At 45.4% G+C, this 60,948-nt stretch overlaps 1 protein-coding gene and 2 non-coding genes across 3 annotated transcripts; all 3 read left to right on the top strand.

Annotated features, from left to right (window-relative positions):
* The first annotated feature begins 16,845 nt into the window (after positions 1-16,845).
* LOC115463510 (translocon-associated protein subunit delta-like) lies at positions 16,846-44,093 on the top strand. Its single transcript, XM_030194086.1, has 6 exons — positions 16,846-17,007; positions 20,762-20,880; positions 21,539-21,613; positions 42,416-42,505; positions 42,813-42,878; positions 43,872-44,093. The coding sequence occupies exons 1-6, from the start codon at positions 16,950-16,952 to the stop codon at positions 43,974-43,976; spliced, it is 513 nt and encodes a 170-aa protein (XP_030049946.1). The 5' UTR covers positions 16,846-16,949; the 3' UTR covers positions 43,977-44,093.
* Positions 20,936-21,076, top strand: LOC115463937. The gene has a single exon (XR_003941194.1). It is a non-coding gene; the product is annotated as a small nucleolar RNA SNORA42/SNORA80 family (small nucleolar RNA).
* On the top strand, positions 21,649-21,788 carry LOC115463935. The gene has a single exon (XR_003941192.1). It is a non-coding gene; the product is annotated as a small nucleolar RNA SNORA42/SNORA80 family (small nucleolar RNA).
* Positions 44,094-60,948: the final 16,855 nt, after the last annotated feature.

The following is a 60,948-nucleotide window of genomic DNA, read 5'->3' on the forward strand; positions in this document are numbered from 1 at the left end:
TATCCCTCAAATGCCTGTGGTGCATTGATAATGTAACTTTATTTTGCGATTGTAGAGAGTAAGCTGAGGAAAGTTCCTCTTGTACATCTTCTGTTAAGCAATCCCATGGCAGGCTGCGAATGTAGTGCCTTAGCTGCAGATAATGTATGTAATCTGCCGGTTTCAGTGAGAATTGGGTTTTTAATTCTGCGAATGTCTTTACTTGACCTTCGTCTGTCACTGCTTGAAGAATATATGTGAAGCCTAATCTCTGCCATCTGCGAAAGGTCGGGTATTTATTTATTTATTGCATTTGTATCCCACATTTTCCCACCTCTTTGCAGGCTCAATGTGGCTTACAATACATCATGAATAATGGAATTATATGAGAAAATAGACATTTAGTATTATAGAAGGATCTTGGTTAATATTATAATGATAAATATGATAGTAGTATAACAAGCAGATATTATAAGACAGTTCTGGATGTATGTGGAGGAGTTCACATTTGTTGATCTTTGTGGTATACCTTGTTAAAGAGATGGGTCTTCAGTATATTGTGCCCGGTGGGAATTTAGGGTTGTCACAAATTGCTATGAAGGGGGTATCCGTCCCGGAGAAGCGATGATATCGGCACGTCCACTGCCACACTGCTTTGGCCGTCGGGAGTATGTGTGATCTTTGCATCGCTTTGGGCATTTTGCCACCTCCAATGTGTAGTAGACAACTGAAATGTGTTTCTTGCATCAAGTCCATCTCCACCTGTGTAGCTGTGAAATCCGATGTGGTTCTATACCAGTCCGAGATATGTCTCATTCCACTGGCCACTGTAAGAAGCCTAATGCTCAAAAGGCCTAATCCTCCATATTCACGGGGTATTTGCAGGATTGCCAGTGGTATACGCGCTTTTCGCCCTTTCCAGAGAAACCGCTGCAGATACTTATGGAGCGTCTTTTCATCTTCCTGTCTGTCTGAGATAGAGTGGTAGGGTCTGGAAGATATACAGCCATTTCGGTACGATCATCATATTATACATGCTATGCGGCCTATCAAGCTCAAGGGGTAGGCTTCCCATATCCGCAATTTAGTGCACGTGGTCTCCAGCAAGGGAGCAACGTTCTCTGAGTAGAGGGTGGTTAAATTCTGTGGTATTTGGGTCCCCAGATATTAGATCTTGTCGCCCGCCTGGGTTATTTACTGCCCCATTTTAAAAAAAGGCTTTTTCCCTGCCTGGAGTGCCAACTTCACGCGTCAAAACTAGCGCAAGTCATTTTTTGTCGCAGCTTAGTAAAAAGGCCCCTTAGTTCCTTAATCCACACCTTTCTTTTGCCATTTGCAGGACACAGACATAGAAGTGGCACTGGTCTTAGTTCCCAACTACTCTTGTCCAACATAATACCTCAACAGCCATGTTTTGTTTCCATCCTGCTCCTATTTAGGCAACCTTTGTTTTTATCCTGTGCATTTTTTAATTCCCTCAGGCATCCACTACCCTCTCTGCGAAATAGTATTTCCTAACATTACCCTTAAGTCTACCACCCTGCAAACTCTACCAAAATTTAGTAAAGGAAAGTTATCTTGATCCATGCCTAGCAGCTGTATAGACAAATTCTCCTAAGGAGATTACTGAATGACTCGTCTTATTCAGCTCTCATTCAGCATATAGTGTTATTGACTTCATGAAAAGAACGGCGCCAAACACAGCAAAGGTGACAAAAATAGGTAAAAGGTAGACGTATTCAATATGTAAATAGTTCATTAAAACATCCAATGACTTGATACGAGCTGTGTTTCGGCCACAGGGGCCTGCCTCAGGAGTCTTTTGTTGTATGTTGACTAGCTTTCCAAAAATGGTCACAGATAATATCACACCACAAATAGGTGTCTTCCTTTATGCAGTTTCAGAACTCTCAATTGGATGCAGAATTATACTCACTTTAAGAGACAAACCGCGAGTGAATTAAGCAACATCCAACAAAAGACTCCTGAGGCAGGCCCGGGCTGAAACACGGCTCGTGTCAAGTCACTGGATGTTTTAATAAAATATTTACATATTGAATATCATCTAGCTTCTACTTTTTTGTGTCACCTTCGATGTATTTGGTGCCTTTGTGAAACTGCGAGGATTCCTGTTCTTCTGTTTTCTTTGTCGATTTCTTTGTAAAAGGAAAACACGTGGGACAGAACTGACTGCATATATTCCATGATTGCCAAAAGTGTAGGAGGCTATAGTGGCTATACAGTTGCAAGATTTAGATCATTTCAACTTACTTGATTCAGTTCAATTAGATTTTAAAAGCCCGCAGAACACTGAAATTCTGCTGGTGGTGTTACTTTATGAATTTCAGTCAGTGGTGGATAAGAACGGTGAAGCCATAGCAAATTAGCTGGATGTTTCCACTGCTTTTGGCCTGGTTGACCATGATCTGATGTTAATGAGGTTCAGTGAAAAAGAGTTATCTGGGGCAATTTTTTATTTGTTTGGGACTTTGCTAAAAGGGGGCCGGGGTTATTTAAGGTAAAAGTGGGGGAACAGATTTTTCATAGTATGCAAGTACGGTGGGGTGTCTCCCAGGTTTCCCTATCCTTTATTCCTTGTACATCAGGTTCCTTACTTAAGAAATTAGAGGTGGTCCATTTTATCTATGCTGACAATGTTCAGATCATTATTCTGCTGAGCCACTCCTGTGAAGTAACTTATTGTTTCTTGGAGAAATGTTAACTGGAGGGTGGAAGAATGGATGTGAAGAAACTTCCTCAAAATTAATTTGACAAAAACTGCTTTCAGAAGGATAGCCTGGGAAGCATATTCCTGAGAAGGGTCCAATGGTAGGTGGGATTAGATTTAAGCTTCACTATATACAATATGGGTAGTGGTGTTGATTTTAGATTGTCAGTGGAATTGAAAGTAGATCTCATAGTTTAAAAAAAAAATCTTTGTGAAATTGCATCTACTGCGTCAAATTTGCCACATTTGGGAGGAGGAGTGCAAGCTATAGTCCTGTCTCATTTGTATACTGCCTTGACCTTCAACAAAGAAAAGGCGGTATAGTAAGCTTTACTTAAACAAACTATTGTAAAAAAACAACTTTGGCTTGACCATAGCTGTTGCAGAATACTGCAGCTAAGCTGGTATATCAACTTTGTAGATAGGATCAGGCATTCCCTATCTAGGGTGATTGTACCACCTTTTGGTTAAGGCTAGAATCTGTTCTAAACTACTTTCACTTAGATTAACAACTACTTGGGAATAGACTCTGAAGGACCAGGGTCCACTGGAAGAGTCCGCCTAAGGAACTGAGAACAGAGTAACTTTAGCTGTGTTTCTGGAAACAATTTAAGACATGGCTTATTGTTCACTGCTTTGAATAACCCTCAAAATAAATTTGAGGATGGTGATTTATGTCACCTACTTATGGGAACAGTGTTAGCGGGTTTTAATGTTTAGGAATATTTAATCTTGCTCGTCATTTATTATACAGATACATGGTGAGAACTGTACATCTGCACTAATGTTGGTGTTACCCACTTTGAACCTTGGTTGGCTAAGTGGGCTACAAGAGCCAGATTAGATTAGATTATAATCCCACATGCTTTCTCAGAGTACTTGTAGAACGGTGCATTACATAGGATAAAGCTGGCAACCTGCCCCAAGTGATTCTGTTTTGCATGTAAATAAAGCTATATTACTTACTGAAGAGTAGCTCCTCCAGTTAACTGCACTGGCAACCACAACCTGAGGGGAAAGAAAAGAATCCAATAAAACATAATTGTGAAGAAGGAGATGTGCACCTTACCTTATAACCTCCCCAGTACGCCCTCATAAACCTTGTCACTGTCACAGTCCCAGGCTCTAAGCAAACTGTCATGGACTCAGGAACAACGCGAGCCCTTGGGCTGCTGTCGATGAGCAGCAGCAGCAGGCAAAACCCTCCAATCAGGACTGGACTAAACATGCAAGACTGGAACAGCAGGACTGGAGCTGACACTGAAGGCAGGCAGGACTGGAACAAGCAGGACTGGAGCTGAAGCTGTAGGCAGGCAGGACTGGAACAAACTCTAGGCAAGGCAGGCTAGGCTGAGCTCAAGGCTGGGCAGACTAGGCAGAGCCCAAGGCTGGGCCACATGGCCACACACAAGAGAACAAATAGGCAAACCAAGACAGAAGTGCTAACACCAAAACACAGACAAGCTGAAGAACTAAGGCTGAAGTGCTAAGCCTTGCACACAGGCCAACAGAAGAACTAAAGCAGAAGTGCTACCCCTAGCACACAGACAGACAGAAGAACTAAAGCTGAAGTGCCACACAGGCACACTAACTAGGAAACAGGACAAAAGTGCTATACGAGCACACCAACTAGGAAACAGGGCAGAAGTGCAACAAGCACAGCAACAAACCTGGAGACCTTTGGCTTTGCAAAGGCCCTGAATGAATGTCAACTTCCTTATAAAGGCCCTCACTGATGATGTCACAACTACAGGTCAGAGGTGGAAAACACATTGAACACCAGAGTGAGGCTTGGAACATACAGGAAGTGGAAGCACTACAGGAAAGAGCCTTGAAACACACTGAACACCAGAATGAGGTTTGGAACACACAGAAAGTGGCAGCAGGGACAACAATGCAAAGGAAAAGAACAGATAGGAGTAGCTTCTGAAGCTGATCACTGGAAGACAAGGTGAGACTAAAAGTGGAGTCACGACCACAGTCATGACAGTCACTGTTGTTCAATCATAGTTATGTAATCTAAAGTAAAAGACATAATACAGTAACGCAGTAAATGATGGCAGATTCAAGTCTGCCCAAAAAAGGTGAAGCTGTACCCACCACTCTGTGCAGGTTATAGACATTCATGCTTAAACACTGGTTCACAATTTTCTATTCTCCGAGGACAAGCAGGCTGCTTGTTCTCACTGATGGGTGACGTCCTCGGCAGCCCCTCCAATCGGAAACTTCTCTAGCAAAGTCCTTTGCTAGTCCTCGCGCGGCCGTCTTCCCGCCCGAAACCGGCTTGAGCCGGCCAGTCTTCTTTCGTCCGCACTCGGTATGGCTGTGTTTTTGTCGTGTCGAGCCCCGGAGAGTCGACCTCGCGCGTCCGTTTTAAAATAGACGTGTTTTTTTCTTCGGAAAATTCTAAATTTGTTCGGGAAGTGCTCCGGAAACCCCCTTGGGTTTCGTTTGCCCCTTCCCGTATTTCCAGTTTTTGCCCCGGTAAGTTTTCTTTCGTCGTCGGGGTAGGCCTCTTTTCGGCCTCGGTCGAGATTTTTCTCCCTTAAAGTTTTGGTGCTCCGAATTCGTCATTTCGGATTTTGATTTCGCCGGCGTGATTTTTCCGCCCATGACATCGAAGCCTTCCAGCGGCTTCAAGAAGTGCACCCAGTGCGCCAGGGTAATCTCGCTCACTGATAGGCACTCTTCGTGTCTTCAGTGTCTGGGGGCCGAGCACCGTCCTCAGAACTGTAGTCTGTGTTCCCTGTTACAAAGGCGGACTCAGGTAGCGAGATTGGCCCAGTGGAACGTTTTGTTCTCGGGCTCTTCGTCGGCATCGGCACCGGGGTCATCGTGTGCATCGACGTCATCAGCGTCCAGACCTTCATCCTTGGCCGCCAGTGCATCGAGTGCATCGAGGCATCGGCCCTCTGCATCGGCGCCGAGACATCGGATAGCTGCATCGACGTCGGTGGTACCGGGACCTCGTCTCCTGATGTCGTCGGACGGTGGTGCATCGGGTGGAGTGCAGGTGAGGGCTGTCCATTCCCCTGCTGGTGGCGGTGAGCCTTCGGGTGGGTCTCCCCCTACCCTGAGGGCTCCTGCGGTACAGCCCCCCCGGGATCGACCTGCTTCGACCTCGGCCCTGAGGAAGCGACGGATGGATTCTATGTCCTCCTCGTCGGTGCCGGGGAGCTCCGGTGACATGCTTCGGAAGAAGTCGAAGAAGCATCGACACCGGTCTCCTCCCCGCGTCGGCACCGAGAGCTCTGGGTCGCCGAGGGAGTCGGCACCCAGCAGGCATCGGCACCGAGAGGACCGCTCACCCTCTGTTCAGGAGGTGTCGATGCGCTCCACTCTGGACAGCCCGGAACAGCCTCCACGCCCGGAACAGGTTCTGACGTCGACGCCTGCATCGACCTCCCTGCCTTTCTCTGCAGCCGCTCTGAACGAGAGCCTCAGGGCCGTTCTCCCAGAGATTCTGGGAGAGCTGTTGCGCCCTACCCCTCCGGTACCGGCGGTGCTTGCGCCTCCGGTACCGTCGAGCGTGGCGCCGGCTGGCCCATCGCCCGGGGTGAGGTCCCCGACGTCGGTACCGCGTGCGGTGCCGACTGCGGCCACCTCCCAGGAGGGCTCCCCGACTACGTCGGCGGAGGGAGCTTCGCCGATGCGGGCAAGGGAGTCTACCTCTCGACGCCCCCATCGTGGACGTGGCTCCACGGAGTCGAGCCGGGCGAGGTTGCAGACACAGGTCCGTGAACTTGTATCTGACACCGAAGGTGAGGCCTCGTGGGAAGAAGAAGAAGACCCCAGATATTTCTCTGACGAGGAGTCTGAGGGTCTTCCTTCCGATCCCACTCCCTCTCCTGAAAGACAGCTTTCTCCTCCCGAGAGTCTGTCTTTTGCTTCCTTTGTCCGGGAGATGTCTACGGCCATCCCCTTCCCGGTGGTTGTGGAGGACGAGCCCAGGGCTGAAATGTTTGAGCTCCTGGACTATCCTTCTCCACCTAAGGAAGCGTCCACTGTTCCCTTGCACCATGTCCTGAAAAAGACATTGCTTGCGAACTGGACCAAGCCATTAAGTAATCCCCACATTCCCAAGAAGATCGAGTCCCAGTACCGGATCCATGGGGACCCAGAGCTGATGCGCACTCAGTTGCCTCACGACTCTGGAGTTGTGGATCTGGCCCTAAAGAAGGCTAAGAGTTCTAGGGAGCATGCTTCGGCGCCCCCGGGCAAAGACTCTAGAACCTTAGACTCCTTTGGGAGGAAGGCCTACCATTCCTCTATGCTCGTGGCCAAAATCCAGTCTTACCAGCTCTACACGAGCATACACATGCGGAACAATGTGCGGCAGTTGGCGGGCTTGGTTGATGCTCTCCCCCCTGAGCAAGCCAAGCCTTTTCAGGAGGTGGTCAGGCAGCTGAAGGCGTGCAGAAAATTCCTGGCCAGAGGGGTGTATGACACCTTTGATGTTGCGTCCAGGGCCGCTGCTCAAGGTGTGGTGATGCGCAGGCTCTCATGGCTGCGTGCCTCCGACCTGGAAAATAGACTCCAGCAGCGGATTGCGGACTCGCCTTGCCGTGCGGACAATATTTTTGGAGAGAAAGTCGAGCAGGTGGTAGAGCATCTCCACCAGCGGGATACCGCATTCGACAAGTTCTCCCGCCGGCAGCCTTCAGCATCTACCTCTACAGGTAGAAGATTTTTTGGGGGAAGGAGGACTGTTCCCTACTCTTCTGGCAAGCGTAGGTACAACCCTCCTTCTCGACAGCCTGCGGCCCAGGCTAAGCCCCAGCGCGCTCGCTCTCGTCAGCAGCGTGCGCCTCAGCAAGGCCCCGCGGCTCCCCAGCAAAAGCAAGGGGCGAGCTTTTGACTGGCTCCAGCAGAGCATAGCCGACATCCAAGTGTCAGTGCCGGGCGACCTGCCAGTCGGGGGGAGGTTGAAAGCTTTTCACCAAAGGTGGCCTCTCATAACCTCCGACCAGTGGGTTCTTCAAATAGTCCGGCAAGGATACACCCTCAATTTGGCCTCAAAACCTCCAAATTGTCCACCGGGAGCTCAGTCTTACAGCTTCCAGCACAAGCAGGTACTTGCAGAGGAACTCTCCGCCCTTCTCAGCGCCAATGCGGTCGAGCCCGTGCCATCCGGGCAAGAAGGGCTGGGATTCTATTCCAGGTACTTCCTTGTGGAAAAGAAAACAGGGGGGATGCGTCCCATCCTAGACCTAAGGGCCCTGAACAAATATCTCGTAAAAGAAAAGTTCAGGATGCTTTCCCTGGGCACCCTTCTCCCCATGATTCAGCAAAACGATTGGCTATGCTCTCTGGACTTGAAGGATGCCTACACACACATCCCGATACTGCCAGCTCATAGACAGTATCTGCGATTTCAGTTGGGCACACGCCACTTCCAGTACTGTGTGCTACCCTTTGGGCTCGCCTCTGCGCCCAGGGTGTTCACAAAGTGCCTAGCTGTGGTAGCAGCGGCACTTCGCAGGCTGGGGGTGCACGTGTTCCCATATCTCGACGATTGGCTGGTGAAGAACACATCCGAGGCAGGAGCCCTGCAGTCCATGCAGATGACTATTCGCCTCCTGGAGCTACTGGGGTTTGTGATAAATTATCCAAAGTCCCATCTTCTCCCAGTGCAGAAACTCGAATTCATAGGAGCTCTGCTGGATTCTCGGACGGCTCGCGCCTATCTCCCAGAGACGAGGGCCAACAACTTGTTGTCCCTCGTCTCGCGGGTGCGAGCGTCCCAGCAGATCACAGCTCGGCAGATGTTGAGATTGCTGGGCCACATGGTCTCCACAGTTCATGTGACTCCCATGGCCCGTCTTCACATGAGATCTGCTCAATGGACCCTAGCCTCCCAGTGGTATCAGGCTGCTGGGGGTCTAGAAGACGTGATCCACCTGTCCACGAGTTTTCTCGAATCCCTGTATTGGTGGACAATCTGGTCCAATTTGACTCTGGGACGTCCTTTCCAAATTCCTCAGCCACAAAAAGTGCTGACAACGGATGCGTCTCTCCTGGGATGGGGAGCTCATGTCGATGGGCTTCACATCCAAGGAAGCTGGTCCCTCCAGGAACGCGGTCTACAGATCAATCTCCTGGAGTTGCGAGCGATCTGGAACGCTCTGAAGGCTTTCAGAGATCGGCTGTCCCATCAAATTATCCAAATTCAGACAGACAACCAGGTTGCCATGTACTATGTCAACAAGCAGGGGGGCACCGGATCTCGCCCCCTGTGTCAGGAAGCCGTCAGCATGTGGCTCTGGGCTCGCCGTCTCGGCATGGTGCTCCAAGCCACATATCTGGCAGGCGTAAACAACAGTCTGGCCGACAGACTGAGCCGGATTATGCAACCTCACGAGTGGTCGCTCAACTCCAGAGTGGTGCGCCAGATCTTCCAAGCGTGGGGCACCCCCTTGGTGGATCTCTTCGCATCTCGAGTGAACCACAAAGTCCCTCAGTTCTGTTCCAGGCTTCAGGCCCCCGGCAGACTGGCATCGGATGCCTTCCTCCTGGATTGGGGGGAGGGCCTGCTGTATGCTTATCCTCCCATTCCTCTGGTGGGGAAGACTTTGTTGAAACTCAAGCAAGACCGAGGCACCATGATTCTGATTGCTCCTTTTTGGCCGCATCAGATCTGGTTCCCTCTTCTTCTGGAGTTATCCTCCGAAGAACCGTGGAGATTGGAGTGTTTTCCAACCCTCATCACGCAGGACGAAGGGGCTCTTCTGCATCCCAGCCTCCGGTCCCTGGCTCTCACGGCCTGGATGTTGAGAGCGTAGACTTTGCCTCTTTGGGTCTGTCAGAGGGTGTCTCCCGCGTCTTGCTTGCTTCCAGGAAAGATTCCACTAAGAGGAGTTACTTCTTTCTGTGGAGGAGGTTTGCCGTCTGGTGTGACAGCAAGGCCCTAGCTCCTCGCTCTTGTCCTACACAGACCCTGCTTGAATACCTTCTGCACTTGTCTGAGTCTGGTCTCAAGACCAACTCTGTAAGAGTTCACCTTAGCGCAATCAGTGCATACCATTACCTTGTGGAAGGTAAGCCGATCTCAGGACGGCCTTTAGTTGTTCGCTTCATGAGAGGTTTGCTTTTGTCAAAGCCCCCTGTCAAGCCTCCTACAGTGTCATGGGATCTCAATGTCGTTCTCACCCAGCTGATGAAACCTCCTTTTGAGCCACTGAATTCCTGCCATCTGAAGTACTTGACCTGGAAGGTCATTTTCTTGGTGGCAGTCACTTCAGCTCGTAGAGTCAGTGAGCTTCAGGCCCTGGTAGCCCAGGCCCCTTACACCAAATTTCATCATAACAGAGTAGTCCTCCGCACTCACCCTAAGTTCTTGCCAAAGGTCGTGTCGGAGTTCCATCTGAACCAGTCAATTGTCTTGCCAACATTCTTTCCCCGTCCTCATTCCTGCCCTGCTGAACGTCAGCTGCACACATTGGACTGCAAGAGAGCATTGGCCTTCTATCTGGAGCGGACACAGCCCCACAGACAGTCCGCCCAATTGTTTGTTTCTTTTGATCCCAATAGGAGGGGAGTGGCTGTAGGGAAACGCACCATATCCAATTGGCTAGCAGATTGCATTTCCTTCACTTACGCCCAGGCGGGGCTGGCTCTTGAGGGTCATGTCACGGCTCATAATGTTAGAGCCATGGCTGCGTCGGTAGCCCACTTGAAGTCAGCCTCCATTGAAGAAATTTGCAAAGCTGCGACGTGGTCATCTGTCCACACATTCACATCTCATTACTGCCTGCAGCAGGATACCCGACGCGACAGTCGGTTCGGGCAGTCAGTTCTTCAGAACCTGTTTGGGCTTTAGGATCCAACTCCACCCCCCGAGGGCCCTGTTTGTTCTGTTCCAGGCTGCACTCTCAGTTAGTTGGTAAATTTTTAGGTCAATCTCAGTTATGTCCTCGCCGTTGCGAGGCCCAATTGACCATGGTTATTGTTTTGAGTGAGCCTGGGGGCTAGGGATACCCCATCAGTGAGAACAAGCAGCCTGCTTGTCCTCGGAGAAAGCGAATGCTACATACCTGTAGAAGGTATTCTCCGAGGACAGCAGGCTGATTGTTCTCACAAACCCGCCCGCCTCCCCGTTGGAGTTGTGTCTTCCCTTGAAGTGTATTGTCTTGCTACATACTGGACTGGCCGGCTCGAGCCAGTTTCGGGCGGGAAGACGGCCGCGCATGCGCGCGGGCGCGCGGGGACTAGCAAAGGACTTTGCTAGAGAAGTTTCCGATTGGAGGGGCTGCCGAGGACGTCACCCATCAGTGAGAACAATCAGCCTGCTGTCCTCGGAGAATACCTTCTACAGGTATGTAGCATTCGCTTTATACCAAGCACGTGTGGAGGGGCATTTTCCATACAACGTCTAAGTCGGACTTTGGATGTTTTGCGCTAAATGTCCCAAATCCGAATAGGAAATACAGCCATTTTCGAAACAGCAAAATGTCTTACCTTTTTTTTTTTTCAAAAATAGACACATGCTAGATGGTTTTGTGCTCTGTGAGTTTATCTTTTTGGTCCATTAAAAAAAAAAAAAAAATCAACTGTCCCAAGTGCGAATGCACAAAATCAAGCCATTGAGATGTAGAAGGAACCAGCAATCTCAGTAGACTGGATACTGTAAATATGTAAATACCCTAGGATTTATAAAGACTATTAATTTAGTAGTTGGAACTTTACACCAAAAGTCTTGGATTAGCATAAGAACTATCTCATGAAAAACAGTATGAGCTGCTAATCAAAGTCAGGTAAACTAATACAGAAAAAAACTGAAAAACAGCAAAACACAATTCGAAGGCTTGTGTAAAATGAATAGAAAATGAAAAAAAGGGGGAAAACCCTCAGAAACCCAGGCACAGCCAGGGTCTGATCAACAAGACACCATTATCTATAAAAGATTTTGAGCCAGTGATCTGATTTCTTTCATGGGGTTGATATTCCCTCCAATTATCATTCAGAACTGCCCATACATAAGAGCTCAAGTTTAACAACAATGACTGAATAATAAGGGCACCAGGCTACAGCGTAGCATATATAAACTTAGCTTTCAAAAACTGGCTTGGCAACCCCTTGTTCCTTCTATACCTCCTTTTTTCTTTCTCGTTCCCTCGTTCCTTCTATATCTCCTTTTCTTTCTCGTTCCCTCCTTCCTTCTATACCTCTTTTTTTCTCTCTCGTTCCTTCGTTCCTTCTATACCTCCTTTTCTCTCTCTTGTTCCCTTGTTCTTTCTATTCCTTTTTTCTTTCTCGTTCCCTCATTCCTTCTATATCTCATCTCTCTCGTTCCTTCTATACCTCCTTTTCGCTCTCTCATTCCTTCTATACCCCCTTTTTTCTTTCTCGTTCCTTCTGTACCTTCTTTTCGCTCTCGTTCCCTTGTTCCTTCTATTCCTCCTTTTTTCTTTCTCGTTCCCTCCTTCCTTCTATACCTCCTTTTGTTCCTTCTATACCTCCTTTTTTCTCTCTCGTTCCTTCTATTCCTTCTTTTCTCTCTCTCGTTCCCTCATTCGTTCTATTCCTCCCTTTTTCTTTCTCCTTCCCTCGTTCCCTCCTTCCTTCTATTCCACCTTTTCACTCTCGCGTTCCCTCGTTCTATCTATTCCTTTTTTCTTTCTCGTTCCCTCATTCTTTCTATTCTTCCTTTTCTCTCTTTCTCGTTCCTTCTATACCTCCTTTTCGCTCTCTCCTTCCCTCGTTCCTTCTATACCTCCTTTTTTCTCTCTCGTTCCTTCTATTCCTCCTTTATGCTCTCTCTCGTTCCCTCGTTCCTTCTATTCCTCCTTTTCACTCTCTCATTCCCTGGTTCCTTCTATACCTCCTTTTCGCTCTCTCGTTCCTTCTATACCTCCTTTTTTCTCTTTCTCGTTCCCTCGTTCTTTCTATTCCCCCTTTTCTCTCTCTCATTCCCTCGTTCCTTCTAAAACAAGTAATAGAAGGAACGAGGGAATGAGAGAGAAAAAAGGAGGTATAGAACGAACGAGGGAACGAGAAAGAGAAAAGGAGGAATAGAAAGAACAAGGGAACGAGAGAGAAAAGGAGGAATAAAAAGAACGAGGGAAGGAGAGCGAAAAGGAGGTATAGAAGGAACGAGGGAACGAGAAAGAAAAAAGGAGGTATAGAAGGAACGAGGGAACGAGAGAGCGATAAGGAGGTATAGAAGGAACAAGAAAGAAAAAAGGAGGAATAGAAAGAACGAGGGAATGAGAGAGCGAAAAGGAAGTATAGAAGGAACCAGGGACATAACCCATCTGTCTCTGGATTGGTCTATAGGATGCTATGGAAAATCCCATTAAATATCTTGAAGAATGTATCCCAAAGCTACTGAAGATCTCTTTTCAGGATTCTTTTGAAATAGAAAGAGCACACAGAATTCCATCTGGTAATTTTTCTGGCGGGAAAACGCCACGCCCTATTATAATGAAAATCCTTTGTTTTCCTCAAGTCTCCGAAATTCTGCAACTTGCTAAGAGGCAACAGAACATTAAGTGGAATGGTAATCACCTTCAATTTTTAATGGACGTCACCAAAAATACAGTGGATCTTTGAAGGAAATTTCAAAATCTTCATCTTTGTCTGAGGGCTTTGAATGCCCGATTTGGTCTCTTAAGCCCTGCTCGCATAAAGGTGACGCATCTTGAAATCACAAAAATTTATACTGATCCTGTTATTTTCGAAAAATATATTACTGAACAACTACGTGACTCATATAAAGTCGTTTTGTAATCTTTTTCATGAGATACTATATGCGTGTATATTATATATACCATGAGCTGTAAGTAGTCGTGCACTTATATTTGAAGGTTAATAGTAGCTAATATTTCTCTTTTAGGGAGGGGGATGAGTTTTTCTTTTTCATCTCCATTCACACTCTCACCTCCGGGAGACTCCTAAGGGAGATTCAGACTGTTATGGTATACTCTTTTATTGTTATTTTTACATTTTTATGCCATGACTTTTCTGTTTTTATTTTTCTGTGTGTTAACGTTAATGTAATATCCTATACAATGCAACAGTGTTTGACGTCATTTGGATGCCTTAGTGCAAACATATATCCTCTACCTTACTATAATGAGTAATCATATGAAGTGTGTCTCTCTTAATGTCAAAGGTATACTGAATCCCATAAAAAGGAAAAAATCTTGTCATATTTACAATCTTTGTCTGCATCAGTTGCTTTTTTTTTTTTTTACAAGAGACACATTTATCTGATTTAGAATCTGTAAAATTGAAATCTAAATGGTTTACTTCCTGTTTTTTCTCTCCTAGTCTTAAAAGGAAGAATGGTATTGCTATTTTATTGGCTAGAGACTTGCACTTTTCTCTTACTAACCATCACACAGACTCAGATGGCAGATGGGTTATTTTGGTGTTGAATATTCAAAATGTTAATTATGCGTTTATTAATGTGTATGGTCCTAATCTTAACTGCCCACAAGTTTTCAAGGACTTATCTCACCAGATTTCACTTCTTACTGTTGATCACATCATTATAGGAGATATGAATATTCCTATAGACTATGTTCTTGATAGAAAATCAACAGTTAAATATAAAGTTACCAATTCTTACAAAGCTCTTCTTGATCTAATAGCCCAATATGGCCTGATTGACGCTTGGAGATTGCTTCATCCGGACACATTGGATTATACGTTTTTCTCCAATCCTCATAAATCTTACTCAAGGTTGGACTATTGGTTTCTCTCTAAATCACTTATTGACACTTTGTCTACCTCATCTATTGAACCAATACATATTTCTGATCATGATGCTATTATTACATGTTCTCTGAACATTAATTCTGTGATGCAGAAATCCACAATGCTGCGCTTTAATTCCTCTCTATTACAGGAAGAAGCCTTTCTTCAGAAAATCACAGATCATACAGCAACATTCTTTGAACTGAATAACACCACAGATGTTTCTCCCTTAATAATATGGGACTCATATAAGGCATATCCAGGGAATCATTATTGTTCATTCCACATTTATTCACAAGCAATGTAAGAATGAGATACTTCAACTTGAAAAAGAAATATCTTTGTCTGAACATCAGTACCATGCCATGCCATGTCTGATAAGTTATGGAAATGGTTTTGGATTAAATCTATGAAACCTATTGCTTCTGCCCCTATATTGCAATCTCTTTTCTTACTTTCACATAAAGCATTATGGACCCCAGTTAAACAACATAAGGTGGATTCTACATCTTCAAATTTGTGCTGGTCTTGTAATGGAGATATATGTACATTAGAGCATATGTGTTTTTCTTGCCCAGATCTTCAGGATTTCTGGTTATCAGTTTGGGACAGAATTTGTGCTATTTTTCATTTGAATCTCCCTCTTTCATTCCATGTTATAGTTTTTCATTTTGCAGGGTTGAAACAAGCAGGAGTTAAGTGTAACTATAAATTATTTGATGCACTATTAGCGGTAGCAATCTCTACTATTATAAAAATTGGAAAAATCATAAACTGGTTTCTTTTTGCTTTTGGTGGGCTACTATATGTATGACTTTTAAATATGAAAAAATACTAGCTGAACATACCAATTCTTTACCGGTATTTCATAAAATGTGGGAACAAGCAGCCAAATGTTGTCAAATTTCAACTGTGAATTAACTCCTTGATAAGTAAACCTGTCTGTTTTGTTCTTCTTTAACCGTCTGTATTGGCATTCTATATTTAAGGATATTTATTTATTTGTTGCATTTGTACCCCACATTTTCCCACCTATTTGCAGGTTCAATGTGGCTTACATAGTACCGTGAGGTGTTAGCCACCTCCAGTGATGAAACAAATATAGAGTGATGTTGTTACAGAACATTAGAGAATCAAGAGAAGAAGAGTGATATATTGTTCATTGCAAGTTATGGCTTCGATGTGTTGCTGAGTTCAGTTACTTAAGTTGGATCAGTAGTGTATGCCTTTTCGAACAGATCGGTCTTTAGTGATTTCTAGAAATTGAGGTGATCCTGCGTTGTCTTTATGGCTTTCGGTAATGTGTTCCATAGTTGTTTGCTTATATAGGAGAAGCTGGATCCGTAAATTGATTTGTACTTGAGTCCCTTGCAGCTAGGGTAGTGAATATTTAGATATATTGCATTGTATAGAACTTTTTATGACATCCTGGTTAGGACTGTGTTTCTTTTGTTTATTTGTATATTTTTTGAAAACTTAATAAATACATTTGAACATAAAAAAAGTGCTCCCAGGTTTCAACCTAATTCGTGTTTTTAAAAATAAAAATCGTACTTATAAATAGTAAGTCTTGTTCCTAAGCACCTGATTCTCATAACATGATGTCTGTTTTGGTGGCCCTTTACTAGGTGAAAACATGTTTGCATGAATACAGGGAATCCCTATAACCAGTCCCTCAAAATGACACAATGATTTACAATTTAGAACTAATTAGTAATCTAAACGATGAAACAAATGCATCCTCTGTGTACATCCGTATGCTGCACAAGCCTGCATGTTTGAAAATAATATATGAAATAAAATTTTTAAAAGCTACCAATAATAAAGAACGACAACGTGGATAAAAAAAAACTCATAGGTTTGCTTTCTTGTTTGTATGCACACGGATGACAGCTGTGTGCGGAGGAAAGGGAGATAAACCTAATTGGCTTCAGCTTTCTGACGTCATACCGCCTGTTCTCAATCTAACCTCCTTGCTTCCTGCCATGTGACTTCATACTATCAGCCAATCACAAGGGCAGTGACCCTAGCGATCAATCGTCCCACCCCCTTGTTGAAACGCTGGTCCAATCGTTGTCCTATCAAGGTTTGTACTTTATGTCCCAGACTCGGCTCGAGGCCGAGCAGCTTAGCAGCCAAGAGTAGCACAGGCAGGCCTCCGAGCGCTCTTACCTTTCCAGGCTGCGGGAGGCGCTCCCCGCGTATCGCCGGTACTGAAAAGATGAGCTGCCTGGCTACAGTGACAGAACGCATCGCCATGACGATTACTTTGAAGGAAAAGGTAAACGAAACACCATGCGCAAGCAGTCTCCGCAACTCCTGTACTCCGTGCGCCCCGCAATCTCCCGTCAACCCCCGCGCTGTGTTCCGTTTGGAGAGAGCGTGCCCCTCCCTCTCTAGCCTCCCATCAGCCCCCGTGTGCTCATGCTGAGCTGTCCTTGTGCTGCGTGGCGCGCGTCCCGCAGGCTCCCGTCGATCCTTGCGCTCTTTCCTTCCTTTATCCTCCTTCTCCTTAGCGGTTAGCTGTAGGGTAGATTTGGTGATGGCCGCGCTGCGGTTGCTGTGGACGCTGGCTATGCTGGTTCTTTCTGGCTGTGCTGGTGAGTTGCATTTCGGATCTCGTGTAAAGAAGCTAGCGCTGTTTCTCGGTTAGGGGAGACGTTGGGCCTGCACGACCCCGTTGTCCTGCCGTACCTGCCACGTGAGTGGCCTCATGTCAGGCGGGACCCTTGGAGCGCGCGCCCGCATGGCTCCAGCGTCTTCGACAGGGGCTGAGTTTGGTTACCTGTAAAGATTTACAGCCTTATGTTTCATTAGGGTAAACTAAAATGTGTTGGGAGATGGGGGGGAATAGATTTTCTCATACATTTTCCCGTTGTATTAGGTAACTAAGGTATTTTTTTTTATTATTCAGAGGGGCTTATAATCTCTGTTTCTGCTGACTTGGAACCATCCAGCTACCCGTTTTCTAAACCGTTTCTTAAGGGCAAAATAGGATCCCACGGTTTCTCCGGATCTCCCGAATCCTCTCAGTACCACCTTAAAAACGGAGCGCTGTTCTTTTGTTCTTTGGGCAACAGGAAGAGAGGGACGGGAGGAAGCTGAATAATGACTGGCATCCTTATTCTGGAAGGAGAGATATGCTGGAGTAGTGGTGGGGAGGGGGGAACAGACGAAGAAGATGCAGTGGGTAATCGCGGGGGAAGTGAAAATGTGTTCTGGAGGCAGGACAGGACATCAAAGGGATAGGAAAAGTTGAGACATCCTGGATATCTTTTTTTTTTTTTTGGGGGGGGGGGGGGAGAGAAGAGAAGGCAGGTGAAATAAGCTGGTGTGGCATGGTGCAGGCCCTCTGGTGCCAGATAATGCTGGATCTGGGTGGATCCTGTATTTTGGGTGGAAAATGGGTGCTGGCTCGCTCTTTCCTGTCCTCCTGACCCTCTCCCTCCCCTTCATCTCCATAATGTGTCTCCTCTTCACCATTGTCTACATAACGTAATAGACGATGGCAGATAAAGACCTGTGTAGTCCACCCAGTCTGTCCAACAAGATAAACTCATTGTGTGAACTGCTTTATATGTATACCTGACCTTGATTTGTCTTTGCCATTTTCAGGGCACAGACTATAGAAGTCTGCCCAGCACTAGCCTTGCTTACCAATTACCGGTGTTGCCACCCACTCTCCTCTATTCTGTGGATCTGTTCCTTCTGATCAGGATTCCTTTGTGTTTATCCCATGCATTTATGAATTCAGTTACTGTTTTCATCTCCTCCACCTCCTGTAGGAGGGCATTCCAAGCATCCATCACCCTCTCTGTGAAAAAATATTTCCTGACACCCCCCCCCCCCTCAACCTTAATTCATGTCCTCTAGTTCTACCACCTTCCCATCTCTGGAAAAGGTTTGTTTGAGGATTAATACCTTTCAAAAGGTATTAATCCTCAAGCAAACCATTTCCAGAGATGGGAAGGCAGTAGAACATAGTAACATAGTAGATGACGGCAGAAAAAGACCTGCATGGTCCATCCAGTCTGCCCAACAAGATAACTCATGTGTATACCTTACTTTGATTTGTACCTGCCTTTTTCAGGGCACAGACCGTACAAGTCTGCCCAGCAGTATTTCCCGCCTCCCAACCACCAGTCCCGCCTCCCATCACCGGCTCTGGCCTCCACTATCCTCGCCTCCCAACCACCAACCTCTCTTCCCCCACCTGCTAGAGGACATGAGGTTGAAGGGGGGTCGTACTCAGGAAAAATGTCAGGAAGTATGCATTTCTCTTCTTCCTCTGCCCTATACCATGTTTTTTAAATCTCTGCCATTATTCAGCCTATGCACTCTCTCCGTTACTTTGCTTACCTCCCCCCCCCCCCCCCCCACACCAGCCATTTCCCCTCTCCCAGAAGCACGGAGCTTAATTGCAAATAGATAAGGTGTGCTGTGCGGTAAGTCCCACTGGTGACCCTTTCAGTCCCACCCTCGTAGAAAGAGAACCGCTTCAGAGGGGGTGGAATCTGCCAGAGAAGGATCGAGCACATCAGCGCTGGGGCTTGCTGCATACAGAAAGCAGCAACAGTTAAAACAAAATACCAATCCATTTTTAAAGTAGTGCTTTGAGGATCCAGGAGATCCGTCTTTTACTTCCTTCTCAATTAGTATTGACTTCTATTGAAAATCAGACACCCAAGCTACACCCAAGCTATTGTATGAGCAATTGCATAAATATATTCCAAATGACACTTTGCAAAGTCATGTATCCTAATAAAGATGTAATGAAAAAAGGAGGCTTGGCAAAGGAAAGCTTTTAGAATAGCGGTGGTGGAATAAGTTACCAGAGCAGTTAAAAAGGGAGCTACCCTTGCTGTCTTTTGGAAGAGGACTGAAACAGTATTTCCATCTTATTTGAGTTGCATTTTCAGTATCTGTTGTGATTGTGTATTGCTAGGTAAACCATCTTAGTTGGGATTCCCAAAGAGAGAGTTTATAAAGATTTTAAAATACAGTATTCTAGGATTTGGGGTTCTCATATCTATAAAAAACGCACCTCCAACGTTCTAATGAAGCCTCACCTCCAAGCCGGAAACGTCTCTTTGTGGTGGTGTAGATATCCGGTTTGCCCATGAGTGTCTGCCCCGCCCTCGCGTCACAACGTGATGACGTCGAGGGCGGAGCACTGACACTTGCCAAAAGCTTCATTACAACGCAGGAGGTGTGAGGAGGAGTGGCGAAGTGGACAAGGCACAGGGGCGGAGGCGGAGCTACACACAAAAACAGTGTCGCAACCAATAAAACAACACGGGTACGGGCACAGGAGCGGAGGCGTAGCTTCAAACAAAAACAGTGTCGCGAACAATAGAAGAACCTGGGTAACAGCGTTTCACTGAAACTCGGAGGAAGCGAGGGAGAAAAGCAGCTTGAACATGGGAGGGAGGAAGGCAGGCAGGTAGCCTGAACATCTGAGGGTAGAAGGGAGGGAGCCAGCCTGACAGTGGGAGGGAGGGGGGGCCACGATGCTGAAGCTGGGAGGGGGAGGGAAGACAGGAGAGGGGGGGGGGCCCATGCCGCACACTCTCATTCTTGCTCACACACTCTCAAACATACACACTCCGAGGCACACCTTGCTAGCGGCCATTCTCACACAGACAGCCTCACTCTGTCACTCGCACAATCACTCTCGCATACACTCACAAACATACACACTCCGATGAACACCTTGCTAGCGCCCGTTTCATTGGTCTCAGAAACGGGCCTTTTTTACTAGTTTATCAATATTTGCAGGGTTTTTTTTGGTGGTGATAGAAGGGGAGGAAGATTACAGTAAACCAGAAGTGGTTGTTAGTTTCCATCACTGATCTATTCCCCCCCCCCCCGCTAAAAAGATTCTTAGCCCATTGCCTGTCCTGAGCTTTCCAGCTCTGGAGGCATTGGCAGCTCACTGCACAGAGGAGAGGAATAACTTGTAACACACTTGTTGATTCCTCGCTCTCCCGAGAAATGTACTCTTCCCTACATTTGAACTGTACTCTCTATCGCCTGCTCTAACATTTCGGCCTCATCCCATTACATATACCAGAGAGTCTGTGTGTTTGGGTGATTGTCAAGTTTTTGCTGCTCTGTATGTATTCAAGCGCAACAGTACTATATGCCTTCTGGAAGCAACCGGGTGGCAAAAACTTGAGGCACATCACCTGACCACAAAAACTCCTTTTTGTGTATGTGTGCATTGCTGGAGAAGTCATTGGCATTAAAGGGCATTGAGATGCCACTGACAGAAGAATGTGGCTTTGCAGTTGACAGGGAGTCCAGGCTTGAACTTCACTGCTTGTTTCTGTGTGCTTTGTTTTTCCAAAACAGCGGAGACATGTACAGAGCCTGCAATCATTCCGTCTTATTATACCACTTCCGATGCAGTCATTGCCTCAGAAACTGTGTTCATCGTGGAGATCTCACTGACCTGCAGCAATGGAGCACAGGTGTGAGCTAAAAGCCCTCTTAACCATCTCATTTCTTATCAGCTAGCCTGGCATAGCATGGTCTCTGGATTTATGGCAGATTATTATTCATGATACTGCCATAGTGTACCCCATGCTATAGTAACACCCTGCCCAGAACCATTGACAAGTCCCAGTATACCCATGGGCTTAGTTCACTGAAATGGGCAGTACATCTGTTTCCAAAGCATTAACTTTTTAGAAATAGCTATTCTCGGATATTGTTGGAAGAGTAGAGCACAGAAATCTAAAACATAATATATATGTATATAACACTGAGAAACTAAAAAATAGCCTTAGTCTTTCACCAATAGGATTAGCAGTCATCACTTGGTTGAGTGATATAATTTTAAGGTTGACATATTCAGGTGTTGCTTTTCCTCTCTTTATGAGCTAAATTAGAAGACGTTAAATTAAGTTCTTGAGCTGTTTAGTTTAAATAACATTAGGGTTTTTTCTGCTCCTTTGTAACCGGTCAGAGAGGTTTGTTGTAAGTTACAGATGCTGCAGCTGAGTACACATTGACCCTTGCATTCTGGAAAATGAGCTATGCATGCCCACAGGAAACATACAGTGGAAGGATCAGGTCACTTCAATACATTTTGCTGTCTAGAGTCCCTTCTCTCTTTTGCTTCTACAGAATGTGGCACTATATGCAGATGTTAATGGCAAGCAGTTTCCTGTTACACGAGGGCAGGACATCGGCCGATATCAGGTAAAACAAAACCTTGTTAGCCTCTGTCCTTAACAGCATGGTTTTTGGATTTATGGTAGGTTTTTACCCATTGTCCTGCCATAGTGTACCCCATGCTAGAGCAATATTCTGCCCAGAACCATTGACAGGTTGGATGCAACCATGGACCTGGTTCATTGATGTGGGCAGAACAGGTTTTGCTTATTTACCTTTTTAATTGCTGCTGTGGTGACTTATAAGTATGTTTGTTTATTTAGGTACTTGAAAAGGGGGTGATCTTTCCTTCAAGGACAAGCAGGAAATCTTTTCTCACATATGGGTGATGTCATCAGACGGAGCCCCAGTGCAGACGCTACCCAACTTTATCACTTTAAGAAGCCTTTGGCAGTGTCCCATTGTGCTTGCGTGAGTGCCTTCCCATTCAGTGTGAGTGCTTGATTTTCCACAGAGCAGAGAGGGGTCATGATTCTGTGAGCACTCAGTGGATTTCTGTCCTCAATTTTGAGTGCCTTCCTTTCGTGTGGGTGCCATTCTTTTTTTCCTGATTTATCTTTTTATTTTCATTTCCCTGTCCAGGTTAATTCTTTTTTATAGTTTTGTGGCAGTTCTAAATTTCCATTATTTTCGCTGCTCTCAGGCATGCTTAGGCCTGAGCACAGACTGGGAGTTTTAAGTGAGGCAACTTTTTCCTCCACCATTGAGCCGTTTGATTTTGCCTTGGTTGGCTAGGAGCTTCAAAAATGTGCTGAGTGTAACAGGGTCATTTCTAGCACAAATCCCTACAATTGGTCTTTGGGGTGTCTGGGCCCTGGTCATGATGCTTTTGACTATTCTCTCTGTTCTAAAATGCAGAAAAGGACACTAGGCAAGGCAGATCCAAGAGGAGAAACATTTTGGGTTCTTCGAGTTCAGGCCGTTCACTTTGGCATCAGACACTGGGAGTGCATAGAGATCTCCACCTTCTTTGACATTAGATGCTGGTAGTAGGCCTCGGGACCAGTCTGAATCAGGCTTGGCACCGAGGGACCACTGTGCTATGCATTAGGCGAAGGCCGTGAAGCTTTGGCATAGGTGGTCCTCAAGACACAGTGCCGGGAGCTCTGAGGCATCTGCGTCACTGGCACCTGAGAAGCGTTGGCACTTGGAGATGTGCTGCTCCTCTCTGGTGCCAACGAACCAGTCTCCCCGCATCCCGGACACTGCTTCCAATTTGATACTGGTAGATTCTCAGGCTGCCTCCGCACTGGAATCGTCCCAATCTTTTCTAATGCCTGTCCTCAAGGAGTGGAGCCTAGCCATGCTCCAGGATGAAATAGGCACCTCCTTGTAGGGTACGGTGCAGAGGCATTGAAGGCACTTGTGCCACGTTTGTTGGGCTGTCGACGCCAATACCTCGTCAGGCATCGGTGTCAGCACCAACAGATACAGTGACCCTATCTATATCAGGGGAGGAAGCGGTCAGGGACAATCTGCATCTCATCACCCATCGAGGCCTGAACCTACTTCTAGTAGACAGAGGAAGGTGCAGACACTGATGACTATTTTTGTTGTCCGACACCGACTCCTTTGGAGCCCAAGAACTTCTCAGAGGAGGGGTCCTTGGACCCCTCCCCTCTAGAGGAAATAAAGTCCCCTCTGGAGGAGCTCTCCTATATTGGCTTTCTCAGAGAAATGGCAGCTGCTGTTCAATTTCAGTTGGATGTGGAGGACGAGCCCAGGGCTGAGTTAACAACTGTCCTGGACTATTATTCTCCACCGTGGGCGGCTATGAATTTGCCTGCTAACAATGTCCTGCAGGATGCACAGATGAGAAACTAGGAGACCCCCCCCCCCCCCCCCCCATATGCAGTTAGTACCTAAGAAGGCAGACTCCACATATAGGGTCCGGAAAGCTCAGTTGCCATGATGGTTGAATGCACTCTCCAAAGAGTCAAGTGTTCACATACTCGTGCCTTGACTTCCCTTGGCAGGGAGGCTTGGACTAGACCTCTTTGGGAAGAAGGTTTTTCTGCCGTAATGCTTATTTCCTGCATCCAGACCTACCTGCTCTATACAAACCTGGACTTGAAGTCCTTGATATCCAGTGTGCTTGCCCTTTGCGGATATTCTCCCACCTGAGCAAGCTGCAGAGCTTTACCAGTTAGTAAGCAGGAGTGTAGAAAATAACTGTTGTCTAGTAGCATTGATTCTTTTGTGGTGTCCTGGCTGTCTGCCTTGGGTGTAGGAATGTGTAAACTGTCACGGCTGCGCATTTCTGACCATGACCCTGCGGTTCAGGAGAGATTGGTGGACATCCCCTGCTGTGGAGATGATAATTTTGAGGACTACGTGGAAAAGATTGCAGACCTCATCAAGAAATACGCTAATACCATCAAGTCCTTTTCTCAGCGGTCTTCTTCTGTGTCCTACACATTGCGGAAGTTTTTGGTAGTATATAGCAGAGGTCCTAGTACTCTTAAGGTGTAGGTTTACCTCTTGTATTCGGCAATGTGACCAGATTCGGCACTCCTGTCCTCAGCAGTAGCGGGCCTAGAAACCTTGGTGGGTTTCCCAGTTGAAGCTAGGAACCGGCTTTAGACTGCTCCCAAGAGAGCATAGCCACAATAAAGTGTTGGTTCCAGACAACCTTCTGTTGAGAAGGGGGCAGAACCTTTCCCCCCCCCCCCTGGAGAGGTGGCCCCTTGTAACGTCAGACCGGTGGGTTCTGAAAATAGTCCAGGCTGGTTACTCTGTTGGCAACACACCTCCAAATGGCCCTCTGAGAGGACATTCCTTAGCTCTCAGCATAGGGAAGTGCTCGCAGAGGAATTCTCAAGGCCCGCACGGTAGATCCCATTCAGTCAGGGGAAGATAGGAAAACTGTATTCCAAGTACTTCCTTGTGCCCAAGAAAATGGGGATTTTGTCCCATACTAGTCTTATGGACCCTGAACAGACTGTTGGTCAAAGAAATGTTCAGGATGATTTCCCTGGGCAGCCACCTTCCCTTGAGTCAGAAAAACGATTGGTTGTATTCTCTTTACTTAAAGGATGCTTACACCCCTATCCAGATACATCAAAGTCACAGGACATATGTCTGATTTTGGGTAGGGAAGCGCTACTTCCAGTATCATGTCCTGCCATTTGGCCTCATGCCAGCCCCCAGAGTTTTTCAAAGTGTCTTGCAGTAGTTGCAACGTTGTTATGCAGACTTGGTGGTGCATGTGTTTCCCTATCTGGACGGTTGGTTGGTCAAGAGCACATCAAAGGAAGGTGTTCTACAGTCCATACAGAGTACTTTTCGAGTGTTGAGTTTATAATGTATGTGTTGATAAAGAAGTTGGAATTGGGTTCTGTTGCAGTGTTTACAATAATTGCTGCAATGTTGTGATGAATGTTCAGATTATGGTATGATCCCTGTGAAACGGACCCCGTTTGGTCATAAGTGCACATTTTTTGAAGAATGATGTTTTTGATGAAAAATTTTGAACATTCTCAAATCTACATATTTAAATGAAGGCTTGGGTTGTCTGGACTGATGAATGAGATTTGAACCACAGAAAAGCTGTCTGATAAAAATATTGATTGGCTGTAGTGGTGGTTTCTGAGGTCCTTTCCCCATTATAAGGTAGCTTGTATGTGTAAAGATTTTGTCAAGAGTGGCTAGACTTTCTCGACTCGCCAACCCTTTTTTTTTTTTTTTTGCCCACAGAAGCTCCGGGTGAAGTCCTCGGATAGAATCTTCTTCTCTGCTGTGACTGGTTTCCTAATGTGTCTGAGCTGTGTAGCATCTGAAGTTGAGGCTGCCCTGTGGTATCAAGTCTCAACTTCTAGTGCCACACGGCTCAACCTCGTGGTGAAACCAGTTGTAGCAGGGAAGTGGATCCCTATCTGAGGACTTCAACTGGAGCTGTAGTGGGCCGCTCATGGCAGGGAGACAAGTCTCCATCAGGTGAGAGGAAAGAGACAGGGTGAAGGCAGTGTCTGGCAGGGTTCTGAGTTAAGTTTTTCAGAGATTTTTTTTTTCCCCCTCCCATTTTTGAACATAGCCCCCCCCCTCCCAAAAAAAAAATCACACAGGATTAGGAGTGGGAAAGGGATTATAAAGGCAAGAGATAGGATGTTATAAGAAACAATACCATGGTCTTCACAGTATGTATTGTATGTTTCCTGAACACTTGCATTTTTTTTTTGCGCTTAATTTATGGAGTGTGTTCATTATAGGCTGGTGGGAGGGGGTAACGAGAGAGAGAGTGGGTCAAGGCAAGGTAGTATGGGAGAGAGAGAATGTTTGTGTGCTCACACATGCACACATGTCTTGGCCCTACAAATGTTACGACATATTAAGTGTGGCCTCGTATTTAATTTGTATTTGTGTCCTACATTTATCCAAGTCTGGACTCGGTTCTATGTGGCTTCCATGGGAGGGTTCGGGAGAGGGTGGTAGGGAATGAGAGTGTCAGGTTCCTGGTTGTGAGATGAGTACTTAGGTCATGTCAGTATACAGGGGATTTGGCGTTCAGAGATTTGTTGTGTTTTTATCTGTAGATACTTCTTGTATAGGAACGTTTTCATGTCTCTGTGGAACTTGTCATATGTTTGCTTGTGGCATAGATCATTGTGTAATGTGTTCCAGCATTTGGCTGCATTGTAAGGGAAGCTGGCAGTGTGTGTTGATGTGTAGACCACACCTTTACAACTAGGTGGATGCAGTAGTAGATGGTCTCGTGTGTTCCTGCAGTTCTGCATGGTCTGCTCTACTAGTAGTGTCATGTAGTTTGGTGCCAGACCATAATGATTTGGTGAACAAGGATGCAGATTTTGAAGAGTACTGTTGCTCTTACTGGTGGCCAATGCAAGGATTGTAACAATGTAGTGGTGTGATCATATCTGGATGTGCCGAATATTGAGCGCAGATGTATTTTGTGCTGTTTTTGTAACTTTTTGAGGACGTGTTCCTTTCTGCGTAGATGGCGTTACAGTAGTCCAGCTGGGATAGCACAAAACTTGGACCAGGATTTGGAAGGTGTGTTTTGAGAAGTAGCTCCTTAGTTGTTGGAGTCATCGGAGCGTTCTGAATATTTTGGATGTTAGGGTGGAGTTGGACAAGCCTGGTTTATAATGAACCCTAGTAGCTCCAAGTCCCATCTACTCCTTGTACAACGATTGAGTACATAGCAGCCCTGCTGGACACGTTATAAGTTTGGGCCTATCTGCCTTCAGCACAGGTGGATGCTAGGGTGAAGGGGGGGGGGGGGGTACAAGCCTATGAATTGCAGTATTTTCATATAGTGTTTCTTTTGTTTGCCAGCAGATGTTTTGTTCTGTGTTTTAAAGCGGTCTTCAGTTTAGCCCTGTAGAAAGGCAACCTGTAGTGCCATTGGCCAGATACTTTCAAAGTTGGTGCTCTGGGCTTTGATTGGCCCTGGAGTTCAAATCCTACATTTTCCCCAGTCTCAGATAAGGAGTGCAGGGGGATAACATCTCTGCCCTGAGGCCCTGTTCAAGAACTTTGAGCAGTTATTTTTCTGAAACTCCCCAGGTGCTACCCAGGTAGTGACAAAGTGTTTAGGTAGTTTTAATATTGATCCTTATTCAGTTACCTGTTATTGCTTGTTTTTCCACCTGTTTTATATCGTCCACTGTTCTATTTCTGTGATAATAAACCCATTAGTTTATTAGCTCTGTCTTGGACTGACTAATAATCCTGGTGGTTTGTCTTTTGGGTCTCTGAATGCTTTCTAGGAACAGGGACCCCTGGGAGTGTGGCCCCCAGTGTCCTATAAGTCACTGGGGAATAACTTGAGAGTGGGTGACTTGCCCAGAGGCAAGTGGGACCCAGTCGGTCGGGGGATGTCAGTATAGAGCACAGGTTCAGGTGGGCCTGAGCAGTGCTGGGGACAGACCCTCTAAGTGGCCACAGGGTTAGCCTCAGGTGGGTGCTAGGTGTTCTGTGACAGATGCCGTCATTGCCACTCAGGTTCAGGCAGCCAGCTGCAGGCCATAGCTTGGCATATGTTGAGGTTGATGGGCCATATGGCCTCCACTGTACATGTTGCTCCCATGGCTCATTTCCATTTGTGGAGCTCCCAATGGACCCTTGCTTCCCAGTGGCATCGAGCCAAGGGGAACGTTGTGGATGTCATCTCTGTTACCCCAGAGTTGGGCCAGTTGCTTCTCTGGTGGGTCTTTCAGCCCAATTTGGTCCTGAGACTTAAATTCCATATTCCACTGTCGAGTGCTAACAGCGGATGCATCCAACCTGGAGTGGGGAGACCTTCACACTCAGGGACTTTGGACCGCTCAGGAGACTGAACTTCACATCATCCTCCTAGAACTACAGGTGATAATGGAATGCTGTAAGGGCTTTCAGAAATCATCTGCTTAACCAAATTCTAATTGAAATGGCCAACCAGGCTGCTATGTATTATGTGAACAAGCAGGGAGTCGGGGTTCTCTTGTGTTGGGAAGCAATCAGGATGTGTCGCAGCATGGTGCTCCAAGCCACATACTTGGTGGGAAAACAGAACAGCCTATCAGACAGACTGAGCAGAATGATGCAACCACATGAGTGGTCTCAACGTCTTTGTTGCCCATAAGATATCTAGAGAGGGGGGCACCCCCTTAGTGGATCATTTTGGCACTCCTCTCAACAAGGTCCTTAGTTCTGCTCCAGACTCAGGTCACACGACAGACTAGCATTGGATGCCTTTCTCCTCGATTGTGGTGGGTCTCCTGTATGTGTATCCTCCAATCCCTCCTAGAGGAAACTGCTGAAACTCAAACAGAACTACAGGACTGAGGGACCATGAATCATCACGCTTTACTGACCAAGACAGATTTGGTTCCCTCTTCTTCTAGAGGAGTTCTCTGAAGAACTGAGGAGACTGGACTGTTTTCCAGTTCCCATCAGAATGAGAGGTCTCTTCTACATCCTGACCTCTAGTCCCTAGCCCTCATGACCTTGATGTTAAGAACGTAGAATTCAAATAGCTACAACTGCCTGAGAGTGTCTTCATAGTCTTGCTGGCTTCTAAGAAAGATTCCACCAAGAACTGTTATACTTTTAAGTGGAGGAGGTTTGCTGTCTGGTATGTGGTTAAGGCCCTAGACCATTTCACTTGCCCTGCACAAAACCTGCTTGAATACCTCCTACACCTTTGAGTCTGGTTTGAAAACCAATTCTGTAAAGTTTCACTTCAGTGCAGTCGGGGCTTATCACCGTGTAGGAGGTAAGCCCATCTCTGTACAGACTCTAGGTGTTTGCTTCATGAGAGGTTTGCTGTTAATAGAGCTCCCTGTCAAATCACCTTCTATGTCATGAGACCTCAATGTCGTCCTTACCCAGCTGACGTAAACTCCTTTTGAGCTGCTAGACTCCTGTCATCAGAAGCACTCCTAACCTGCAAAGTCTTATTTTTGGTAGCGCTTACTTCAGCTTTCAGTTACGAGCTTTCAGGCCTGGTAGCAGATCCACTTTACACAAGATTTCATTGTAATAAAAGTAGTTTTCCACATTCACCGTATGTTCGGTCTTTACCAGTCAAATCATCATGCCAGTATTCTTCCCCATCTTGGTGAAAGCATACTGCACAATTTGGACTGCCTAATACCTGGAGTAGACTAAGGCCCACAGATCACCCAGCTTTGTTTCTTTTGCTCCAGACAGGATGGGGATAACCTTTGGAAAATGCACATCGTCCAATTAGACTGCTGCATCTTCACGTATGTCCAGGCAGAGCTGACTTTAGAGCGTCATGTCACGGCTCAGTATTACAGCCAGGGCTGTTTCGGTAGCCCACTTGAGATCAGACTCCATTGAGGAGATTTGCATAGCAGCAACATGGTCTTCAGTCCACACATTCACATCTCATTACTGCCTAGAGTAGCATACCTGACACACTGGTTTGGTAAGACAGCCCTGCAGAATTTTTTTGGTTTCTGGAATCCAACTTCACCTGTTCCAGTCTTGGCCTTTGCAACAGAACTGTATATAGTTTCAGGTTAATTGGTTCTGGTTGCCCTTGCTGTTGCAAGTCCCTATTGTCTTTGTGGTGGTGGTTTTGGTGAGTCTGGAAGCTAGGGATTCCCATATGTGAGAAATGTCATGCTTGTTCTTGGAGAAGGCAAAGTTACTCACCTGCAGCAGGTGTTCAAGGAGAGCAGGACGCGTATTCTCACATCTCCTTCCACCTCCCCTAGGGGGTTGTTATTTTGCTTTGATGATGATATACTGCTGGTCCTGCACAGCTCATGCTGGGTGGAAAGGCACTTGCACATGTGTGATGGGATGCTTCCAAAGGCTTCTTAAAGGTATAAATTGCTGGCTAGTGTCCACACCAGGGCTCTGTTGAATGACGTTGCCCATATATATATATATATATTTTTAGTTACATTTGTACCCCGCGCTTTCCCACTCATGGCAGGCTCAATGCGGCTTACATATACAGGTACTTATTTGTACCTGGGGCAATGGAGGGTTAAGTGACTTGCCTAGAATCACAAGGAGCTGTGCCTGATGTGGGAATCAAACTCAGTTCCTCAGGACCAGAGTCCACCACCCTAACCACTAGGCCACTCCTCCACTCCACATGTATGAGAATACATGTCCTGCGCTCCTTGGAGAATACCTGCTTCAGGTAAATAACTTTACTGACTGTAACTGAGGGACAGTTCATCAGACACTGTCAAGTTCATGCTGGTTCTAGGAGCCTTCCAAATTGAAAGATTTTTTTTCAGTGGGAATTGAGTTGCCTATTTCTTATAAGCTGAAATTTAAGTGCGTGCCTTACCTGGAGGCTACAGTTTATATGTAAAAGCATTAATCACTTGTGTATTTTTCCTGGATGGGACTTTTTTCCCCCTTAAACTGAGAAGAAGGCTGCAGGCAGCGAGGGTGAGTACTTTTCATAGTAAGGTAGAAAATGATGGCAGATAAAGACCAATATAGACCACCTACTCTGCCCAGCAAATTTGCTAGAGTTGGTATCTGCCACTCCATGCAGGTTACACCCCTCTGTGCCCTTGTTTGAAGTGTGAAGGTTATTTAAGTTTTGCTGGACTTCATTCACCTTTCTGTATAGAGATCCTCTGTATTTCTCGCATCTTTTTGAATTCCCTCTGTATTTATCCCACTTCCTCTACAAAGGAGGTTATTCCAATCATCTTCCGCCATTTCTGTGAGCAAGTATTTTCCCAATATTACTCTGAAGTTACTTCCTTGCAATTTCAATTTATATCTACTTCTGTTTCCCAGTTTTTCAAAAAGATTTGTTTAAATACTTGAAAGGTATTAATATACATCTGTGTCATATCTTCCCTGCCCCTCTTTTCTTCTAGGGCAGGGGATCTCAACGTAGTTCTTGACATACCCAACCAGTCGGGTTATCAAGATACCTACAATGACTATGCACGAGATGAAAAAAAATGCATATACTACCTCTATTTTAAATCTCTCATGCATATTCATTGTGGATATTTTAATAACCAGACTGACTTGGTGTGTCCCAAGATCTGCATTGAGAACTCGCTCTAGAGTACATATATTACATGTCTCACATGTCTTCTGATGCATAACCCATACCATTTTTGTCACCTTATGAACAGCTTAAGGTTTTCTTTTTTTTAATATTCTTAGCGAGATCTGAGCACAGTATCCCATGTAGGGCCTCACCAATAATTTGTACAGTGGAGTTAACACCGCCTATTTGCTTATGTTTCGTTATCCTAGCGTCCTTCTGGATTTAGCCACTGCATTGTCACATTTTGGTAGGTTCTTGGACACTATTACTCCAAGGTCTCTCTCCTAGACTGTGCATGTCACCCTCTCCCCCTATCACATCCAGCTCCTTTGGATTTCTAAACCCCTAGTTCATCACTGCAGTTCTTTGCATTGGATTTTAACTGCCAAACATTAGTGGGATACAAATGCAACAAATAAATACGGTTGTGAGTGGAGGAGTGGCCTAGTGGTTAGGGTGGTGGACTTTGGTCCTGGGGAACTGTGGAACTGAGTTCAATTCCCACTTCAGGCACAGGCAGCTCCTTGTGACTCTGGGCAAGTCACTTAACCCTCCATTGCCCCATGTAAGCCGCATTGAGCCTGCCATGAGTGGGAAAGTGTGGGGTACAAATGTAACAAAAAATAAATACATTTCTCACAGGAAGCTCGTGAATAAACTGCGTGAGCTGAAGTTAGGACCAAGGCAATGAACCAGATTAAAAAGTGGTTGGTTGACAGAGGTTGGCAGTAAACGGAATTCACTTGGAGGAAAGAAAGTTGAGTAGTGGAGTGCCTTTGGGGATCAGTACTGGGGACAATTGTATAAACTAGCTCTGTGAGCGACACTGCCAGAGGGCTGGAAGGTTTTGTCTTTTCAGTGAATGACACAAAGCTTTGGAATAGAGTGGAAACTCTGGAAGGAGTAGAGAATATGAGAAATGATCTACAAAATCTAGAATGATCTAATGGAAAGAACTGACATATCTGGAAAAAGTCTTGTTGCCTTTCTTTACATCTAGCCATTTTTTCTCCTTACTGTTCTTTTGCCATTCATATTCCTTCAGTTCTTTTGAATTTTATGTGGTATTTTGTGTGTTCCTCTTTTTGCAGTCTTCTATATTTTATGAACATCATGTCTTTTTGCCTTTATTTTTTCGGTCATATCTTTGAAGATTCTTAGTTTGGTTTTTAAAGCCTTACATAATGAGTCCCAGTTTTCTCTTCCCTCTTGAAGATTTACAAACCCACATGTTCAGTTAGTAAAGGACACAGACTTGATGTTTGTTGTGAATCCTTATTTAGAGTCTTTGGACTAGTTCTTTGGAGCAGCCTCCCTGACACAGTTCATTCCAAATCAGCTTTTCCTCTATTTAGGAAACAATGCGAAGCAGATTTTTTCCAACAAGCTTATTTTTGATAGAGGTTTACTGCAGCATGTGTATTTTGGAAAATTATTTGCACAACTCTGCTTTTTAGACTGCTGTATAAAGAATGTATTTCATTTTGTTGTTTGTGATTTTATAATTATGTATATATTTTTTGTAACCTGCCTAGATTTGGAGATAGTTTGGGACACAATGAGGCATATTTTCAAAGCACTTAGCCTTCCAAAATTCCATAGAAACCTATGGAACTTTGGAAGGCTAAGTGCTTTGAAAATATGCCTCAATAACTTTTAAATACATAAAAGAGCTGTACTGGTTTCCTTTCCCTCTTTTATTTTACCTTTACTTACATACTAGTAAAAAAGGCCCGTTTCCAACAGAGAGGGAATGGGCGCTAGCAAGGTTCCAGGCCCCCACCCCCTCTCGTCTCAGTACCTCCCTCTCTGATTTCCACCGCCCAGTGCCTCTTTCCCTTCCTCTGTCTCTGTGGCCTCCAAGTGCAAGGAGGACGTGTGCGAGTGCCCCAGCCCTTCGTATGTGGCAGCTGCTGTTTAAAAAGTTTTACCTCCTGCTCGGCCGGCAACACTCAAGTCCACCAAGTACAGACGCTGCTTCAGACAGGCTGTGGTTCGCTGTTCTTGTGGTCCCGCCCTCATTTCCTGTTTGCAGAAGGGCGGGACCACAGGAACAGCGAACCACAGCCTGTCTGAAGCAGCGTCTGTACTTGGTGGACTTGAGTGTTGCCGGCCGAGCAGGAGGTAAAACTTTTTAAACAGCAGCTGCCACGTACGAAGGGCTGGGGCACTCGCACATGTCCTCCTTGCACTCGGAGGCCACAGAAACAGAGAGTAGTAACATCTCCTGACGTCAGGCAAGCAGGCTTCTACTGCGGGAGAGTGACGTCAGGTTACGAACGGAGTGAGAGACATTGGAACGTTGCAGAAGCAAATTATTATATTAGATGTTACCATTTTTATAGTGCTTTCAGCTTTGTCTAGTATCTTTCCACTTGTGTTCTCTTATTTTGAGTCCTCTTCCCCCCCCCCCCCCCCACCCCCCCACCCCCACAATCCTGCCCAAGAGGTTGTTAGTGTCCTTTTGGGTTAACATGAAGGGAAAAAAAAAAGGAAGAACTAGGAGTAAGAGACTACAAAGCAGTGTCCAAGGGAGGTATTTAAAGGGCTTCCCTATTCCATGGAGAGGGAAATCCCTTGCTGCAGTGCTGTTAATCTGTGTAGATTAAGGGTAATGCTAATGTGCTGCTGAGAAAGGAGGTTGATTGATGTTGGCATCCAGTTCTGTGACACAGTCTCACTGGGTTCAATTTCCACCATACCTGGAATGTATGAGCAGTTCTGAGGAGATGTGGATTCAGCTATTTTAGACACAGTGGAGTGTTTTTGTTGATTGTCATGCAGCATCAGTATGATTGCTTCTGGGAAACCTATAGCTTACTTACTTGCTACTACTTACTACTTAACATTTCTAAAGCGCTAGTAGGGGTACGCAGCGCTGTACAATTTAACATAGAGGGACAGTCCCTGCTCAAAGAGCTTACAATCTAAAAGACAAGTGAACGGTCAGTCCGATAGGGGCAGTCAAATTGGGGCCGTCTGGATTTACTGAACAGTAGGAGTTAGGTGCCGAACGCAGCATTGAAGAGGTGGGTTTTAAGCAAAGACTTGAAGATGGGCAGGGAGGGGGCTTGGCTTATGGGCTCAGGGAGGTTGTTCCAAGCATAGGGTGAGGCGAGGCAGAATGAGCGGAGCCTGGAGTTGGTGGTGGGGAAGGGTACTGAGAGCTATCTGGGTGGCGGGTGTGGCAGGCCACTGAGGCAGAGTTGAACCCTAATCAGGTCGCACTGGGAGGCATGTGCTTCTGGTGGCAGTCTTGTTTCAGCATGAGAGCATTTTCCATCTCACAGATAGGCTGCAGAGAATACCTTCTCCTGCTTTAGACTTAGCCTGGCCTCAGAATGACATCCTATAGTATATCTCCTATCAAACTGAGCTCTCTTTTTCATCAAGCACTGCCATTTCCTCCCCTCACCCTCCCCACTGACAGTTTGAACTTCGTGGGTGTGGCTTGGATCTCTTTCAGGGAGAGAAAACTAACAACTTATAGCAGCAGCTTCAGAGAGCATTTTCCATCTCACAGATAGGCTGCAGAGAATACCTTCTCCTGCTTCCACCCACCCTACCCCTCTACCCACCCACCCCTAGAGTGACATGTCTTATATAACCTCCCTATCAACCCACTCATTACTTTACCTCACCCATTTCTATTCTTCTATCACCTTCTCCCACTACTCCAACCAGAGTTACACCTAATCACACTGACCACCCTTCAACATCTTCTGTCCTTCTGTGACTGTTCTCTTGTGCTTGACTGCTTAAATATTTTAAATTTAAATGCTTTACTTTTTGTCTATTAGATTGTAAGCTCTTTGAGCAGGGACTGTCTTTCTTCTGTGTTTGTACAGCGCTGCGTACACTTTGTAGCGCTCTAGAAATGTTAAATAGTAGTAGTAGTAGTAGTAGTAGCATGCGGGAGCAGCAACCACTTCCTTAGCGTCCCTCCGGACCGGACCAGGATTGGACTGATGGGTTGTGCTCGCCTACCAGCAGGTGGAGACTGAGAAAAAAACTCTGACTCTAGAGAGCCAATAGGAGCCCTGGCCATGTGACCTTAGCCTCAGTATTTTCTCAGTCTCCCAGCAGGTAGGAAGTGAGCCCATTAGTCTCTCTCCTTTTCTCTTTAGATATTACAGATATTTGTGATAATTCTTCTGTGCCTGGAATCTTATTTAGAGGCTTGACAGGGTTTCCTTTCTCTTCTTTCTTTGACAGCCTCGGGGGTGTTAAACTCGGGTGTCTCGAGTCCACCCCCCTTCCTCCCCATCTCCCTGGCTTAGCAGGGAAGGGCCGTCCCTTTCTCTGGAAAGGTGTACCGTCTTTGGGAGAGGCAGCCACTTTTAACAGGTAGCTGCTTTAAAAGAATTAAATCAAATAAAAGGAAATTCAAAGAAGCAGCCTTTCTTTCCCCAGACTTCTAACGAGCAGGCAGCTCCAGTGTTTTATTATGATTGAGGGGTTATAAAAAAAAAAAAAAAAAAAAAAAAACAGAAGAAAATAATTCAGTATCTGTGACTTTAAACAGCGATTTTTCTTGTCAGATTTAATTTCCTCCATTTTCTTGCGTTTTGGCGGCGGCAGTTTAAACAAATGAAAAAAAAAAAAGAAAGGTGCGAACCGCGTAAGCGCGGCCACCTGTTTTTTCCGATATGGCTTAAAAGTTCAAACAGCTGCTGTCGGTCAGCGTCGCGCAGTTCACGCAGCCGGAACGTGTAAATTTTGCTCTCCCTTCAAGGTTTCTTCGGGTCCGGTGCTGCCTCCAGTTTTTTCGGGGCCTTTTTCGCCGGCAGTTGTTTCTTCGCCGTTCCACTGGGCTCCGCTTGTTCGGAGGTGTCGGGCGCGCTGTCGACGATCGCCACAGGGCCAGTGGAGCGAACGGCGGCCATTTTGTTTCTCCCTCCATCTTATCAGTCGGGGATCTCTCTGCTGAAGGTAAGGCTGCAGTTCATAGAGCAGTTCGGCTCCAAGATGTGTACACTTTTGTATGTGCTGAACGGCGTATTCTAAAATGCTCTTCACATCAGCAGGCAATATTTGGTTGAAAGGGGGCTCCTTTCATATATGGATATATAACAAGCTTTTCTTCTTTTAAATTTCTATGTATCACGGGGCTGTTAACACTAGTTTTTTCTGGTGCTCAGTCATTTTTCATTGCCTGGTGGAAAATCTACATCTTATCATAATATCATAATTCATTTCAAGCATTTTCCTCAATAGCTGTAGTATTATACAGTGTTTTAAGAACTTTAGAAACTTTCTCTATAGGCATAGAGTAAATTTCTGTCTTTCTCATTCCCTGGTGAATAGGACTACATTGTCTAAGAGTCAATTGATTGGTACTTTGCAATTCTGACCATAATATCTTAGTTCCTTTCAAGCATTTTACTCCATGCCTATGATGTTATATAGTGTTTTAAGAACTTAACAGACACTCACAATGGCTGTAGTGTTATACAGTGTTTTCTTTTTCCGACTTTAAGAAGCCTTCTCTAGAGGCATACAGTATATTGTTCAGATGCCATGGGGATATATCAGCTCTTTCATATTCTCTGAGGGACAGTCCTGTCTACCAAGCTCCCAGTCACTCAGCTGCCTTAGCAGGCATGCTTTATTCATGTCTTCCCTTCTTTTCCAGCTGCCTTGAAGCCTCTCATTTTTCATTTTAGCTTTCTTCTGGTTTTTACAGGACATATGGTCACTTAGAGAATAAAGTCATCCTTTCACTTAAAGATAGTGGACGATCCTCAAACCATCTACTCGTGTTTGTCTCTACTCTATCAGTTCAGCATTGGCAGATTATAAACATCCTGGTTTGGTCCAGTATGCCTATACATACCATCTGCTATCTCTTCCTCTTCCTTAGAGACCTGATGTTATATCAAGCTTTCTTGAATTCAGATACAGTCTTGTCTACACTGCCTTCACCAAGTGGCTGTGGCACAACTTCACTTTTTTCGTTACAGGTAATTTCCAAGTTTGTCCTTTTTCATTTTCATTCTATGGTTCACCACTAGGAACACCGGGGACCCTGGGCCTAGGTTCGGTGTTTTAACCTGAAACAAGCTCAACATTCATATCTATTGGGTGTGAGTCTGGTACTACTACTACTACTTAACATTTCTAGAGCGCTACTAGGGTTACGCAGCGCTGTACAAATTAACAAAGAAGGACGTTCCCTGCTCAAAGGAGCTTACAATCTACATCTCAGTGAGGGAGGACGCATGACCGTGGTACGTGGATTAGTGGTATGTGGATTAGGGAGATCCAAGAAATTGCAGGCCGGTGAATCAGACGTTCATACTGGGACAATTTTTTTCTGTCCGGAGCGTACTACCATAGCTGGTGGACTCCTATATTCAGAACTTTCTATATTCAGAACTTACCCAACTATGGAACGCCATAGAGATAGGGTTGGAGTTTGTAGCCCTATTTAACTGGTGTCCTTGGTCACCCTTCCTCTTCTCAGGATCCAGAGAATGGCTAGTTTTTTGCTTATGCATTAACCGGTCATTTTCAGCAGTACTCTCTCTTCCGTTCTTTTATAGATCTAAGAGGATGTTCATGGCGCTCTTAGGGTCATTTCATTCTTACCTAGACGACTGCCTAATTGGAGAAAGTCTTATCAGCAGAGTTCTCAGGTCACGCACCGGGTGTTGCATTTCTTACAGTCTCTAGGTTGGTTGGTGATTGTAGCCAGGCCTCTCATTTGATCTCTCATTTGATCTCTCATCAGATATCTCTGATTTTCTCTTTGTTTAGTTAGGTTGGCGCACAGTCTTTTGTCTCCTCTTCAAACATCCCAGTTTATATTTTTCTTGGTGACCTTGGGCCTTCGGCCATTTCCTCGCTCTATTCTGCAGAATGCAATTTTACTTTCTAATGCCCAAGAAGGAATTTTCCTTCATCCTATTGCGAATCTCAGGGTCATCAATCGCACTATTTAAGTGTCATCTAGTTATCTCAAGAACCTTAGTTCTGTCATTGGGATGCTTCGTGCAGTACACTTTTTGGCAGAAGCTTGTTTGTATATATTTTTTTTCTGGGGGACCTCAGCAATTCGTTTTACCTTCGGGTGAATTTTGTTTTCCCTACTGACAAACAAGGCGGAGAGAGCTATGTTGGTCCTTGCCATGGCAATGGGTTATGTCATCCGCCAAGGAGGAGTTAAGAGTATACTCTTGAGTTTGTACTCATTTTTTCTTAGCTGTGTCACCCTGCATTTAGGTGAATGGACTCTCATTTTTTCAGCCTTACTTCCTCACTGCGACACTTCAGGGCTATCTCTTTTTGCCTTCAGGCTCACGAACATTTCTTGCTTCTTCCGTTCAGCAACAGTCTTGACGGAGACAGGGACAGATGCCAACGTCCAGCAGGGGTTTTTCAGCCTTCTTTATGCGTTTCTTCCATCATCTCACTAGGTGTTTACGCAGAACCAAGGCACCCTTCTACATCCGGACCCCCAGTCACTCAAACTTATGGCGTGGTTACTGGGTTTGCAACATCTTTGATATTTTCGCAGGAAGTACTTCAAGTTTTAATTGCTTCCAGACAGAAATCTACATTAAAGTCCTATGAATCAAAGTGGCGACGGTTCACTCTGTGGTACTCCTCTCGCCACTTCATTCCACAAACAGTATCCATTTTGCATGTTTTGGAATATCTTCTGCATCTTGCGAAATCTTGTCTGTCTTACTCATCCATTAGAGTTCATTTGGCAGCTCTATCAGTGATGCATGATACTGTTGACAACCGCACGCTTATGCAGCATCCACTGTCAAAGCGGTTTCTTAAAGGAGTCCTGCACCTGTACCTCCAGCTAGGTGAACTAGGTGAACAGACTCTTAAAGTTCTGTTTTCTAGTAGCCATAACTTTTTCTATAAAGTTTTCCTCTTCAAGCAGTGTTTCCCAGTAGCCATTGCAGCAAGTGGATCTATGTGTGGAATACTTCTACGGTTGGTAACTTCTTTTCGGTCTGCTGTAGTTTAAAGTTTTCACCTTTCCAAATCGGTTTTTTCTTATTGGTTTTGTCCTTCTAGCCAGTAGGCGTAAAAGTTTTTCATTGTTTCTAACCCGCTATATCGCGAAGGATCAAGGAAATGAGAATGTCTATTTCTCTTCTCGCTGAGAGGGCAGTTCCACAGCGTATTACAACATATTCCACAACTTCAGAAGCGGGCTCTATTCTTACTACGGCGATTTTTGGTGCTCTCGGTGCACATTGGTAAGTTGGCAACTTAGTCCTAGTTTCATTTTATTTTGCTCATTGGGACACACTACATGTTAGTTGTCGCCAGGTGGCCTATGCAGCATGAACATTTCTCTGCAGTTTTCATAGGGTCCCTCCCTTCAGATTACTGCTTTGGTACTTCCCATCAGTCCAATCCTGGTCCGGTCCGGAGGGACGCTAAGGAAGGAGAAATTAGATCTTACCTGCTAATTTGCTTTCCTTTAGTCCCTCCGGACCGGACCAGGCCCCTCCCATGTTCTCTCTACTCTTTAGCTTCTTTTATTAAGTAGGAAGTGTATTCAGTAGGAAGTGTATTCATTCCTTTACGATTCATGGAACAATACTATATATATACAGAACTTTACGTGGTCTATACCACTTCTCTGGTGGTTGCTGGTGAGCTCAATTGCTGGAATCTATCTATAAAACCTTAAATACGCCATACCACTTCTCTGGTGAGAGTTGTGGCTGAGCTCAGTTGCTGGAATATCTATAAAACCTTAAATATGATTTACCACTTTTCTGGTGAGAGTTGCTGGTAAGCTCAGTTGATGGAATATATATAAAATCTTAAGTGGGCCATACCACTTCTCTGGTGAGAGTTGCTGGTGAGCTATAAGACAAGTGAGCCATACCACTTCTCTGGTGAGAGTTGCGGGTGAGCTATATTATACGTGAGCCATACCACTTCTCTGGGGAGAGTTGCTGGTGAGCTATATTACATGTGAGCCATATCGCTTCTCTGGTGAGAGTTGCTGGTGAGCTATAGTACATGTGAGCCATACCGCTTCTCTGGTGAGAGTTGCTGGTGAGCTATAGTACAAGTGAGCCATACCGCTTCTCTGGTGAGAGTTGCTGGTGAGCTATAGTACAAGTGAGCCATACCACTTCTCTAGTGAGAGTTGCTGGTGAGCTGTAATACATATCGGGCCATACCGCTTCTCTGGTGAGAGTTGCTGGTGAGCTCTGATACTTGGCATTGCCGAGTGCTTTGTGGCTGCTAGGATTCCATACGGCACAGAAGGTCTTTCTTTCTTTCCTGCTTTGTTATTCAAATACTGAGGCTAAGGTCACATGGCCAGGGCTCCTATTGGCTCTCTAGAGTCAGAGTTTTTTTCTCAGTCTCCACCTGCTGGTAGGCGAGCACAACCCATCAGTCCAATCCTGGTCCGGTCCGGAGGGACTAAAGGAAAGCAAATTAGCAGGTAAGATCTAATTTCTCCTTCAGTTCCATCGTAAGAGAATTGTCCGATGTGGGATTGCAGCTCTTTAAGGGATACTGTCCCAGATGTGATTCCTGTGAAGATATTTTGGTGATGGAGGGGTCTTCCTCATCTCTCCAGACTAGGCCTGATGAATGGGTCCAGTCCTCAGCCTCCTCTTCCAGTTGGCCCTAGGAGGAGTTCCTTGAATGCCCCTGGAGAATCTATGATAGAGTGGAAAAAAAAATTGAGAAGTTCCCTTCAGGCAGAGTACAGGACACGCTCTTTGTGACTGGTCTAGAATCAAAAGAGAGAAAAGTTAGCAGGTCAGACCTAATTTCTCCTTCCTGGTCTCCTCCTCAGAGAGAGAGTGTGTGTGTGTGTGTGGGGGGGGGGGATGTAGTGTTAAAAGTAACTTTTTATTTAGTGCTGTGGGGGGTGAGGGGAAGCTAGGGGTGCAGATCCCTTCTTGCTCCTCTTGTTTGTGTAGACTGCTTTATCTTCTCTGACTGCAGTTTCAGCAAAATTGTGACCCTTGGAGGGATTTGGCAACCTGGGCAAGAGGCTTTTTAATGCTGTTGCTGTGTCTCCCACCCCCCCCCCCCCCCCCCCCCCCCCATCGTCTGCTTCTGGGAGCAGGTAGCTGAGAGGGTAGCTAAGGCAGGATTCATCTTACCTCTTCTAGGATGCAGGTGCCCTTCAATCTGGAGATTGCTGTTTCAGAGGTAACTCACCTCCAAGGAATTTTTTACATTCCAGTTTAGTGTCCCAATCTACTCTGCAAGGCCTGCTAATTGTCCTGTGAGCAAATTAAGGGGTAAAAGGATAGAGAATGGCAAACTTTGTCCCCGTCCCATCCCTGTGGGCTCTCTGTCCCTGCTCTGTCCTCATCTGCAGAAGCATCAAACAATTATGATTTTATATTTAAATCTTTTTATTAAAGTATAAAAAGGAACAATATTCTGTGCAACTGTTGTGTATAAATTAGAAATAGAAAACAATAATAACAGTGAGCAGCTATCATAACCCTCCTCACCACCACCACCCTCTACCCTTCCAACTCCAACAGCTGATTTCTACTATCCCAAGGAATCCTAATCCACCCTGTTAAAATGTCCAGGGGTACAAAATACAACCTGTTCTGTATGCCCTAGAGGGGAGAAATATGCCCTGTGAAGCGCACTTATAATTTTTTAATCTGTGGATTAATAAGTCGTCAACAATCTCAGGATTCAGTCTAGTTCTCCTGTCTTCCACAGTCCTTCCTGCAATAGAAGATATTTTCTTAGAAGATATGCTGGTAGCAGGATGTACAGGATCCTCCATGCAAATTTTGCTAGTTGTGGCCAACATGTTTGCTTGCTTTTCCAAAAAATCTAAATATTGTCTGCATCAGTCAAACATAAATAACAATCCAGTTCATTAACAGGCTTCAAAGTAGAAAATGACACGGACAAAATTTGTCCCTGGCCTTGTGGGCTCTGTCCTGTCCCCCGCAAGCTCTGTACCCGTCCCCGTGCCATTCTCTAAACAGGGAATGCAGTACATGCCTTAAATCTATAGTCTAGGCTGTTGTGATAGTGGCGGTCTCTGCCTGGGCGGCAGTGCTGCTCAGCCTCGCAATCACTGTATGTTGTGCTGCACTAGGTGACTGTGAGCCTTACACATGTATGTTAAGTAAGCAGAGCTCTTTCAAGATTTAATGAAAGATCTGTGGGTGCTTTTTTGAAGACAGATGGCATACATCTGAAGAAATTTGTCTTTTAGCCAGTGCTTGGTTGTGGATAAACAGGGAGGGAAGGAATTTCAGGGCTAGGGGACAAGTAGAAGAAAGAGGGAATGAACTGGATGTTGAGAAACAAGATTCTAAAGCTGGCTTTTCTCCTTTTACTAGGTTTCCTGGAGCATGGAGCACAAGAATGCTCGATCAGGGACATATGAGGTCAAATTCTTTGACGAGGAGTCTTACAGCCTGCTGAGAAAAGTAAGTCAGTGCAGTAATATAAGTACGCGTTGAGAGACAGCATGGTTTCTGAATTTATGGTGGGTTCTTCCCTAGTGAGCCTGTTGTTCATCCCATGCTAGAGTAACACTGCTCAGAACCATTGGCAGGCTTGTATCCATGGGTCTGTTTCACTGACACGGGCAGCACAACATTGACGGACTTCAGGAGTAAAAATTCAACTTATGTTGATCCATTGTACAGCTGTGGAGTATCATGCATGCTTTCAGGAATAGACCATATTTTAGAATTTTCAAAAACGTAGTGCCTTTCTCTCTTTCTCTTCCAGGCCCAGAGGAATAATGAGGATGTGTCTGCAATAAAGCCTCTTTTCACAGTCAGTGTGGACCACAGGGTGAGTCCACTGAAAGCAGGTCTCATCTGATGTTTGTAGGGTGTAGTAGCACAGACAGCATACCAACTAGAGCCACCTCCATGGATTAGAATAGTTAAAAGTATGCGAGTGGAACTTCAGGTCAAAGGAGAGTGTATGTAGGGAGATAAGTTGTTTGTTTTTTTGGCTCTTTACTCTTATGGATGCTTGGTAGTTTTTAATGATTAGTAGTTACCAGTGTGATGAGATCTGGCCTGCTTCTGTGGCATGGGCTTTTTAATCTCCAGACGGAGGTAGGTATTATGATTCAAGACTCAGGAGGGAACCACTGATGTATAGATCTTGTCTAAATGCATAGTGTGATCTAAACCCTATAGGTGAGAGAGCTCCAGAGTACACAAGTATGGTATAGTTTGATTTCACTGTGGCATATATCACAATATGTACTGTGTGATGGCACTACCCTCTACAAAGTCATTGACAGGTCGCTAATGCTGCTAGTACCAGCTTCTCTTCTCCTTGCCCTTAGTTGAATAACTCCCCAAAGTCTACCATCAGTTTAATCACAAATACTACTACTACTAATAGCATTTGTATAGCGCTACCAGACTCACGCAGCGCTGAAGAAAGTAGGGGTTGTTTGGGGGAAGGAAAGGTCTTTTTCTTCCTTCCCCCTTCTTCCGGTGGTTGATGGCATTCTTTCTTGATTTGCTTCTAGTATGTATGTTTGCCTTTGCAGTAGCCAGAATTAGTCACAGGGTGGCAACATATCCAAACAGTAGGAAACCATTGCAGAGACTGGGGAATGAGCAGAATGGAAAAGAAAGATAGAACAGATTCAGTAGAAGACTGTTGTCCTTGATTAGCTGAGATGAATAAGGACAGGATCTTTCAAAAAAAAAAAAAAAACTGACTGGGCTCCTGGATGTTTAAAAAAAAGTATACTCAAAACAAAAATGCATTTTACATTTGTTCTTTTTTTTTTTTTTTTTTATTTCATTCTGGACTGTGCAGGGAGCTTGGAATGGACCCTGGGTGTCCACAGAGGTGTTGGCAGCACTCATTGGGATCCTTGTCTACTACACAGCCTTCAGTGCTAAAAGCAACATTCAAGCGTGAATAGCCATGAGAGCAGGGGCAAGGCCTGGGAAATATCATGAACATGGTGTAAAAAAATTTAGACTTTCTTCCAGGGTTTTGACTTTCTCACCACAATAAAGGTTTTTCTATAATCTCTGTCCTGTCTGTAATTCTTGCTCAGGAGTAAACCACAGACCCACATTAGCAAGGTTGTTGCCTTGGAAACTCAAGCACCCTTTTCAATTTTTTTTTCATGCAAGTCATTTTCCAGTTCCATTTTTGGATTTTGTCGCAGTGCCTGCATCAAAATAGTCATTCAGTCCATAGAAAGGTGAGGCTCTATGCTACCTCCTTGCCTTATCCAATTTTAAAGGTATTTTTGTGTGTGTTTTTGTCTCTTGTATATGAATTGGTGACAAGCTGTGCAGTGGAATTAAGATGTGTAGTAAGATGACAGGCCATGAGGGCAAGATGCAGATACTTTTGATCTCTAGAAGTAATTTGAGATCCCCAGTTCATTTTCCATAGATTACTATTTTAAAATTTTCTCCTTTAGGAATATAGTAGGTGCTTGGCCTTTTGCACATCTCTGTCTCCAGTTATTCCTGTTTATGTGGTACAGATATAGCCCAGCTTTCAGAATGTGCCGCTTGAATAAGAAGCAATAGTATGGCCCTAGCTTCAGGGAGGGAGGCAGGCAGGCAGCTTCTGTTGGTTGAAGATAAGGGATGGAGCAGTGCTAGCATTGTTCCTCAGAGAAGAAGGAAGAGTTGCATTCTAGGAGGGAAACAGCAGCATGTCATGCTGCCGCTTCCTTCCTGCTGCTGAGATGTGTTAGCTAATAGTTTCCTGAACCTGATAACATAGATATAGAGGTGGTCCCTTCTTTCCCAGCACCTAAAAGCAAGTGCTTTGGAAAAAGACAAGAGTGCCCCTTCACTCCCAACCGGTTCTTCTGAGTGACTAACTTTTAGTCCTGTGTCCTGTTTAGCTTCTGTAGAAGCTTTTCTTTTAAATACATGAAGCCAAGAGGGAGTCAGGCCATGAACAGAGGTAACCCTTTATTTTTTTTTTTTTAAACTTGTATTAGCTGCACTAACCACAAATCTAGGTAGGGTACAAATAAAACATGGCTTCTTAACATAAGAGTTCTGACCCTTTTCCTCATTACAGTGCAAGGTAGAGAAGTAGTGGGGAAGGTAGACTGTTTCCAACCAGAGAGAAAGACGTATGATAAGTTTATTGGTAACATCAAAACAAGGACTCAACACAGCCGTTTTTCGGCTCCGAAGCGCCTTCTTCAGGAGTCCTATGATGATGAATACCAACTAAATTGTATCGAGCAAAATATGATACGGTGGGACCACAGTCCTCTATCGTGATCAAAACGACTTCTGTGAACAAGAAATAGTCTCAAAGACGTATCCTCATTAGCCATATATTACTAGTCACTGGCGTACAGATGATCGGAAGCAAATGCCGGCGCTAGAGGCTGTTAGCGCCATACTAGCGCCTGTGTTTACTACCGCCCCATGATCAGAGTCCCCGAGTGTGTAAAACAATGTGCTTTTGGGCTCTGAACGCAACTAGCATGCAAAACAGAGCTCTTAGCACAAAAATAATATGCAAATGCATGCTAAAACTATTCATCCCCAATGATCAGTGGGCAGCGCACCAAAGATTGGCTTGCTGGCCGCAGCAAACCCTACGCCAGCTCGGAGCTGGCATTAGTATTTGCAGACCATTGGGGAGGAATGGTGAGCCGTGTCCAGTATACATTTGCATGCTAGCAGGCCCCAGTAACCCCACCCCCAGCATTTCTAAAAAGTCTCTGGTGGCCCAGTGGGTGATGACACCCCCCTCCCTCCCCCTCCCAACACAGTTTAGGGAGGGCTGGAGATCTGGTGGGTCTCCAGCCCCCCCTACCTTGTTGGAGAAGGGAGGTAGCCTGCCTCTTCCTTCGACGACGCCTGCAAAATAAGTTTCTCCCTTATATGGTGTGAAGCCCCCGTCCAGCATATCCCAGGATACACTGAGCAGGGCTGGGCACCGCCATTTTGCAGGCTACCTCCCTCCAACTCAAGATTGGGGGATTGACGTAGGCCCACTGGACCACCACGGACCCCTTGCTAATGCTGGGTGGGGGTCAGGTCGTTGGTCGCCCACTGGACCACCAGGATCTTTTTAGAAATGCTTGGGGGGGGGGGGGGGGGGCTGGAGACCCACTGGATCTCCAGTCCTCCCTGAACCTGGGGGGGTTGGGTCAGGGGGACCAGAGGTCCGCTGGACTTCCGGCCCCCATTTTGCCTTGGTAGGGGTAGTTGGGGTCTGGTTCCAGCGCGGGGCTTTTGATCATCTGCTTGTGGGTGAAACTCTAGTCTGGAGTTACCTAAATGTCTTTCCTGCTGTCCTAGGTCCATTCAGTTAAGTAAAGGCATATTTTGAATTTAAGAAGAGATGGTCCACTTAATGGTTCTAAGTGGACTACAACAAAAAATTAGAAATGATATAAAGCAAAGAGCAATATAAAAATTTGTGATCACTCCAAGAAACAAAGGCCTAGGGGAATCAGAGGCGTCAGAGAATTACACAGGGTAGGACCAGACAGTGAGAAAGCTCCAACATGCCTTCACAGAATTAAACCACCAGCAAGCCCTGTTCATCATATGAAGTTGTTCAATATTGCCAAAGCTGGCCTAGGAGAGGACAGGTGTGTTATGTCCAGTACTCCCATAAGTACTGTCAGTCAGGAACAGCTTCCTGTTTTGAATGATAACTCTGGCTTCAGTTTTATGGCATTAGTAGGGGAACCAAGCCCGTTTCAGCAACAATAAAACTGGCCCTAGGAAGGCTCTCATGTAAGTGGTTTTTTCCCTCTTCCCCCCCCCCCCACCCTTCCCCTCCATGTCCAGCGATTCTTCCCTCCCATCCCATGCCCTCCCTTCAATGTCTCGCGATTCCTCCCTTCCATGTCCAGCGATTTGTACTTGAATGTTCTCTGGCTAGCTGGCTGGCTTCCGTTCCGTTCGTAACATCTCCTGACGTCAGCTCGCCTCCAGCGTTCCCTTCCCTCTCACTGTTCCGCCCTCCTCTGATGTCATGTGTCTACGTGAGGGTGGGACAGTGAGAGGGATGGGAACGCTGGAGCCTTGCTGACATCAGGAGATGTTATGAACCCAGCCAGCCAGAGAATGTTGGAGGTACAAATTATTATATAGGATACTTGTTCCAGAGAACTTATGCTTTCCTAGGTACTAATGTAAAGGTAACAAGGCTAGCACTAGAACCAGAACCAAAGTCCCATTGATCCAGACTGTGAGCTGCACGTTTACAGTAGAAATGTTTGCTCACAGTCCTCCATCCCTGGTTATAGACATAGATATGATCAAAACCTGAACTGCCCCCCCCCCCCAAAAAAAAAAAAAAAAAATCTCCCTGAGTATGCTGGACTTGTCACAGACATAAGTGGGTCCATCATAATTATATACTGTTATCTAGCATGCCAGTCAGAAGTTGAAAAGTCATCTGGAGACGCTGGTGCCTTTTCCTTGTGTTTCCCTACAGGTGGGCTTAAGCCGTCTGTGTAGAAGCTTGTATTCTTGACAAACAATTGTTTGGCTATGCCAGAGAAAACTTCTAGGTATCCTTCCATTCCTGCATAACTGCTGTGTATGGATCACTATAGGCCCTGTGGCTAAACTGGCTGGAGAAATCAAACCTGCAGGCCTGAAGTCACTAACTATCCATATCACATACCTTTGTTTAGTGTGACTTATCTCATAGCCTTCCCCTTGCCTCGCTTTCTGGTAGTCACTGACTGTGTGACGTTGGATGAGTCACAGTAGTGCTGTATAAAAATAGAATAACAATTTATCACCGGGCTCCCCTTTAACATCTGGTATTAAAAATTTCTTACCCTCTTCTATCCCTCCTTGTTTTCTCCACTTACTCTCGGATACCTGCCCCCTTCATGTTCTCCTTTCTGTGCCTCTGCACCTAGGCTGGCTTTAATTCCCATCAGGAGATTTATCGGGTGTACACCTTTCACAGTACAAAAATATCAACTTACAAGAAAACAATATAGAAAGACATAACAGGAAGAATGGAACATGTTGGAAACATGCTAGCCCACTAACATGTTTCCAACAGTGGCCTCTTCCAAGTTGCAATTACCTGGCAGAATCCCAAAGAGTAGCAAGATTCCATTCTAGATAAGTGTGCTACTATGGAACTTAAGGAGTGTGCCCTAGTTTTTATACATTTTAGAGTAAACAAGTTGTGCTTGCCCATTCTACTCCATTCAGGATTTTATAAACCTCAATTAGTCATTCAGGGCTGACTCGGTCAGGTCTGTCAGGTAAAGGCCAACCAAAACTTTTTTTTTTCTTTTCAGTTTCAGCCAAAAACTGAAATGAACTCATCATCTGATTTCAGCTGAAACTGAAAATTCGAGTTTGGTTGTGTGAATGTGGACCAGTGAGGGCTGCTGGGGATGGTCAGAGTTTGCAGTCTGCATCCCTTTGTTAAACCTATTGTAGCCAAGCCAGTGGCGTAGCTACGTGGGGCCAGGGGGGCCTGGGCCCCCATAGATTTGGCCCTGGACCCCCCTGCTGATGACCCACCGTCACCTGCCTTTGCTGGCAGGGGACCCCAACCCCCGCCAGCAAAGGTAGGTGATGGCGGGTTGGTGGCGGGAGGGGGGTCGAGAGGGTCATCGGCAGGGGGGGGGCAAAGTTGGTGGTGGCAGCGGTGACAGGGTCGGCAATGGCAGGGGGGGGGGGGCTAAAATGTGCCTCCTCACATCGGGCTCTGGACCCCCCTCCTGCCGAAGTCTGGCTGCGCCCCAGATCCAAGCCAGAATATAATAAATTTGAATATTGAAAGACCATGTTTTACCTCCAAGCAAAATAACCATCTATGGATTGCAGCTAATGAAAGCTTAATCTACAAGCAGCAGTGCTTTTTCAGTGGCTAACTTTGTGCCATGATCTGAGCAACAGCTAATGTCTTAACTCCACAGAGAGGTTAATTCCTAAGGAGTTTATGCCACATGTGACTTCAATTCCTGCTAAAATTTTGTATCAAACACATTTATTTGGAGCAGTGGCGTTCCTGGCCTGGATGGCACCCGGGGCGGAGTGCCGATGCGCCCCCGGGTGCAGCACGCCCCCCCGCTAGATGACACCTCCCCCCTCCGGCGAAATGACACCCCCCGGGTACACGCTGCTGGGGGGGGTGCCGCTGCGCGCGCCTGCTCCTCCAAGTTCACTAAACCTCGTTCGTTCGCTGCAGCTCCCTCTCCCCGGGGCAGAGGGAGCTGCAGCGAACGAACAAAGTTTAGCGAACTCGAAGGAGCAGGCGCGCGCCGTGGCACCCCCCAGCGGCGTGCACCCGGGGTGGCCCGCCCCCCCGCCCCCCCCCCCCCTTGGTACGCCACTGATTTGGAGAATTCTATTTACCATATAAACTATTGTGCAATATCATAACTACATTACTTGCGATTGCTGCACTTGCAGTAAAAAAAAAAAAAAAAAACAGCGGCCCTAACCAGGACTACCTTACAATCCCTAGCAGTCTAGTGCTGTAGTCAGCACACAAGTGATGCTCCAGTCATGGCAGCCATTTTGAGAGCAGAATCAGAATGGGCAGGAGTAACGAGATTGCTGTTGCTCAAACTAGGCTCCTAGATGACCAGAGATTATAAGATAAGTCCGGGGGGGGGGGGGGGGGGGGGGGGATAAAGCACAAATTTTCAGCTTCCACTGATAACATATCATTTGTGGCCAAAATCCAAACGGCCAAAATTTTTAAATAAGCTCTCAGCTGAAACCAAAACTAGGCCATAACTGAAACCAAAATTTGGTTGGCTTCTCTATGTAGAACCAAGCATCATGAAGCTATTTGGTTTATTCTGCCCAATGTGCATCACTTTCCATTTGCTCAAATTAATTTTTTTAAACTCTTTATTTATAAGGTTATGTAACAATAATTCCAAAATAATCCACTCTTGTAACAGAAAAAGTCAGTGAAAAAAAAATAATGAAAGGAATATATTCCCCATTAATCCACTATTCCAGTCCACAATACTAGAGAAAAGACAAGGTACTATACAAAGCAACTTATTTTAAGAGAAAAAAAGAAAATAATATATTCCCTCATATATTATTTCACAGAGTTGAAGTAGACAAGGCTAGAGGACAGGTGACCATAGCAGATGTTTTGGAATCCAAAAAGTATATATTTAACATAATTAAACTTAACACACTTGCATGGATAATTACGCCAAAAAAAGAGCTCCCAACTGCTGAACTTGCAGTCTTAAGATCAGAACTTGCTAGTGATGCTTCTGTGTTGTCACCGCATCGGGGAAAATCCTCACTTTACATTTAAAAAAAAACTGAGTCATGATGGTGGAAGAAGAGTCTTAAAACCCAATCACGATCAGGGTCCAACACAAAAGTCACAATCAAAGTTGTAGGTTTAATATCTGTCACTTCAGTTCTTATCGAGTTAAATTCAAAAGATGAAATGAAACATCCAAATTAGAGGCACCCTCTAACGGTTAATCCATTTCTTTTTTGGCAAAAGGTGGAATAAACTAAATCCTTGAAACTGGAGGATAAAATCTTTCTGGGTAAGTATTTCAGTAAGATATTTCTTAAAAGTCGCTAGAGGTGCTTCAGTGGAAATATTAGGAAAATTAATTTTTAGATTTTGCTCACACCTTTTCAATAGTAGCTCAAGGTGAGTTACATTCAGGTACACTGGGTATTTCTCTGTTCCTGGAGGGAAATTAATAAAATCTTAATGTTTTATGCCTTATGATGTTTTTTAAATTTGCAACTTTATGATGTAAAATTGTATTGTCCTTCATCAGGGCAGTATATTGCTCATCCATTTTTGTTTCCAAAGTGGAAATGGACTTTTCCACTATTATAACCTTCTGCTCAAGTGTTTACCTGTGCTAAATCAGCAGAAAAGTGTTGAGAAACCACTAAAAGTTTTTTTTAGATAAAGATGCCTCTATATCAGCCATGGCGTCCCACAAAGCCTTCAAAGTTATATCTACAGGCTTCTGGGGAAGACTTGACTTACTCAGTGTTGCTTGCAGTTGTAAGAATCCTCCATTGAAATCAGCCACAGTCTCCAGCGCTTCTCCAGCCACAATGCTGTAGGACATTTGGCCTACTGCAGAAGGGGCAGCCAGAACTGGCATCTCACTTGGCCGAGCAGGTTCTACCAAATGGCTCTCCTTTGAACACGCGTCAGAAGCATTTGCTGCTCATGGCTCTCAGATGCCAGCATTGGGGAAAGACTCCAAATTTCCATGGTGAATGTGATGTCGGCCTCAAGCGGGGGGGAGGGGGTGCCATTCCCCTCTCGACACTCCCTCCACAGGCAAGGCAATCGCACCAGATGACATAGATGGAACAGTGTAGCAGTCCATCAGGCCATAAGTACATAAGTATTGCCATATTGGGACAGACCGAAGGTCCATCAAGCCCAGTATCCTGTTTCCAACAGTGGCCAATCCAGGTCACAAGTACCTGGCAAGATCCCAAAACAGTACAATACATTTTATGCTGCTTATTCTAGAAATAAGCAGTGGTTTTACCCAAGTTCATTTTAATAATGATCTATGGACTTTTCCTTTAGGAAGCCATCCAAACCTTTTTAAACCCTGCTAAGCTAACTGCTTTTACTACATTCTCTGGCAATGAATTCCCAAGTTTAATTACACATTGACTGAAGAACTATTATCTCCAATCTGTTTTAAATTTATTACTGTGTGCCTCCTAGTATTTTTGGAAAGTGTAAACAAGTGATTCATGTCTACTCGTTCCACTCCACTCATTAATTATAGACCTTTATCATACCTCTCCTCAGCTGTCTTTTCTCCAAGCTGAAGAGCCCTAGCTGCTTTAGCCTTTCCTCATAGGGAAGTCATCCTATCCCCTTCATCATTTTCGTCGCCCTTTTCTGTACCTTTACTAATTCCACTACATCTTTTTTTAGATGTGGTGCCCAGAATTGAACACAAAATTCGAGGTGCAGTCGCACCATGGAGCGATACAAAGGCATTATAATGTCCTCATTTTTGTTTTCTGTTCCTTTCCTAATATCATCTAACATTCTGAAAAGAGCCCTTTGGGGCAAGACTGGTAAACCAGGACCTGGATGGCCCTAAAAAGAGCTCTCAGAGACCAGGCCTGGCGAACCAGAACCTGAATGGCCCTGAAAAGAGCCCTTGGGGGGACCCGGGTGGCCCTGAAAAGAGCCTTTGGGGGTGGGTCTGGCGAACCAGGACCTGGGTGGAGATGGAAGCAGGACACAGAGCTGAGCTTGCTGGAGACAAGAAGCTGAGCCGGACTGCAGACAGGAGGCTGAGCAGGATTGGAGACAAGATGCAGAACTGCACTGGAGACAAGTAACTGAAGCCACATGTTGCAAAGTTCCGGCAGAGAAGGCCTGACCTCCTTAAATGTCCCTGACTAGGTGACGTCATCATAGGGTACCTGGGTCCGCCTCCATATGCTAATCCTTACAAAGGGCCTGATGCTGTTCTAGAATTTTCTGGTATATTCTTTTGGGCTTTTTCTTTGTGTAATTGTTAGTTTCAGCTGACTTCTGCATACAGATGCCTGCCTAACTACAAGCTCTGATAAGGCCCTCGTTGCCAAGACAACCCAACTGTCTTGTTACAAAATATAACTTACAGAGTAATGATGTGGCAAGGACCCTATCACAGGTCTCCTATGTACATGCAGGGTTTCTGATTGGTTTGGGGTGGGGGAGAGGTGATTGGGCACCACAGTGGTATAAAGTCACAGGACACAGAAAAAATCCCGGAATAAATGGAGAGTTTCATATCCTTGCTCAGAGCATATTCCCCAGGAAATATACTCCCCCTTTTATATAGGTGAGAATTAAATCTTTGCAGCTGAGAATCCTTCATTCTTTTGTTTATTTCTTATATTTCTTTTCTTTCTCTTAGTCTTGTGACTTTTCTGCAAACTTAGAGCCAGTGATATTTCCTGTCATTGGTAAGGAATAAAAGTCTTTCTTTCTTTTTCTCTGAGACAAGACTGATTCTTTCACAATTACCGAAGTTACTGATGTTAGATTTTGTTAGATTACTAATGTGTACTGCTGATTCCGTCTCCTGTCGTGGTAATAAAGATACTTTTCTTTTTAACTTCAGTTTCATTTCTTTCACTTCTAAGAATAGCATAGACAAAACGCAGCATTACATTGCCGAGCCGGGAGAACACCCCGGGGCATCCACGATGGTGGCATAAATGGCCCCTCAGAACAAGGAAGCTGCCAAACCCTCAAGCGTCAGGCACCGGTCCCATGGAGGGGCAAGGTGAGTCGGGGGGGGGGGGGGGGGGGGGTCTGATCACACCTGTGGCTGTGACAATAGTATTAGGTTGATGATACTTTGTAAGAGGATTTGAGTCCCATAGAAAATGGCAACAGAAAAAGATGATACAGCCTTCCCGGTTTTCCCATCCAAAACAACAGTCCAAACTCTACAACTTTTTGTCTCTCAGAGATCCTCAGTACTTGACCAGTACTTTCTTGAATTCTGATAATGTCCTTGTCTCCCACCTCCACTGAGAGACTTCTGTTTCTACTACCTCTTCTGTAAAGAAGTATTTCATTAGATTACTCCTGAGTCTGCCTGCTCTCATTCTCATTGTATGACCCCCCTCCTTGCAGTTTCCTTTCCACTCAAAAAGGCCTTTCTTCTGTGTACATATATCTTGGAAGTATTTAAATCAATCTCTCTCCCCTTTCCCACCTCTTCCCCAGGGTATACATGTTTAGATCTTTTTTTTTCATAAATTTTATTGAAGAATTTGCATTTAAAACAACACAGCAGATATAATAATAAGCATTAACAAAGACCATCTAAAACTTGTATTAGAGTATCAGGTGAGCTGCATTCATAAAGGTAGGAAGAACACAGTACCTTCTATAAGGGCGCTTAACACTGGAAACCTTAGACAGTAGTGTTATTGGTAGCAGTGCAGTAAGAGTCTAACAGTGCCCAAATCTTTAAGGAGGACTGAAGGTTGTGCTGTTTGCGAGCCAGAGCTGCTTCATATTTCAGATTACACAAATGTGGCTCCACCATTCTAGCTCCATGTGATTCATGACAAAGACTGTCAACCATTTTAGTAGCCACCCTCTGGATTGACTCCATTTTGTTTATATCCTTTTGAAGCTGCAGTGTCCGGAATTGCACACAGTAATCCAATTGAGGTCTCACCAGAGGCACTATCCCCTTCTTTTTCTACTGGCAATTTATCTCATTATGCACCCAAGAATTCTGGCTTTTCGTGTTGCCTCTTCCACCTGTTTGACCACCTTAAGATTGCCAAATATGAGCATCCACAGGCCTCATTCTTCTTTCTTGCGCAGAAGAACTTAAACCCCTATACCAGAGCTTCACAATCCTGTCCTGGGGATGCACAGCTAGTCAGGCTTTCAGAATGTCTACAATGAATGTGCTTGAGGTAAATTTGGATATACTGCACTGTGTATGCAAATGTATCTCTTGCTTTTCATTATGGGTATCCTGAAAACTTGATGGGCTCAGCGGTCACCAGGACAGGTTTGAGCTGTGAACGATCAGGCACCCTAGAAACTGACAATCCTGCCTACATCTTTCCCCTCCTTACTCATGGGACATCTCTATGTCTTTCTATTTTCACTTATTGAATGGTGCTCTTTTCCTTTTCTAGATTTTAATTTGAAACTGCCAAAACAGTATCAAAGGGTTTGCTGAAATCTAAATAGACCACATCCAGTGCTTGCTCTTTATCTCATTCTTTTATCCCCCAGTCAAATAACTCAATCAGATTTATTGGTCATAATTTGTCTTTGGTAAAACTTTTTTTCTCAGATTTGTAACTAATTAAATTGTAGAAAGTAGACTATCCTTTCCTTGAGCAGCATCTCCATTACCTTTCCCACCACTGAAGTAAGACTCACTGGCCTTTAGTTTTCCACCTCTTCTCTATGTGAAGAGGGACCACATCAGCCTTTTTCTGATCCTGTGGCACTTCGGTCTTGAAGGATCTATTAATCACATCCTTTAGAGGGCCTGCCAAAACCTTTCTAATCTTCTTCAGTATCCTGGGATGGAGTGGCGTACCTAGGGTAGTTGACACCCGGGGCCGGTCATTTTTTAACACCCCCCCCCCCCAAATAAAATCCAGTACTAGGCATGCCGAGAATACAAAACACTCAGGACCTATAGAGCAATTCTACCATACCATAAGCAGTCATTTCTACGAGTCACACAAGGAAAAGGAAAGCATCTTAAACACTACAGTGAGCACTAGAACATCAATTCACCTATTGTAAAACGAAACCAGACAGAATAGTACAGATCGTAGATCCTGCACAGTCAATGCCAACTGAAAGCCATGTCTTTTTCACAAACACAGATACACCCTAATCCACTATAGAATAAGTAATCATAAACTTTCTATTTAGACAAAAATTAAACTGAACCCCCAATGCCAGACTCTGCATACAATGCAACACCACAGAAACAGAAACTGTCCCCTAGTACTGTGCAAAATATAAAGACAGCAGATGTACATTTGAAAAAAACTAACAAGTACCAATCACCACTTTACAAATTAACAAATAGAAATAAAACAAATATAGAAAGTAAAATAATACCATTTTATTGGACTAATACATTTAGCTTTCAGAGGCCAAAACCTCCGTCCTCGGGTCAGTACAGTATAGTGCTGTTACAGTATCCTATCCTGACCTGAGGAAGGGGGTTTTGTTCTCCGAAAGTTAGTCAAAATGTATTAAAATTAGTCCAATAAAAAGATTACCTTGTTTACATGTTCTATTATAAACATTTATTAACACAGCTACAATACTACTTTATCCTAAAGCAAAAAACACAAATATATATTTTATTTACAGTTTGTTGTCTCTGGTTTCTGCTTTCCTTATCTTCTTTTCACCATCTTCCTTCCATCCAGCATCTGTCTTCGTTCTCTGCCATCCAGTGTCAGCCCTCTCTGCTGTCCCCTCCATCCAATGTCTGCCCTCTCTTCCTGTCCCTTCCATCCATATCTGCCCTCTATCTCTGCCCCTTCCATTCACTGTCTGCCCTTTCCCTTCCATCCACTCCACTGTCTGCCCTTTCTCTCTGCCCCTTCAATCCACCATTTGCCCTCCCTCTCCCATCTATCCAGGGTCTGCCCTCCCTCTCGCTCCCCCTTCCATCTAGGATCTGTCCCCTCTCTCTCTGCCCCTTTTTTCAGCACCCAGTTCCAGCCCCCTTCTCCCCTCTGAACACCCCCACACCAGTCCCCTTCTCCCCTCCCCTGTCTGAGACCCCCACCCCAGTCCCCTTCTCCCCTCCCCTGTCTGAGACCCCCACCCCAGTCCCCTTCTCCCCTCCCCGTCTCCCATCTGAGATCCCCAACCCAGTCCCCTGTCTGAGACCCCCACCCCAGTCCCCTTCTCCCCTCCCCTTTTCCCTTCTCCCGCCTGAGATCCCCACTCCAGTCCCCTTCTCCCCTCCTCCTCCCCTGTCTGAGACCCCCACCCCAGTCCCCTTCTCCCCTCCCCTTCTCCCATCTGAGATCCCCAACCCAGTCCCCTTCTCCCCTCCCCCTGCCTGAGATCCCCACCCCAGTCCCCTTCTCCCCTCCCCTTTTCCCCTCTGAACACCCCCACCCCAGTCTCCTTCTCCCCTCCCCTTCCCTTCTCCCGTCTGAGACCCCACCCCAGTCCCCTTCTCCCCTCCCCCTCCCCTGTCTGACCCCCACCCCAGTCCCTTTCTCCCCTCCTCTTTTCCCCTCTGAACACCCCCACCCCAGTCCCCTTCTCCCCTCCCCTCCCCTGTCTGAGACCCCCACCCCAGTCCCCTTCTCCCCTCCCCGTCTGAGATCCCCACCCCAGTCCCCTTCTCCCCTCCCCTTTTCCCCTCTGAACACCCCCACCCGAGTCCCTTTCGCCCCTCTCCTTCCCCACCTCAGTCCCGTTCTCACTACTGTCTGAATCGGCGAAGCAGCATCGCAGGCAGCGCCTCGTCTGCCCTGCTGCTTGTAAAAAAATCAAATCTCCTTCTCCTCGTCTTGACGTCTTCACGTCGACTCGGGCCTTCCAATCTATCACTATGTCCCGCCCTCCTCTAAGGTAACGTCCGCGAGGGCGGGCGCCGGGCGGGACATAGTGATTGATTGGAAGGCCCGAGTCGACGTGAAGACGTCAAGACGAGGAGAAGGAGAGATTTGATTTTTTCACAAGCAGCAGGGCAGACGAGGCGCTGCCTGCGATGCTGCTTCGCCGATTTTTGTTTAAAGGAGGAGGCGGCGGGAGCGGAGCACCCCCCACCCACTGGCACCCGGGGCGGACCGCCCCCACCGCCCCCCCCCCCTTGGTACGCCACTGCTGGGATGTATCTCATTCGGTCCCATGTACATAAGTACATAAGTAATACCACACTGGGAAAAGACCAAAGGTCCATCGAGCGATACAACGGCATTATAACATCCTCACATCTGTTCTCCATACCTTTCCTAATAATACCCAACATTCTATTCGCTTTCCTAGCCGCAGCAGCACACTGAGCAGAAGGTTTCAGTATATTATCAATGACGACACCCAGATCCCTTTCTTGGTCCGTAACTCCTAACGTGGAACCTTGCATGACGTAGCTATAATTCGGGTTCTTTTTTCCCACATGCATCACCTTGCACTTGTTCACATTAAACGTCATCTGCCATTTAGCCGCCCAGTCTCCCAGTCTCTTAAGGTCCTTCTGTAATTTTTCACAATCCTCTCGCGATTTAACGACTTTGAATAACTTTGTGTCATCAGCAAATGTAATTACCTCGCTGGTTACTCCCATCTCTAAATCATTTATAAATATATTAAAAAGCAGCGGTCCTAGCACAGACCCCTGAGGGACCCAACTACCCTTCTCCATTGTGAATACTGCCCATTTAACCCCACTCTCTGTTTCCTATCCTTGAACCAGTTTTTAATCCACAATAGGACATTTCCTCCTATCCCATGACCCTCCAATTTCCTCTGTAGCCTTTCATGAGGTACCTTATCAAACGCCTTTTGAAAATCCAGATACACAATATCAACCGGTTCCCCTCTGTCCACATGTTTGTTTACTCCTTCAATGAATTGAAGTAAATTGGTCAGGCAAGATTTCCTCACACTAAAGCCGTGCTGACTTGGTCTCAGTAATCCATGTCCTTGGATGTGCTCTGTAATTTTGTTTTTAATAATAGCCTCTACTATTTTCCCCCGGTACTGACGTCAGACTCACCGGTCTATAATTTCCCGGATCTCCCCTGGAACCTTTTTTAAGGTTTTGTCCATGTTCAGTTTTGTAAGTTATTCATAAACACTTTATGCTGTGAATGGTGTGATATCTATGATGTTCCCATATTATTTTTGTCAATCTTCTTTGAATCACTGCTGGGTTTTTCTTCTGTGAATTTTGTTTTCCCCTCATTTCTATCTACCCTTGACCCTCTGTATCTTTGAGTCTTGTAATTCTATCTCTGGTTTTTCTCTTTTTGCCAGTACACTATAGCTAAAAAAAAAGTCTTGTCATCACTTTACATCTTTTGCCATTTTTTCTTCTACATGTATTTTTGCTGTCCTGATTTCTTTCTTCATCTCTGTGAGATCCCGTTAGAGCTTTATGGGGGTCTCTGGGAATAACTCCATCAGACAAGAGATATCAATCAGCAAATAAGTGTTTTATTTATTTACATTTGGACCTGTTGCTTCACGGACAAAGTCTCTTATTCTCTCTCTCAGTATTCCAGGTCTGGTCCTAATCAGACCTCAGCACACATCTCAAAATCCTCAATAGCAATTGGCTTACCTCAGCCAGGTCACAGCAATTATATGCGTTCAAACAACACATATGCTGGGCCACACTACCTTCCCTGGGCCTCTGTATCGGGGTTCTCCTTCTTTGTTTGCTCTCTCTGTGAAGCCTCTGTATTGGTGTTCTGTTCTCTGACAGCCTCGCACTAGGTTATAATGTGATCCTAAAATGTGTTTAATGCTTTTACCGTGATTCTCACTTCTAAGGATTTTCATTGCTGCAGTTCTCACTGCAAAGATACGTGAGCAATGCATTGTGTGTAATGCAGTTCACAGACAATGCAGCCACACTTGCCTGTCTGCATAAGAACTGTTACCATTGGTTTGTGCTGCCGCCCAGACCTCCTCTCTTTCGCAGCCAAGCTTGGCTCCTTTGTCTACCTGCTATCATTTCCTGGTCATTCTTACTATCTCTGTCCTGAGAGGTCAGCCACGTACGTCCTTTCCCTCCAATCAAGGGCTGTCCTCTAGGACCACCCTTGCCACCTGGTGGCAAGTTCTGTCCCCATTGGTCTTTACCTCCTCCTCTCTGGGCCTGGGTGAGCCTTCTTGACCGCCCTGTCCCTCTCTCCATGAGGCATTCTCCATCTTGCTTCAGACAGCACTTGTCCTGCTGCAATCCTTGGAACGAACTTGTTTTTTTACCTTGAATATATCTTCCTAATGAGATATTGCACTCTCCAGTCACCCAGCTCTAAGCCATTTCCACCTATTCAACTATTTTCTCACCTCTGCAATAAAGCTAACTCTCTTCAGATTTCTACTACCAAACACTGATACAGCTCTCAGAATTACAGAGTCTCTGTGCCCTGGGGCCACACTTCTGAACATCTGACTGTGAGTAAATTATCTGTATTTATTCAATAAAAGAGACTTCAGAAAATAAAGAAACATCAGGTGTGTTCTGGTTTGCCAAGGTTATACTTCACGATATTGAGACTTTACAGTTAACAAGTCTTAAGAGGCTTGACAATTGGGGCTTGTCTCTGCTCCTAAGACCTCTGTGTTGGGACCTGTGGTCCTGAGACTTCTGTGTCAGGGCCTGTCCTCCTGAGACCTGTGCGTCGGGGTCTGTCTATTCTCAGCTGCAGGAGGGCTTTTACCATTTGCTCCCTGTCAGGCTCACCCCCTTAACCAATCCTCTGCAGTTCAGTCTCGTCTGTGGCATGGCAGGTTTAGTGCCCCTGTCGTGCAGTGACTGAACTGCAACCTCAGAGCGAGAGTTTCTGAGGATGCCTGACCCTATGACCCTCACTCTCTCACAATCTCCCTCAGCTTTATGCGGTATTAATTTTTGCATTTTTCTTTTTGTGAACTTTACTTTTTTTCCTTGGTTTTTGCAGCCACCTTTTTGGAGAATCATATAGGTTTCCTTTTTCCTCTTGCTTTTATTTAATTTCCTAATGATTGAACCTGTAGTTTGCAATTGGTGCCCCCTCATGGTGGAAAAGCACATCACCAGCTATTTTGCGGGACAGTAGCACCCTGAGGTTAAACTTTAAAATCTATCCTTTAATATCTGTTGACAGTGATGGTTAGATATCTTACCACATATAGTTTCATTCTATTATTCTTTCCAAACCAACAGAGTGTTTGGGTACCACGCCATTTAAATTGTCACTCTCCTCTTCCTTCCAGGTTAAAGAAACACAGGCAACACAAATATACATACATGCACACATACAGAGGACTGATACAAACATATGTGCTATATATGTGAGTGCACACACAAAGATACAAGTATGCACACACTGAGTGGTTGGAAAGAATTTCTTATGCTTTTCCCACTTGTATTAACATTAACATTTTTTACTTGTTATTTGTCAGACTCCATGTTTCCTTCAATGGCTTACCAAAAATCCAGAGGGTTTAAATGGTGCACTGTGTGCAACAGAAAAATGTCCATAACTGTCAAAATGTTCACTGTATTTATAGAATAAGTTACAAAAATTCTCTGAATGCCTTTCTGTAGACAAGCAGGATGACCTTCTTGGATTACTAAAGAAAATCTTCTCACATTTTACACCAGGATTTAGGACTTTTTTCTGTGGTTTAAGCAGAGCCATAACTAGTGGTGGGTGAGAGGGGCAACTGCTCAGGGCTCATGGCC

This window comes from Microcaecilia unicolor, chromosome 2 (genome assembly GCF_901765095.1).
Source record: "Microcaecilia unicolor chromosome 2, aMicUni1.1, whole genome shotgun sequence".
NCBI classification, from domain to species: domain Eukaryota; kingdom Metazoa; phylum Chordata; class Amphibia; order Gymnophiona; family Siphonopidae; genus Microcaecilia; species Microcaecilia unicolor.

Coding starts and splice junctions, on each gene's coding strand:
- LOC115463510 (XM_030194086.1), top strand. CDS start 16,950: ATGGCCGCGCTGCGGTTGCTGTGGACGCTGGCTATGCTGGTTCTTTCT. Junction 20,881..21,538: donor CCTGCAGCAATGGAGCACAG/GTGTGAGCTAAA, acceptor TTGCTTCTACAG/AATGTGGCACTATATGCAGA. Junction 42,879..43,871: donor CAGTCAGTGTGGACCACAGG/GTGAGTCCACTG, acceptor TGGACTGTGCAG/GGAGCTTGGAATGGACCCTG.